Source organism: Lathamus discolor, chromosome 6 (genome assembly GCF_037157495.1).
Source record: "Lathamus discolor isolate bLatDis1 chromosome 6, bLatDis1.hap1, whole genome shotgun sequence".
Classification (NCBI taxonomy): domain Eukaryota; kingdom Metazoa; phylum Chordata; class Aves; order Psittaciformes; family Psittacidae; genus Lathamus; species Lathamus discolor.
In genome coordinates, this window is record NC_088889.1 from 68,363,990 (window position 1) to 68,424,937 (window position 60,948).

Consider the following 60,948-nt stretch of genomic DNA (forward strand, 5'->3'; position numbering starts at 1 on the left):
TGGCCTTCAACATGGCCAGGGATGGGGCAGCCACAGCTTCTCTGGGCAACCTGTGCCTGTGCCTGTGCCTCACAGCCCTCACAAGGAAGAATTTCTTCTTAATGTTATGATATTGCTGTGATCCAGGAAGATAAAAGCAAAAAAAAAAAAAAAAAAAAAAAACCCAACAAAACAGGCAAACAGCTGATTAAATTTTAACACATGAAAATTATGATTTCCCCCAAAAATCGTTTGGTTTTAAAGGCCTGACTGATGCTTTGTGAATGGTAACAACAAGATAATGAATTCTGGATCCTCAGATTCCATGTGCCCGAAAGTTATACTACAATATAGTGATCCATAACTTGACAGGAGTGCTCAAGTTTAGTAATCCCTTATTTAGTAGAGCTGCCCTGGTTCACTGTGAGGAGGTCTCTACACCTTTTGAGCCAGAGGCAGACATGGTCCATGTTAAAACCCTGCTGTGTTGCACAGTATAGACTAATACTGTATAGGTCATTACAGTTAAGTGCGTTCCAGCCTAAAATATTTTACAATAGCTTTATTTCTGTTTTGAACAATTAAAATAATGTTAAAATTAAATGGGGACACATAGAAGGGAAGATTTTGGCCTTGTCTTATGGAGTGCACACATTGAATTGTACAATTTTGTGATGTAAAATAATACTGTAAGCTATGAGGTCACTGTTTTCTTTTTATAATCCACATCAGATTTCTGTACTGAGGAAACATACTTAAAAGCTCCAGAACCCCCTAAAGAATTGATTATTTTTAGGTCTTTTGAGGGTTTGTGCCCTTTAAATCCAGCCATATTTCCTCAACCAGACCTGGTTGTGTGTAACTGTTAGTAATAATAAGCTATTTTTTATACCCAAGAAACATTTTTAACCTGCATTGCAGCTTAGCATGGGATGCACAGTGCAGAGCCTAGCAAAAGTAGTCTGGCCAGTAATGAAATCAATCCTGTATTTGCCAGGAATACTAAAACCCAAAATCACTAGACTTACCAATATTTTCTTTTTTTTTTTTTTTTTTTCTGAAGAATAAAAATGCAGCTAAATACAGAAATCAATAGTATATATTCTTGCTGGGGAAAGAATTTCTTTTTTAGCTTTTTAAGCATTGTCATAAATCTTAAGAGATGGTTTTCAAAGTTGCACAGGGTCTTGGACAATTTCCTTTTTATTTCAATGGGAAATTAACACATAAATCCCATAGGCCTGGATTTTCCAAAGCACCTTGAGGGACTGCTGATGTTATTTGGGTTTCTTCTTAATATTTAGGGAAGGCAACATTTTAAGTGAGTATGCCAGCAGTGGTGGTCTGTGACCATGATTTTAAAAGTAGTTTTCTCTCCATGAAAGACATCATAAAAGCAGATAGTTGTGACTAAAAAGGCTCCTATATAAATGCAACAAGTGGTTACTCTGTTTCCAAAGTTACTATAGCTCTTAACTGTGGTTGGGACCCCACTGCACTAGATACTGTACATACAGGGGAAAATAATCCATGTCCTCCCAGAACCATAAAATCCACATGAAAATGAAGCCTGAATGAAAGCATTTCCGTACTAACCTTACACATGGGGAATTGAATGAACGGGTATGGGGGCTTTTGAAGTGCTGCATATTAAGAATATCCTGTTATGACTTCATCCCTTGTATCAGTATCTGTCTACTTCATTTGGGAGTTTCAGTGTCATGTTAAACAATTAGTTACTCTGAGATCTTAAAAAAATAGTTAGCCCTTTTGTTTCTATTGGATAGGAGTCTAATAACTTTGAAGATCGGACTTCAGACCCTGATGAACCTAAGCCCATTTGATTTTCAGTTAGACATAGAGACTACGATGGTTAGGGGACCTTAGGTCTCATAATACCACACGTGGCATATCCTAACTAGTTTGCTCTCCACTGCATGGAAACCACAGCCAAAGTCACAATACAAGAAAAGTGAGGCTTAGTCATAACATGTTGTGCCCATTTAAACCCATTACCTATTCTCCTATCACTACAGTCCCCGATGAAGAGTCCCTCCCCAGCATCCCTATAGGCCCCCTTCAGGTACTGGAAGGCTGCTATGAGGTCCCCACGCAGCCTTCTCTTCTCCAGGCTGAATAGCCCCAACTTTCTCAGCCCATCTTTGTACGGGAGGTGCTCCAGCCCCCTGATCATCCTCGTTACTCTCTGGACTTGCTCCAACAGCTCCATGTCCCTCTTACTTGGAGGACAACAGAACTGCACACAGTACTCCAAGACAGAATTTTGCAGCAAGCAGTTCTCTCAAGCCATGTTTTCTTTCACTTTATGTGCAAGGACTGACCAAGGAACTGTGGAATGGAAGGAAGAAATCACGATGAGAAAGGCATAGCTTGAACTCATCTCCTTCCAGGAATTAAAAGGCTGTCAGGCATATGGATTAGTTACTTTCCTCAGTTTAGTCCTGGCTTTCCTTAGGAATCAAGCATTTCTGCTTTTTTCTGAGGTAAGGCTAATCTCCTTTCAAAAGATGCTAGAAAATTCATCTAATAACCCAGCAGGACAAGGACTAATGTGGGCTACAGATTTGAATTCAATTCCCTCTTTCGTCTAGCAAATGTTCTTTCTTTTCTTTTCCCTCTCTTTTTCCCTCGCTTCCCCTTCTTCCCTCCCACCCCCTTCCATTTTTCTCTCCCTCCCTCCCTTCCTTCTGGTTTTAGCCATCAGCCAGTAAAATACTGCCAAATGATACATTGTCAGTCGCTCCTGCCTGAAGCTGCCCCAAACTGCCTTCGATAATGAAATATTTATAGAGGTCTGCAAGGGAGAGAAGGCAGGTTTGAGACAAGGGAGAGAGTCTACAGCGCAGTGATAGCATTAAGTTAGGAAGGGTGAGATTTGCTTCTTGCTCCCAATCAATAAGTAATAAAAAAAAATTAATTATTTAGTGGAGTAGGTATTAGGAATCTGATCTCTCTTTTCCATGCGACATTGATTGTGTTACTATTTCTGCTTCTCATTTCTGTATAAATTATTTATATATAAATTGCATATTTGGGTATATTTATCTGTAATGTGTTACATAGGGGGAAGATTGTCCTACCTTCATCTATAATATGGTGGGCTCTGAGATGACAATTACCGTTTAGGAACAAGGCATTGGAATCATATTATAGAGGCACATGTTATGCCCAGTGCTCATCAAAGATCAAAAAAAAAATAATCAACCATTAGGAATGACTAGAACAGGATAAGGTAATGAAGAGAAAACTGCATTAAACCATGAAAAACCATCAATGGTTTGCTGACACCAGAAGTATCACGGACAGGTATGGTCTTCTGGCCTCCCAAAATACATACTACAACCGATGTTCCAGAGAGAAGGAATTCAAAAGAATAGAATGGCTTCCACACAGAAGATGACTGCACAGATTAGTGATCTTCAACATGAAACTTAGTCAAGACAGAAGTCTTAAAAATCATGAGTAGCATGATATGCTGTAATTTTTGTCTTTTCCAGCACAAGAAATCAGGACCATCAGATCAGGGCAGTAAAAAAAACCCACCAAACAACTCACAGACAAGCAAACAAGCAAAACCACGCCTAAAAGAAACCCCAAACCAAACAAATCAAGAAGTCCTGTTAGATCCATGAAGTTCTTTACTTTAGGACATTTTGGATTACAAAGTATATTGTGTCAAGAGGAGACTAATTAGTATTTGGAAGAGAGATTCGTCAAGCATTACTTAATAGACAGATACCAGCAGGCTTTGGTATTTTGGGTTTTTTTTTTCAAGCTGGAAATAGTTGGAGACTGGGAGAGTATTAACAGGGGGAAATACTGCACATGCCTGCCTTGTTTGTACCCTGCCATAGGTGCCCACTTCTACATATTGGTGGAGTCAAAGCACTAAGTTGTGGTCTGAGCAAGTATGACTATTATTGTGTTCTGTAACCCTTCCTTGCATGTGGAAGTGCTTCAGCAGTTGAGATGAGTTAAAAGATTGTGCCCAAACCTTATTCCCTGGAATTTCCACTGGAAACAAATCCCTTCACTCAGTGGAGAAAGCATAGATTCTCTGCATCATACTTGAATGACCTTCCTAACATGTACGAGATCCTAGAGGAAGCCTATATCCTAACATGGGGATCAATTTAAATCTTTGCAATCTCAGAATAATTCTTTAGTCATCAGCTGTCAGGTTTTGCTAGTGAAGATTCTGTAGAATCGATGGTGTAATTTTGCTATCCGATAATTCTGTAGTCTGAAAGTCAACAGCAGTCAGGGTAAAACATTCTGGTGTCCACCCACATGTTCATTGAAATATGTGTGTGTCAAATGATTCATCTTGATCCTCACAGACTTTCTGATATTCTTGAAAGTTAGAAGATGCATTTGGTTATTTAGAGAATAAAAACTTGCTTTTTCACAACCGGAAGACATATGGGGTAATAAGAGAACAGATAATGTTGTATCTGTCAGTCTGAAAGAGCAGTTATGGAAAACTGCCTGATGCTGCCGTACTTGGTCTAGACCTGAAAGCCAAATTGAGACGTATGTGTTAACTTTAAAGCAGTAGCAGACCCAGTTAAAAACATTGTAATAATCATTTAGTCACTAATGTTTGGAGCAAACTTCATGCAGATCAGTGATTAATCATGAGCAATTCTGTCTCAGGAATTTGACTTTAAGGTAAAAGAGGGGAGATTTAGATGAAATATTAGGAAGAAGCTCTTTCCTGTGAGGGTGGTGAGGTGCTGGCACAGGTTGCCCAGAGAAGCTGTGGCTGCCCCATCCCTGGCCGTGTTGAAGGCCAGGTTGGACAGGGCTTGGAGCAATCTTTCTAGTGGAAGGAGTCCCTGCCTGTGGCAGGGGGCTGGAACTAGATGATCTTTTAAGGTCCCTTCCAACCCAAACCGTTCTAGATATGATATGATATTATGGATATGATATGATTCACTGTAAAAGAAAACCAAAGACTAATATCCTGTCATGGCTTAAGCCCAGCTGGTAATCCAGAACCACGCAGCCGCTTGCTCACTCCCACTGTTCTTCCTCCTGCCACTCCTGGAGGGATGAGGAGGAGAATCGAAAGAATATAACTCCCACAGGTTGAGAAAAGAACAGTCCAGTAACTAAGGTATAACACAAATCACTACTGCTACCACCAATGATAATAATGATAAGGGAAATAACAAGCAAAGAGAATACAACCGCTCACCACCCACCAATCAATACCCAGCCCAACCCAAGCAGCGATCTAACCCTTCCAGTAACTGCCCCCAGTTTACATCCTGGGCATGATGTGCTGTGATATGAAATACCTCTTTGTTTAGTTTGGGTCAGGTGTCCTGTCTCTGCTTCCTCCTGGCTTCCCCTCCTCCCTGGAAGAGCATGAGACTTACAAAGTCCTTGGCCAGACTAAACATTACTGAGCAACAACTAGAAACATTGGTGTTATCAGCATTGTTCCCAGGCTGGAAGTCAAAAACACAGCATTGCACCAGCTACTAAGAAGGAGAAAAAATGACTGCTACTGCTGAACTCAGGACACTGGTCTATAACAGAATTCCATTACTTCAAAATAAAATCAAATTATATCATGTTGTGGATGTGAAGTGATGTTGAGAGGCCCACATTAAGGATATTTCCCATAGGGATATTTTTGGTCTTTAAAAATAATCTCACATCTTGCAAGGACTAGAGATAACTTGTGCATGTACTCTGCTGCTATTCAGACTACATTGCATGCACACTTACATAAAATGATAAAGCTTCATCCTAAAAGTACTAAGTTTTCTTCTCTCAGCATCCATGCAGAAAGGTATTCCAAGATTTCATTGGCCAGATGGTTAGACAATTGATACTCTAAATTTTATAAATTATGAGTTTGTACTTTAGTCCTTATCTTACATGGTCACAGGCTTCAGGCACTCCCAGATTCCTGTTGTCACTGAAGGATATAAAGATAAGTCAGATTTTCAAATTTCTACAACTATAGAATATATTAATAAACCTGAGTGAGTGATGGAGTGTGGGTCCCATTTACCATCATCTTTAAGATAAATATTTCACCACTTTCTCCCCATGGTCATTAGTACCTTAATGACGACTGTAGCTTATTTGAAAGTCTCAGTGTGAGTTATAATCCCCCGAGTCTTTGGAATCTCTGTGAAGATTCTCAGATGTACCTGTGTAGGGGTCTGGCTGATTGATAGGTGATTTTCTCTTTTCTGTTAAGAATTCATTTTGCTCAAGATGTAAACCAATTGCTGTCAACATACAGAATGAACAGGTGTCGTGGTTTGAACCCAACCACAAACCTCGTCCACTCACTCCCCCCCCTTCTTGCCCTCCCCCTGCTTCTGGAGGGACAGAGAGGAGAATCAAAAAGAATGCAACTCCCACGGGTTGAGATAAGAACAGTTTAGTAACTAAGGTATAACACAAATCACTACTGCTACCACCAATGATAATAGTGCTAAAGGAAATAACAAGAGGAAAGAATACAACACCTTAACACCAGCCGACCAATAACTCACCCCACTCCCCCCAGCTGAGCACCGACCGATACCTCGTCCAACCCTGTAGTCCCTCTACCCCTTCCGGGTCCCTCCAAGTTACATCCTGGGCATGACGTGCTGTGGTATGGAATACCTCTCTGGTTAGTTTGGGTCAGGTGTCCTGTCTCTGCTTCCTCCCAGCCTCCCCTCCTCCCTGGCAGAGCATGAGGCTCAGAAAGTCCTTGGCCAGACCAAACATTCGAGCAGCAACTGAAAACATCGGCGTTATCACCACTGTTCCAAGGCCAAAAGATCAAAACACAGCACTGTACTAGCTCCTAAGAAGGAGAAAAATGACTGCTGCTGCTCAACCCAGGACAACAGGCAATTTAACAAGAAATATTTTAAACTCTCTGACACACCTTCTGTTATTTTTTACTATTTGCCCACTAGCTCGTAGTTGAATCATAAGCAATTTTTACTCTAGTAAATCATGTCTCTCTGTCTTTCCAAGAGCTAGAACAAAGTCTAATGTACTGATTACATGTGACTGACAAATCAGTGGCATTTCCTCTTTCTCCAGAGTTTTCAGCGTTGAAGTTCCTATTAGAGGACCTCAAAACCTTTTCTAGACTCTACTTGGGGCTTGGATCCATCATGTATTCTAGTATTCTCAAAATTATCCTTGAATATCACATTATGATAACAAACAGCTTATTCTTTCTTCATCAACATCATTGCACTCCATTTCTTTCACAGTCTGATTCATGGTAAAAAAAGAAAAGGGGGAAACTCCCAGTGGTTCATGTTTGGTGTTTTTCAAGGGTCAGCCTGTTTTTCCACCTTGTCAACAAGCACTGACGTTCTGCAGTGCTTTAGGAGGTGTTCTTTTTATAGACAATACCCTGGTGACACAAACCAGAGCAGCAATGGCAGCAGCAGAAGCAGCCGAGGTGGTAGTATGTTTTTTAGTGGATGAAACAGAAGAACTTGCCAAACTTGTGAGAATGTGACCCATAGGAGAACTTGTTGCCAACTTTCTCTCTTTCACAACTTTTCTGCTTTCTTTTTCATTATATTTGACATTTGCCCGAGACTGTTTCGTTAGCTTATATAAGTAGCTTATGGCAATGAACAAGAGAAATAGGGTATGCTCTGATATGGAAAGTAGACAAAGAAAATGTGCAAAAAACCCCATGTTTCAAAAGATGGAAAAAGCATTTGTGAAGTGCTTATGATCTCCCTCTTTGTCTTCAGATGCTGGTAGAAGCTGAAGTTCTCCATTCCTTGCACAATTCCTTGTGAACAGAATCAAGTGTCATTAATTTTTATCCCTAATTAGAGCTGGTTTATTTTCCTCTACCTTCACTTGTCAAAAAGTATCAGTTAGAAATTACCCACACTCTCTCAGCCATACCCCATTGCTACTTCTAGAACCCATTTTGTACATTTGTGGGGTTTTTTCCTTAAAATCAGCTAAAAATTGAGGAAAAATGAAAAAAAAAAAGGTACTCAGCAGTGCTCTCATACTAAAACTATTACTACTGTAATAGATCAAGATGCTAACTTTTACTTATGTGGCCCTAGTCAAAAGCAGGGTGTTTAGCAGAATACTCATGTAATTTTGATTCCACCCAGAGAGAAACTCCAAGTTTTACTAGTCTTTTATGGTGGTGGGATCTCATCACAATTGTTCTTAACCAGGGAATGGGGGTAAGTACTTCCAAAAGCAGGATTCAGGTGGAATGCATAAATGCAGTGTGCAGTAATGTGATTGTAAGATTTTAGTAGCTTTAAATATAATTTTAGTAATTTTCCATATAAAACACATTCAAAATTGCTATAGAAATGCTGTTAGACCTTGAGAAGTCTAGGATGATTTCCCAGATAGATTCAAACATCAGATGTAGAGGCATGAGGTAAATTTAGTTAATACGGCTGAGAAGCCAATGTCTTTGGGGTTCAGAAGCAACTCTTGGCTCATCAGGAGAAGTACACCAGATTTCTTCCATTTTCAGTATTTCTGAATTTGTGATAAATCCTGATGGTAGACAGTAGTGGTAATATCACGGTAGCTTTTTGGTGTTGAGTTGTGCCTGTATGGTTGGCAACAGAAAAGGGGCCAGCCTTTTACACCAAGCTCATCTTTCTGTTCTTTATTGTACACCTGGCCCAACATGCAGAGAGATTCTGTGAGAAACCACCACAAGTTGTAATTGATGTGAAATAGAAAAAAGAAGAAGCCCTGTTTGCCGTGCAGTCAGTAGTTGCATTGCCAGAACAGGAAAAGTGATGAGACAGATAAACTACTTCCTCCATCTCCTCTTCTTGTTACCCCCACGTATGTAAGCAAGCATCTTTTAACAAAGCATTTTGTTTTTCGTCCATCCTTTCATGTCCTTCCCTAGTCACACACCAGGCATTGCTTTAGACCAAATTCAATGAGAACTTCGAACAAGAGAGTTCTCTGCCGAAAGATTGCTTCACAGTTAAAGACAAGCTGCTTCAAAAGCCAAGAGCTCTTTTTTCAGGTGTAGAAGGTGAGACAAGGGCATACTCTTTCTTCTGTTTGAATAACTGGGATATTTTCTTCAGGAATTGGTGTTTAAGTTGTGAACAAAGACTAAAACACATGAGTTTGAATGGCACTTGGAACAACTTGGTCTAGTGAAAGGCGTCCCTGCCTGTGGCAGGGGGTAGGAACTGGTGAGCTTTAAGGTCCCTTCCAACCCAAACCAGTCTGGGCTTCTATTTTCTATGAACTTATGGAAGTTGTTACTTCCATATTTGAAAAGAAAAAACACACCAGCAACAAACAAAACAGTATTTTAAAATCAGATTAATTTTGCTGTTTCTGTGTGACTGCATGAGTTTCATGAATATAGAACCCTTCTTATCATATCTATCAAGTGTTTTCAGGATTATATTACAAAGCAAAGAATCCCTTATTTTTGTTATGATTATGTACAAAGTATATGTAATACTGTTTGTACTGTACAAGAAAGTAATGCAACTTCTGCCCTAAGGTTTTAAATTCTTACTGATCATTTGTGCCCATTGAGCAAGTTTCAAGCAAATGTGTTTTTACTGTTGCAGTTGTCTGGCTTGTAAAGTCATGACATGATCTTCTCGATGCTAAGATTTTTACACCTGATCTAATTTAAGATGTACTGAACAAGGAAGATTCTCTACATTTATTATCTGTTATCTATGCATGCTTCTTTAAGAAGATGCTCTATATATCTGCAACAGCTTCTGGCTACCACGTGAAGCAGGAATTACCATGGTAACTACCTGTATGCACTTTTTACTGCACAGCAAGAGGAGAAGGCAAGAAAAGCTGCAGAAGTTGTTGGGGCAACACAAGTTACAGCTGCCCTTGGTTTGTGTAACTCAGTCACTCACTGTGATAAAAGCATTGTCATTGTCTTAGGATAGAATGCATATATTTTATCCATTAAATCTAAAGGAGTCATATTTTATTGGGAAATTGCTTGGGCTTCTTGTGTATTTGTGATTTATGGCACAGAGAAATATACTTGCTTACGCTTAAGAATGAGAAAGAAAAGAGCCTTTCACTCCTTTATCTCAATGATAAACTATTAGGCATTCTGTATGCTTCTGCTACATTGGTGCAGAAATGAACACATTTCTCAAAGAAAGAAATTCAGGCTGCTATTCCTTGAGGAAGACATATAAGCAGCGTTTAAAGCTTTCTCAGAAATATGATTGCAGAAAATTCGGTCAAATTCAATTTCCTCACATAGGATTGCTGTGCTTGCTCATGCATTTTCTTCCAAATGCTACATTAAGAGGTGTAGAGGAGATAATAGTTGTATTTAGAAATGGATATGCCCCTAATAACATAGTTCTAATATCTTCCTCTAGAGTTACTATGTGTGAGTGGATATGGCATGTAATGTTATTCACTGGCAATTGCTCTGATCCTTCCAGGAGCATTTGTTACTCCATTGTATGCCTGCAAAGCCAGGAAGCTCAAAATGGTTTGTTGAAGTGCCCAGTAAAATTTGGGGTTTTGCAATTCACTGCTTAAAGGAGAACAATGGAATTTTTGGAAGTGGAAAAACACGTCTGTGCCCACAGCCTGATATTGCAGAAGTCCCCTTTACAGAAATGAGAGTAAAGAATTGTTAAGTGTCATTCCCAGCACTTCAGCCACAATTTCAGGTTCTGATGAGTCACTGCTCTGCTGGAATCAAGAATTAATTTGTGCTGAAGTTAATCAAAGTCCAATCCAATTAATTCAAGTGTGTGTCTACTTTTCTTTTCTTCGCCAAAATGTATAGTTCAATAGTACATTACAGCTGGAAACTGGATTTCATTTCTAGCTTGACTACTAGCCTACTGGGTAAATGCTTCCTGGTTTTTTCAGTGTGTGGCATTTTGCTACATGTAAGAGAGCATAACACTTTCTTTTCTCTGTGAAGGTCTCTTTGAGATCCCTCTGGTAACACATAAATAATCAGTAGCTTTGCTGTCATTTTCATGAAACAAAATATTAGATCAGTTGTACTGTAGCCACATCTTTCTTCTTTGCTATCTGCTCTTCTTCCCACTGTGATGGACCCGGACAAGTGAGTCATCAATTCTGGATGGTCACAGAAGTGAGTCTGTGGGACCAGGACCTTTGCTCATCTCCCACTACCTAAACCAGTATAAAGAAATAAGGACTAATATTTTTCTTGAATATTCCTTTGAGGAAAAATATTGTGATAAATGCTGCTTCACAGTGATTTGTGCTTGTATTAGTGTTTTATATTAAGAAGAAGTTCTCCCCTGTGAGGGTGGTGAGGCGCTGGCACAGGGTGCCCAGAGAAGCTGTGGCTGCCCCATCCCTGGCAGTGTTCAAGGCCAGGTTGGATGGGGCTTGCAGCAACCTGCTCTAGTGGAAGGTGTCCCTGCCTGTGGCAGGGGTTTGGAACTGGATGAGCTTTAAGGTGCCTTTAAACCCAAACCAGTCTGGGATTCTATGATTATCACAATTTCACATCTGCAACTTTAAAAAAAATTATAATAATAAAATTTAAATTATCTTGGTTCCAGAGCTGCCACCCTGCACCCTGGAACAACTGACTCCATGTAAGTTCCAAACTGGCAGAGGGCAAAGGAAAGGAAAAAAAATATATATTGTATCTCTCCTGGCTTTGAACAGAGCATTCAGGCTTTAAATATAAAGTAGCTCTTGCTTCTAGTCTTTCTCCTTGCCAAGCTCAGTCTGCCACCTGACAGATTTAAAAGCCCCATAAGGCCGCATTATTTTCCAGTACTGAGACATGGACTGACGTCACTCCTTATATAAGACCACAATTAACTGATTTTTTACTTGAGCTGGTTCCAGTGATTAAATGAGTTACATTGACAGTGCTTGCTGTACACAGTAACTGGCTCTACTCAAGTGTGTCTAATACCAAAATATACTTCTTTGTCCAAACTTGCACTGAATTTTGTTTAGAGAAACAGATATTGCTATTAATCTGTTGATAGTAATCTTCTCCCCCTCAAGTAGCATTTCCTATAGCTTTTGAAAGTTGCCTGATATGATGCTGTATTGTGGGGGGATGTGATGTTATGCCATGTTTTTGAACATCAAGTTGCATATGCTACATGCTGTTGCTTTAAGGAGAAAAGGAAATTGGTAGTGTCTGATGTCTTTCTACTTTCTACTGTGTGTCTACTGTCTTTCGACAGTATCAATCATTCTCTGTGTGCTGCAGGGACCTCTTGGCATGTTCAGGGAGATAAAAGACTGTTTCTCTGGATGTAAAAGCTTTTACTGAATATCAGTGGAAAATACCACAAAAACTCATGCAAAAATGTATTAAAAGCATGCCATTCAAGTAGCAAATAAGTTAGGACTTAAACTGTTTGAAAAAAGCAACCTTTAAAATAGCTTTAGAGCTCTTAGCAGTGTCCTTGTGTACATTGTGTGTGTGCAAAATGAGTGCAAAATGTGTCAGATCCTTAAAAAATGTTACTGTGCATGCACAGAAAGACCAGAGATAGAAATTTCTATAGCATCTAGAGCTTATGCATTTCCTGGATGTCAAGTGCTTAATTAGAATGCTCTTTTGAGAATAATTTTGTATCTATTTGCTCAGTATCAGGTATCTTTCAAATGAAAAAATAAAACTAGATGATATTATGTGAGGTTTTAACAGACCTCTCATTGCACAGTGTCAATGGTGTGTAAATCCTTAGACAGTATGGAGCTGCCACTAAAACTTTTATGGTAGTGTCTAACAAGTGGCAAGAACAAGTGACAGGACAAGAGGAAATGGACAAGAGGAAACAGCCTCAAGGTGTGCCAGGAGAGGTGTAGACTGGATATTAGGAACAATTCCTTCCCCAAAGGGTGTTCGGGCATTGGAACAGGCTGCCCAGGGGAGTGGTGGGGTCACTGTACCTGGAAGTGTTCACAGACCTTGTAGATGTGGCCCTCAGTGCCACGCTTTAGTGGTGGACTTGGCAGTGCTGGGGAACTTGATGATCTTAAAGGTCTTTTCCAACCTGGTTGCTTCTATGATTCTATGTACTCTCTGTTATTATCTTAGGAGGGGCTCAGCCTGAACAAAGAGGTGCTCAGCTTGCTTTTTCTTCATAAAGGAACTATGTTCTGCTGGGCTAGGTAAGAAATGAGCTGCTTTGCCCATGGGCTACATCAGATGATGGAACAAGATAAATGCTTCTTCATGCTCTCATAGCATATCTTATTTCCCAGTCTCAGCAGCTGCTACCAGCAGTTTCCACAGGTTCTCTGTGCGATATCTGATGCTGCTGGGCAGATAGTGCCTACCTATTCCTAGACTGTCCATGTAGTAAAATAAGTTAACTAATTATTACTGGTAGTTGTCAGGTTTTGCTCCTGAATAGCAAAAATTAAAGCAGAAAAATGATGATTTGGTAGCAGGACATATTTTGTGGAAATAGGAAAATAATTCATGAATGAAAGAAAAATAATTGGTCTAAAGATTTCCTCTTCGTGTAACGAATACCTTGACTAATTATAAGGCATAATAATAATAAAGTTTTCTTTTTGGTTGTGATTCATAATATTTTCTAAAGATTGCTACATGCCGTTTCAGGTATATAGTGACTCTGTAATCTACATTTTTACATATACTCTATTTTAAAAGGCACTCAACCATAACTAAAATAGTGATGAAAATCTGACAGTATTGCTGCATGATGAAGATCTACATTTTGGAGACACATCCCAAGCCAATGACCTTTCACCTCTCCCCATTTCATCTGCACTTTGGCCTCTACTCTGCCTCCACTGGGACCCATGTTCGTAGTCCAAACCACAGGGCAGCTGTCAGAGGGGTCCCTTTATTATCATTTTATTTTAAAATGGCAACTTACCATAAAGTATGCCAAGTATTTCTGAATTCTCCTGTGATGGGAGTGATGAGTAGCAGGCACTTCTTTTGTAAGGAATCCTTGGTTCTCCCTTGCTGCTCCAGTGACTAATCCCTTCCCCTCCAAATGCTGGGTTTGTCAGTGGAGCAGATGACTGAGGGGGGGAAGGGGGAGGCAGCCACGTGTGTGTTCTTATTTTTGGTGGTGCAGATAAAAAAATAGGTTGCTATGGATTTGCAAGATCTTTTTATGCCAGAGTCCTGACAGTAAGGTTTTGAAATGGAGAAAAGGGAGAAATAATTGGTTTAATAAGCTTTTAGGATAAAAGGGGAACGTGCTTCTGAGACAATACAAGTGAAACTCCAGATATTGGCCATATTTGATGTTTTGTTGTGTTTAAAGTTTTAGGTCAGGGTATTATTTCTCTTCATACCAGCATAGTCTATCTGAAAATCCTGAAAGGAATTCAGCTTGCTGAAAGGAAAATCATAGTAGCTGTCATATCAAGCTCCCATCCTTAGTGCATATGATTCTGTATCTAATCAACTTGTCATAGAGTGGGTAGAGTGGCAGCTTCCAAGAATCAGAAATGAAGGATGAGACACATGTCAGAAGTAGGAGTAGCCAGAAGTATGCCACTCCACTTTGAGCATTTGACCTCCTGCACATCATGTTACCAGCTCTTTTTCTGCTGTTATCTAATATAGTAGCCACACTGCTAAGTTTTGTAAACTCAAAATATATGTAGATAATGGCAACATTTCCTCTTGAAAAAAGGCTGTTTAGAGAAATGGATATTAGGAGCTATAAGTGGGGAAGCAACTCAGAAATACCAGAGACAGGTGACATAGTTAATGCCTCAAGCATTTCATTCTTTATGTAATTAAGGACAACATCTTCAAACTATATACTTCACCACAAGGTTGACAGCTTTGAGGTAGAAAATGTTTTTATATTGTCAGTCATTATTTATTTTATATTCAGTATTTTTCACAGCATTTGGATGCCAGAATGTTCTTTGTCTGTTGTACAGTATGTACAATTTCCCCCCTTTGCTTAGAACCATTCATAATTCATGGTCTGATTTGACTAGCTATATTTACTGTGAATTTGCAAAAAAGTGAAATTTCTTATACTCTAGTGGCTCCTGGTGGAGTTGCCTTTTTTAGACGAAACTCCTGCACACAATTCACTGTTTGTTGAAGGGTTTTTTCCTCCATTTGCTTTAATGTACATACAGATTTTGATTCTTAAGTAAATAGCTGTGAAATAACCACAGATATTTGAAAGCAGAAGTCCTTTATAAAGTAGTACAGCAGTTTCATTATATTCACTTTCAATCTGATTTGTTTCTTGGAATTCTGCCTGACTCTTTTTTTCACTGTGTTAACTGACAAAAAATGCACATAATGAAGTCTTCCAAAATATAAATGGCAGATGTATGGAGGACACTCTTAATCTTACTGAACTGGCCTGAGTCATCTGAAGAGACAGTACAGCTACTCTACCAAAGTGGAATGACCGTCTCTTTGTAACCCTGTTGCTTCATTACTATCAACATATCCCATCCACTTCTGTCCATTTCTGCAATATACACAACAAAACAAAAACAGTCTTTCACAGAGCAAGATGCAGACCTTCCTGAAATTGAGATTTCCTTCCTTAGACAATGAAATCACTATGCAAAACCTGAAACTTTGAGATGTTTGAAAGCATGCTTTCAAATATTTGGACTTCAGAGTAGCATGGACAATTGTTATATTTGTCCACTGGAACGTAGCAAAAGATGCACCACTCCATTCTACCCAAATGCTCAAATATTTGCCTGCATGCACTGAGTTCCTGAATCCCTGTGAAGAAGATTCCATGGGAGATGTAGACCATGATGGCTGCTCTTATCAACCTCATAAGAGGGATAGCCTGAGGGTAGATGAGGTACAAGGATTCTGTGTAGATCCAAACAGTCCTCTGGAATAAGAAATCCAGCGAAACTGAGATTATAGTTTGGGACTAGTGGCTGAGGCAGAGGGTGCCTAGCAAATTACTACCAAAAGGAGATGATGTTTTATTTGAGACTGTCAAATGCAATCCCAATGAACTGATTTCCTTTTTTTCTTACTCCAGACCTTCTAGACCAAAATTAAACAAGTTAGTAAACAAAACAAGCAAAACTTGTAGATATTAAATAACTCTGTCTCTTATTTCTGGGAGGATAATGTAGGATGATATAATATGATTATGGTCAGATGATATATCTGATTTGATGGCATTAGAGTATTTGTAACTGCGGCTGGTATGGGAGGCTCTATTATGAACTTAGGTAGGTATAGTTATCACTAATTGTTCCGAAAAATCAGGATTAAAACCTCTCAAATTAGTGCCCTATAAATTAGTTATAATTTTCTTTTTTTTTTTTTTTAAATCTAATTCTCCACCTGAGCCTGCAATAAAAACCCTCTTATATTGCATAGGTGCAGCGGAAATTTAGATCGATGTCTGAAGTACTAGGACACTGTAGTGATGAGTGTTACTGAAGAGTAAGCAAGGAAATTAATCATTCTGTCTTCAAATCAAGATTTAAATAGGATGATAACATTGAACAGGGAGGAGAAAACAAAATACTCAATAGCTTCTCATTAGTTGATGGTATTAATTTGTGTACTGAGTGACAGAGAGGTCTCATGTCTCAACATATCAGTTCATGATGTGTTACTTCAGAAAGTACATGGCAAAGGAGATGATTAGGGTTGTACTTGCAAATTTTAACTCTAATGTCTCCTAACTGCTAATACTTGTCTTTGCAATCTTTAATCTTTACACACGCACACACATTTATATCCATATAAACATGCAGTGTAGCACACAAAACTTTATGTGAGTACATGTTACACATTCTGTTTTATGTCTGAGCATCATCTGGAGGAGTAGGAATGCAGGAGGAATTGAAATAAGGTTTTATTCTGAAGCCTGTGGACTTCAGCTGCTTTAAAGTCTCCAGAGAAAAAGCAACATGATTTCCTGATATTCTGGTTTTAAAGTGTAATAGATAGAGTAGCACCAAGGAGTGAGGTTATTGTGAATGTTGTCCTGGGCGCAGCAGTAGCAGTCATTTTTCTTCTTCTTAGTAGCTGGTGCAATGCTGTGTTTTTGACTTCCAGCCTGGGAACAATGCTGATAACACCGATGGTTTTAGTTATTGCTCAGTAATGTTTACTCTGACCAAGGACTTTGTGAGTCTTATGCTCTGCCAGGGAGGAGGGGAAGCTGGGAGGAAGCAGGGAGAGGACACTTGACCCAAACTAACCAAAGAGGTATTCCATACCACAGCACGTCATGCACAGGATGTAAACTGGGGGCAGTTACTGGAAGGGCGATATTGCTGCTAGGGCCGGGCTGGGTATCGGTCGGTGGGTGGTGAGCAGTTGTATTCTCTTCCCTTGTTATTTCCCTTATCATTATTGGTGGTAGCAGCAGTGGTTTGTGTTATACCTTAGTTACTGGACTGTTCTTATCTCAACCCATGGGAGTTATTCTTTCGATTCTCCTCCTCACCCCTCCAGGAGTGGCAGGAGGAAGAACAGGGGGAGTGAGAGAGTGGCTGTGTGGTTCTGGGTTGCTGGCTAGGCTTAAACCAAAACAAATGTTAAATGCAAAAACCACAATGGGAATTTAATCAGCATTAATAAAGTTTTACCTGTAACAAAGATAGATAAACAAATCAGAACTTCATTCATGCAGACATCTTAAATTCTTCTATTTCACATAAAGATTCTGTCACATTTTCACGTCGTATCAGAGTGGAGGATCATCTAAACCATGTTGCCTTTAAAAACAATATAAAAATGAATTAGTATGAGAGGATCCTGCTGCAAGATGACACACTGTAAAGTCTGATTTTCCTTTCCTGGAAGTGTGGTACCATTATGGGTTACTCAAAACCTGACATCAAATCCTTGTAGTAAAGAGTGACAGGAAATTAGTATTGGCAGCACAGGCAATCAGGCTCCTTATTTTAAACTGTCTGTGGCCAAAGCTCTGCTCTGAAGCTGTTTCTGATGCCAGAGGGGAGAAAGGAGCAGGACTGTGGCAGTGCTGCCCACACCACTGACAGTGCCACATTAGAGGAGGCCTTCAGTGGAGCTTCAGCTTTTCTGGCCTCTGATAGTAAATGGCATATCCCAGGCACAGAGAAGTGAGGAAGAGGAAAGGAAAATGAGAAAGACAGTGTTAGTCTATAATCATATGCTGAATTATGATTTTACTACTATAAAGTGCCTTTTTTAAAATTGGTTTTACTGCATTTTCTTAGTAAAGTGTTTTATCTGCTGCAAATCAAATATAGCATAGAGCTAAATCTATCCCAAGCCCTGCCTTCTGGCAAAGCTGTTACTGACAGTCTCTGCTCTTTCTACAGATACAGAATAAGAACAATGTATGTGAACCAAAAATGTTCATTCACAAATGCCTTATTAGCAATATATTAGGAATATATGTTAGAAATAAGGAAAAGATTCTTCCCTGTGAGTGTGCTGAGGTGCTGGCACAGGTTGCCCAGAGAAGCTGTGGCTGCCCCATCCCTGGCAGTGTTCAAGGCCAGGTAGGACAGGGCTTGGAGCAACCTGGTCTAGTGGAAGGTGTCCCCGTCTGTGGCAGGGGGTTGGAACTGGATGAGCTTTAAGGTCCCTTCCAACCCAAACCAGTTTGCGATTCTATGAATATAAAGCTGTTTTGTTTTTATACCTTCAATTAATCACAAGTACAACAGAGGACAAATTAAATTTGGGTGGGGTTTTTTTGCATGCAAGATGAAGAGTGCTTTAGAGATTAACTGTAAACCTGTTCTAATTAGTGCCCAAAACCAGATCAATATTTCATCTCTATACATCTTCCTGTACTTTGCTAATCATCCCAAATGACATTAATGGCCACACACCACAAATGAAAAGACAGACTTCAGCATTTCTCCCCGGGTGATCAGCAGCACTTCACTACAGAATGACACACAGTCTCCATGGGTCCTACACTGTTTATTCAGGCAGCAGAAGCAAAGTCACACTTAACTGGATGTCAGGCTTCAAGCTACTCCATAAACTCTTTTTGTCCATATAAACTCTGACATATGCACATCAAAAATATTTTTAAAAGAAAGCCTGGCTCTAAATAAAAATTAGACAGACCTTTTATTTTGGAAGTGATTGATATTTCCCAAAAGTGTTTGCATATAACATGTCTATACTCAAACATCAACACCACAATTTTTGGTCATTGATTTTATTGTCATTTCTGATGTGTCATTTTGCAGCCTTTTAGGATGGCGAGCTTTAAACCTCTCCCTTTGGTCAGCTGGAAGATTCTTTTCTGTCTCGTTCATTCTCATGCTTTCCTTTTTCTGTATGCCTTTTTGATTACTTTTATGAGATTATTCCAGCGTGAATCACATGATTTGTGATTTCATTGCAGAAAAAGAAAGCCAGAGCTGCTTGAAATGAGCGAAAGGGAGTAGTAATGCCACTGGGAATGATTAAGTCATGCTACCAATGTGTTGCTGTTAATCAACTTGCGTGTGACCCAGTATTTCATTTTTATAACATAATTAGAAGTGATAGATTCACAAGATTAAATCAATCAATCAGCAGCAAAAGAGAAAATAAGCATTGACAAGCAGTGCTTCCACATTCACTTATTAGTTGGAGCGTTTTTCTGATCATATAATGCTTCTAGGTTGTTTCATTTGTTATTGTGGGAGAGTGTCTTTATTGTGTGACTTACTATGGGTACTATTGACAGAAACTTAGGTGTGCCTTTAGATGTATTACCTAAGTGATGCTGGCACCAGAACATCTGGAACACCCACCACTTTGGCATCAGGGCAGCAGACACATGCATTGTTGGGTGACCAGGAGCTGTACCTTCACTATTCTACTCTATGTCACAAAGACATCATTTCTCTTTACTTGAAATACCCTTTCCAACTCCTGCTAAGTAAACAGGAGAGATCATGAGCTTACAGAAGATCAATTCAGTGACAGAAGGATTTGAACATTTGCCTGGAGTATGAGAGGCTTACGCCTGAGGCTCAGATTCACTGCAGCAGCAGCAGCCATGACCTAGGACTACTTTGGGGCTGGTCTGCCCTCATTGTGAAGTTCTGAGAAGATAAAGCTTTCATACTGACAAGGAACTAACAAACACCAGAAGCTTTGAATCTGAAATATAGTGAGGAGCAGCACTCCAGGTCATCTCCTACCTAGTGGTTGTAGAACAGCATTTCAGTGCTTTCCATGTGGCTGTGACATAACACAAGGTGCGGTCATGGGCACAACAGTGGCAATTTTGAGAAACTAGGGTTATCTTCCTTGAATCTTCAGTGTCTTCAAAACATGTTGCCTCCAGAGGGAGCAGAACAGGGTATTTTGATAGAGGATAGGGCCCAGTTCTCCAGAGTTTCATGGTCTGTGCATTAAGGTATCACTTAGGGAATAGATCATAAATGATTTCCAATAGTTAAATGTTAAATAGTGCTGGTATTCCAACTCCACAAGAATTATTTCAGCTTGTATGTTTTCTGCTAAGCAGTTTTTATGTCCTCTCACATCAGATTAATGCACAAGACCAAATAAACCACTGATGGCCCAAAGGACTTTATTCTAAATAAAACATGGAGTATTTACAGTTAGCAATGTGAACAGTAAAGGAAAGTTGCAATAAGGCTTGCATTGCATAAACAAGCTTCTCGGCTAATAGAAATATTCTAAGACAAGAAAAGAAATGAACTAGAAAATTCTTTTTAAACATACACCCTTTCTTTTTACTCATAAGAAACACACACACACACACACACAGAGAGTATCCTTTGAAATACTTGGCCTAAAGAGGTAATCGTGTTTTTTTAGGTTTTCATTTCTGACCTATTGACTACTGAATGTGTTCAGTATATAAAAATTATTACTTAATTTGAAAAAGAAAGTCATATTGATATATGAAAAAGTCACATTTTAAGCTTCTCGGCATAAACTAGACCATATCTGAAAAAGGAAGAGAGAACTGGGTTTAGTTGGGTAGGTACAATTGAGATACAGGAGACATAGGAGGAAAAAATCAAAATTATGTTTCCTGAAACATAACATTCATATATATTTAATATACTTAGTTCCATTTTCAATCTATTTCATTTTCAGGTTGCTTAAAATGAGCTAAAAAGTTTTTGGAGGATCTATGCACATGTTATATGAGTTAGCTCTTCTTTTAGACTTTAGGCTGGGATTATTATCATATTTTTATTATTAAAGGGCATATGTTAACAGTAATTGGGGTTTGCATGTTCATGCAATGGAGAATACTACCTCACAAAGCACAGCCAGTCAACTTCTTCATAGTCCCACCCTATTCTATACCATCACACTCCACCAGTGAAGAAATAACTGTGGATCGTTGTCTTCAGGACTCCTAAAGTAGAGCAAGATGGTCACTCTTCACTTTACAGTACTGCCTTGTGATGCACAAGTCTAAGACTTGTGCAGTTGACAAGCATCTTTTCATACATCACATTTAATTTGATGCATCATCTATACAGGATAAAGTTTGTGCTTTATTGATCCTATTATTAGACATAGCTGCACAGAAAAACACAGCTGAGAAAAATGTTGAGCTGTGGTTGGCCTTGTCTTAATGTGATTTGATTGTAATGACACAAAGCAACATTTACCAAAAAGAAAATAACATTGTAACTTTCCAAATTAAAACTGAAAGCGGTTCTGCTGATTGTTCTGATGTTTACCTTGAAGAAAATTGTCATATCCTCCTCAAAAACTAATTTAGTTCATGGCCATCTATGGCAGTTATTCAGTGTTGGCACATTTAATTGATTATAGAAAGCAAACTCTAATTAAATGGCAATCTTCCAATTTTAAGAATGTTATTCTGTATCTTTGAAATGCTTTCTTATCTAGTTAATCTTCTGCTTCCAACCATCATTTCTGCTTTAGTTTTACATTTGTTCTTGGCGTGAGGCAGTCTTTCTCTTTGATTTGCTGACCTTCCCAGATGCTACAAAATGGTGGAGAGAAGTAAGTGAGTAGGGCTATCAGATGTTTATCTGGATTCTTCTAGATATGACTCCCTCTGTCACACAGGAATATTTTTCAAAATATGAGGAATTTCTTGGATCCTTGGACATCCAACCATCCACTTGCATCTTCTAAACATTGATTTAAACCAGCCACTCTTTGCATGGACTCTGGCATGTTTTTACAGTGCATTCACTCTTCATCTGCATGTCCTGGAAATAGTAAGTCCAGCATTTCCTGGTAGCATTTTTACTGTGCATGTCCTACTTAATCAGTTGATTTTTTTCAGTGTGCTGCATGGGAAGCTTGGGAACACCGTCAGGAGGAATGCAACCATTTGAATGAGTGAAAGAAACTCCATTCTTCAAGGAAATCCCTTTTTCATATTTCCTTTTTTTTTGAGAGAACAAATGTGCTCTGAAAAGGTACTTTCTGAATTCAAGGAGATCCCTTAAACTGGGGAATATTATTATGCTATTCATACCTCTAGAAATATTATAAGCCTTCATTATCTTAATTTAATTAAGTACTAAGTACTAAATTCCTGCTATGGGGAAAATAAATGCTAGATTATTCTACATTTCAGACATAGAAAATCTAATTGTGGAAGTATCAAGATGAGCAATACAACACCAAGTGTTTCCTGCCAATATCCCTATCCAGTTTTACAGACCTTTTTTAGGTTGCTGGTCTGAAGTTTCCTCAAGCTATCAAACTTCAAGGTCTTCCCAGAGAAAACAAAACCAGCATTTCATACTCTGCTGTGCTTTGGATTACAACAGAGTGAAGAATTGTTAAGCAAAGCTAGAATAGCAACAACAGACATATTAGCTGGATCAGAGAGGATATACATAGATATTTAATTAAAATATCTCACTGTGGTTCTAGGTCCTTTGATTATTTACTCTTAAATCTCCCAGTGCAATGAAAATTATCCAAGCAAAAACCAAAGATAAACATAAAATAAGTACAAAAGCAGCTGCTGCTAAGCAGTTAATCTAGACTCAGACTAGCCTTCAAACTCCTTCACAGCTTATCCTGAAAGGAACAAAACATTTCATCTTTCAGAGGAAGAAACTAGGCCTGTGATGTTATCTTCCTAGCGGTACAGCTTTGAACTGTGACATTTGTTCTGGCTTCCACATTCATTCCTATTCCGAGCTTCATTCATATTTGCAGATACTCTTTTGTCGCTGTTATTCAGCTTTTTCCTTGAGGCTTTCATTTCCCCCATAGAAAACTGTTTTTATGAAATTTGTCCATTGAATTTCATGATCACTTCTGAAAGCAAAGAGCACTTTCTGATAACTTTATCTCAGCCACAAAAAGGATGTGTTAACAGAAGGGATCTGACCAATGCAGATTCAAACATTAAAGACATTCTCACTGGTTGAGTGATACTATGTATATGAAATCATTTGAGGAAATAAAGGTGAGTGATATTTCAGCCCATGTAAACTCAAAGCTTTCCTAAGGATTTTAATGGAGCCTGGGTTCTGCCCCTTTCTTTTACTTATTGTTCATAACTGAAAAGATAACTAACTGATAAATAAAGATACAAGTAACAATTCCTTTGCTTTTTTTTCAACATAGTAAGTGAGCAGAGAGCACCAGATAGGGGAACACCACAGAAACAGGCAGGATAAAATTGTCAAGTGACTGTGAACATAGTCTGATTGATACACTTGGATCATTTGAGCTGCTAAGAGTCCCAGAGGAGGAACACTGGGCCATATGAGTGCAACGCATCTGCAGCCCTGCTCTTTGAGTGCAGAAGAGAGATCTCTGGGCAGAATGGGCGCAGTTCAGAGGAGGCTGAAGAAGTGTATTTTAGCAATGCCACTTCATAAAAATGATAACTTATTTACTGAGAAAAATCGTATGAGTTTAGATGAAGGGTCGCGTCCCCTTAACTCTCTTTTTCACTAAAATGGATCCAGCTGCTGCTGCTTGTCTTCACTGAATCATCCTGAGCAAGAACCCAGTTATTTTATCCATTTCCCCTTCTCTTTTCCTAGTCGTATTCCCGATGATTGGTTCCTGTGTTTTTTCCATGAATATGAGTCTGTGAAGAAATAAAAGTCTTAAAACCTGCCATGCCCTTCATCCTTCCCAGAAGAATTGATTTCTCTTCACTGCCATAAGAGAGGAAGTAGGGGACTCAAAAGAGGAGCAGAGAGCTAGAAAAAGAGTGTGGAAGATCTTAGAGTGGTGTAGCATTTAAAGGCAATTGCTGAATTCCCACTGAGTTGTGCACGGCTAAACAATGCAGTGTCTAATTGTTGGATTAAAGTCTCTCATTTGTTCTAAGTAATTAAAAGGTATCAAGCTAGTAAGACAAAAAAACCCAAAACTGTACTTAATGAAGGGAAATTATTGAAACAATTCCAAAAGCCAGAGAGCCTGTAAGATTAGACTGAAAACTTAGAATTGATTTTCATTTTGTTAATTAGTTTTCATTTTCTGAGCTGTCCACTTCCCACCGCTTCCCACAGTAAACACAACAGGACTTTATACAGCCCCTATTTATCCCACTTTTGCACCTTTCAGGACTTTCCCATGGCAACATCACACCAGTCCATCAAAACAATTAGCAGTAACTTGGTGTGTTACCTGATTCAGCATCTCATGACAATTGGCCTGTTGAAGAGAACAAGGGGCACATTACTGCTCTGGGTAGTGTTCCGCAGCCTTTTGTTCAGCTTGGTGTTTCTGCATTCTTGGTATAAGAAAATTACTGAGGAGTAAAAATTTTGTTAGATAAAGACTTTTTTTTATTATAGGATTTCTTCCATTTACTGATTTCTGGAGGAATTACTTTTCCTGGATGAAAAGTCACATTATATTTCAGTTAAAGAGCCTGTTGCAGGAACAAGAAAGGAAACGAATTCCAAGCACAGCAGCCTGTGATACTTCTTTTTTTTGTTTTTTAGGATGCTGACCTACACCAGCTTTTTAGCCAACACAGATTAGTCTCTTTCCCAGTTTTGCTGCACACTGATCCTCCTGCTTCTCTCTCTTCCACACCTACTCCAGCCATCCTTATGAGAGGAGGACCAACAGTCTGGAGTTAGTTAGGTGCCTGTCCCACCACACACCAGTGCATGATCAGAGGAGAGACTAGACAAAGCAGAGCATAGGGTATCCAGCATAGCTCCCAGCCAGGACATGAAATCCTACCTCTGTGTTCTGCAGTGACTGTAATTTTAGTTATCTATATTAAAGCACCTCTGAAAAAAATGACAAGAATCTACAATGGTCCTTTTTTATATAAAAGGATAAATAGAGCATTTTATTAATACTTTTTTTTGCAGCAACAAAAGTGACACAGTCCACATCTTTTTCATTAAACACAGCAAAAGCTATGGTCACATTTTACATCACTTTGAGGCACAAAGCAAAATACTTTTTTCTTAAGGTCAAGGTATGATTTGCATTAAAAAAAAGGAGAAGAAACAATCCTCAAGTTGTATATTGCAGTAGCAGGGTTTCCAATCACTAGCACAATACAATGAACAGACCAAGAATCCAGAATGGATTATTACATACAATAATAATCATTTGATTGAATTAAGAAATGGATCATTGTTGTCATTTTAGAGTATTAAGAAGTGGTCTGGTGTTACTAACTTCAGTTGGTTCTGTTTGGTTTATTTCCAACAACCCCAAATATATACAACAAGCTAAATGAAGGTTACTATATAGTCTAGAAGGTTATGCACTTCATAATGCATTGCACTTATTGCTTGGTACACTAATGTTGCAGTCACTGTTCAGTTATGCTAAAAAGACAAGCATGATGCTTGTTGGCTTCTTTCAACTCAACACTAGTTATTTACCACTTTGGTTTCATGTGAGTTTATATGTTACTCGTATTCAGTGTCCATTATTATTAGGCTTAATGGAAAGACAAGTACATTTTTTTTATTTCAGGGATTTCTAAAATAGCAACATTTTCTATAATTACAGTATTTTCAATAAACTTATATCTATGTATACAATTGTGGCATGATGTGTAAAAATATGAAAGCTATTAAAGGAAGCATAAGGGTTAAATTATTCTCTTTTTCCTCTATTGGCTTCAAAATATTCTGCAAAACAAATACATCCTTTTTATAGGGCTACTTGCTCATAGTAAATTTCTCTTTGGAATTTTGTAAAATATTATATCTTTTTCTATGTTATACTGTTTTTTTTTTCTCTCTCTCTCTAAAGACACCAGTACAAAGTTGGAATATACTGCAAAGAATGGAATAATAAAGCTTGGTTTTTGATAAAGTGATGTGACAGACTTAACATTACATATTGTTTTACTGTTAGTTGGTAAATGCAGGGAAGAACATGGCAATGCCTATCACTTCATAAAGTTCTGTAAAGAATAGAAATAAGAATTTGTGCCCAAACATTCAGTATAAAACTCCTAAATAATTCATTTCCTCATCACAGAGTAGCCTGCAGCATGTAATCACAATAAACATACAATATGCCCTATTTGTTCTTTAGGCTTGATACAATCACCATTAAGGGAACTGGACCAATCCAATGTAAATGCCTAGGACTCAAACTTTCTTCTTCAAGAAAGCTCTTAGACTAAATACACAATTCCTACGTTGCACTGAGTAAATGTGTGTATTTAGCACAATCTCTTTCAATGCAGTGTAACAAATATATAAGTGCATTTTTAATGATCAAGTAATTTTGGCTTTCTAGAAAGAGCATTAGATGTGCCAACTTGGTTGCTTAGTTGTGCTTTAATCCTTAGTTATGAGTTTTAGCTCTTGTATACTGTATGTATCTAATTGCCTCTATAGTTTTGACCAGTAAACCCTTAAAACTCTAATGTTTATAGAACAAATATAACCTAATGAAAGTGATGACATGTCACAACTCATACAAATTGCACTTTGATGTATTTTTTTACAGTAAGACCTTCTTGTCTGATATGTGTTTACATGTTAATACCACATTTTATTTCTGTGTGCAAACAATCACAATGAATTTAATCACAAACACTACAAAATATATCCAATATTTAGGTTTGTTATGAATAATCTCCTGCCTTGTAGGTGTATGAGTCTTGTACTTCCTCTTGTACAAATTCCTCTTTTTTCTCCCAACCATTAGGCCAGCCACCGTTGACCTGGGTTGTAGCACCATAAGACTTGGTGGTACCATAATTTACATAATTCTGAGTAATGTCCCCTGTCTCTTCAGCAAGTTCATCTTCATGAATAAAACCACATTTCTCTTCACTTGTCTGCTCAGGGTCCGCCCATGGTTGTTTTTCTCCTGAAGCAAATATGCCATAGAAGATAACACCCCCATAATGAACTAAAGCAGCAATGAGGAAGACGTACTGCCACTCTTCACGTGTCTGTAAAGATGAGATTTGTTAGATCAGACTAGTGTATAGACCTATCTAACTCCTCTGAACTGAAAGATTTAAATCAGGGATTGAGGCTGCAAGAGTCAGCACAGCTAAAACATTTAAGTGTCCAGTTTCCAATTATTTATATCCACCTTTCTTTGAAAAAATCACTATTCATTAGCCTACAAAAGCACTGACCTCGTGAGCATATAAAGGAGCATGCTTCAAATTTGCAAGTTCCTCGATACTATTCCCTGGAGGTTCCAGGCTCTAACACAGATATCCTGGCAACCTGTACTATGGAAAGGTATTTTTCTTGAAGCCAATAGTATTAAACTAGAAGATATGAAAATGGTACCGCCGTTTACCTTGTTCTTTGTCATTGCTCCGACAATTATAGGGCAAACCATTCCAGACAAGGTCCCGACTCCATTAGAAATTCCCATTAAGATGCTGGCATACCTCGGGGCAATGTCTAAATGGTTGACATTGAATCCTGCAACACAAAGGTCAGCAAACATCCATACCCAAAGCAGAGCATTACTTCAGTTCTGAAAAGTAGTACTGTCACTTGGCAATTTTACTATAATGTATTTGGGCTGTTTAATTACTTCTTTTTTTTTTTTTTCTGGAAGGCTTATAATGGTTAAATATTCCTAGAGAAACTCTGGGTTGCTAATTTCTTTTAAAATATATTTTAAGAGGATACCAAATATATGTTCTTCCAAGAACTGCAGTAGTGACTGTGTGGTGTAGAGAACCCAGAATGTATTTAGACAGCGAGAAAGTTCATATTTCACAGTGTCATTCATGGCCATTTCATGCTGTAAATAACACTTCATGTCGTCCTCCAGCCTGTACCACTTCCCTTTCCTGTTGCCCACATTTTTCTTTTTGTTAGGCAAAACAGCAGAAGGGAGCTCCCTTCTGTGCTTGAGTAGTAAAAGGAAGTGGGGGGAAAGACAATATCTATAAATGCTTTATTAATTATTTTTATCACTGTTTTGTTTGTTGTCTTGAATTTCCAGCAGCTTAATTCTGTTGAAATCTATGCAGTAATCAGAAAGTCTGAGGGGCAAAAGAAATGAACCATGCTTCTCTGAAGTGACAAGAACTCATTGTGCCCAGAATAAGCACTGAAGTAAGTGAAACCAGAAGGCGAATCTTTGGAACCAGAAAGATAATAAAAAGGAAAAGGAAGGCAGCATGATATAGATAACTGTTAAAGAAAGTGCAATACACTTCTCAAGCTGTACAGAACAGGCATAACACCATGCAGAATAAGTGGGATTTAGCACAGATTTGATTAAGCAGAGTTTAGGTGTTTGGCACAGAAGGAAAGAGAGCCTGCTTTAGACATAAGGAACCAGCATGGGAGAGGATGCTAAGATCACAGTAGGAAAACAAGGGACAGCCAAGTGACTTGTGTTTGGGACAGGCAAAGGCAAAGGGGTGATATATCAGAAGCAAAGGGCAAGAGATTAATTTTAAATCAGAAAAAAAAAAAAAGCAAAAAAGCTAGTAATTAAGCCCCAAAGTAATCAAAGTAATAAAATAATGCAACACTAACAAAACATTAACTAATATACCTTGCAAAGAAAGTAAAAGGCTTATATTTAAACAAAAATGCTTACATTTAGGTAGCATTCTATAATATCAGTCCATTTATGTTATATGTTTGATTTCATAAAAATCTAGGGTGTATATTTGCACCTCAATGAAAAGGCAATCTCATTAGCTGCAGTGAATATGGAAAAGATTGATGATTTTGAACAACAATAATCTAATGTAAAAGATGTGGTACTGATTATACTTTCCTTTGTAACAATCATAAATAGTGCCATTTGGAATTCTGTGGTTTGTTTAAATTATTATCAGTGAGTAAATACCAAATTAGATTTTCTATCTTCTGAGGTAAAATAATTTACTAATAACAGCAATATAATCTTACCAGATATGGCGAATCCACTAAAGCCTACAGCAAGCACTAAGAATGAAATAGCCACTCCTTTACTGTGAGAGTACCCCACCACGAGAAGAAGAGTTGCTTCCATACCAAAACCTGGGGAAATCATAAAGAAAACCAAGCACCGTATATAATTCCCTTTCAAATATTGCAAGCCTTAGGATATGGTAATATTTCATAGGAAGACAGAGGCAAAATATTAGTTCAGAGTGGAATATAATCAGGTTTTTCTTTAATCCCTAAAAATGTTCTTGCTAGCTCAAATAATCCTTATTTTATTCTTTGCATACTAATTTATTGGTACTTCCTGTCATTTTGGAGATGAACAGAAATACTTGTGATTTGCTTGTGTCCTTCCAGCCAGCCCTGATAGGCATATACACCTAACCTGCCCTTATCACAGCCAGGATTCACCTCACAGAATCACAGAATCCCAAGGGTTGGAAGGGACCTAAAAAGATCATCTAGTCCAACCCCCCCGCAAGAGCAGGGTAACCTACAATACATCATACAGGAACTTGTCCAGGCGGGCCTTGAATATCTCCAGTGTAGGAGACTCCACAACCCCCCTGGGCAACCTGTTCCAGTGCTCTGTCACTCTTACAGTAAAGAAGTTCTTCCTGATGTTAACGTGGAACTTCCTATGCTCCAGTTTACACCCATTGCCCCTTGTCCTATCACTGGATATCACTGAAAAAAGCCTAGCTCCATCATCCTGACACCCACCCTTTACATATTTGTAAACATTGATGAGGTCACCCCTCAGTCTCCTCTTCTCCAAGCTAAAGAGACCCAGCTCCCTCAGCCTCTCCTCATAAGGGAGATGTTCCACTCCCTTAATCATCTTTGTGGCTCTGCGCTGGACTCCTTCAAGCAATTCCCTGTCCTTCTTGAACAGAGGGGCCCAGAACTGGACGCAATATTCCAGATGCGGCCTCACCAAGGCTGAGTAGAGGGGGAGGAGAACCTCTCTTGACCTACTAACCACTCCCTTTCTAATGCACCCTAAGATGCCATTTGCCTTCTTGGCCACAAGAGCACATTGCTGGCTCATGGTCATCCTCCTATCCACCAGGACCCCCAGGTCCCTTTCCCCTTCGCTACTTTCCAGCAGGTCACCCCCCAACCTGTACTGGTACATGGGGTTGTTCTTCCCCAGATGCAAGACTCTACACTTGCCCTTGTTAAATTTCATCAAGTTTCTCCCCGCCCAACTCTCCAGCCTGTCCAGGTCTCGCTGAATGGCAGCACAGTCCTCTGGTGTGTCAGCCACTCCTCCCAGTTTTGTGTCATCAGCAAACTTGCTGAGGGTGCACTCAGTTCCCTCATCCAGGTCATTGATGAAAATATTAAACAGCACCGGTCCCAGCACCGACCCCTGAGGGACTCCACTAGTCACAGACCTCCAGCTAGATTCTGCGCCATTGACCACAACTCTCTGCCTTCTTCCTTTCAACCAGTTCTCGATCCACCTCACTACTTGATCGTCAAGCCCACACTTCTTTAGCTTATGTGTGAGGATGCTGTGGGAGACAGTATCAAATGCCTTACTGAAATCAAGAAAAACTACATCTACCACTCTACCATCATCCCTCCACCTAGTCACTTCCTCATAGAAGGCTATAAGGTTGGTCATACATGACTTCCCCCTCATAAAGCCATGTTGGCTGTTCTTAATGACCCCCTCATCCTTGATATGCCTAGTGATGGAGTCAAGAATAAGTTGTTCCATCACCTTTCCAGGGATGGAGGTAAGGCTGACTGGTCTATAATTACCCGGGTCCTCCTTCTTGCCCTTCTTATAGACTGGTGTGACCTTTGCCATCCGCCAATCCTCAGGCACCTCTCCCGTTTCCCACGACTTACCAAAGATGATGGAGAGTGGCCTAGCAATGACCTCCGCCAGCTCCCTCAGCACCCGTGGGTGCATTCCATCCGGACCCATCGATTTACAGATGTCCAGATTGCATAGCTGATCCCTAACCCAATCCTCATCTACCAAAGCAAACTCCTCCTTTGTCCTGACTCCTTCTGGGGCTATAGAAATCCGGGGCCCTCGGGGAGAGTCTGCAGGAGTAAAGACAGAGGCAAAGAAGGCATTCAGCACCTCTGCCTTCTTTATATCCTCTGTCTCCAGGGCACCCACTTCGTTCAGCAGTGGGCCTATATTGCCTCTTGTGTTAGTTTTATTTGCTATGTATTTGAAGAAGCCCTTTCTATTGTCTTTAACCCGACTAGCAAGATTGAGTTCCAAGGAGGCCTTAGCTGTCCTAATTGCCTCCCTACATCCTCTAACAACTGTCCTATATTCCTCCCAAGCGGCCAGCCCCTCCTTACATAATCCATAGATTCTCCTTTTCCACTTGAGTTTGCCCAGCAGCTCCTTGTTTAACCACGCCGGTCTCCTAGATCCCTTACTTGATTTCCTACTCATTGGGACGCTCCGATCCTGAGCTTGGAAGAAGCGGTCCTTGAATGCTAACCAACTATCTTGAGCCCCTTTACCGCCTAGTACACTTTCCCATGAGACTTCCCTTAGCAGTTGACTGAAGAGGCCAAAGTTGGCCCTTCGGAAATCCAGAACTGTGGCTTTGCTAGCTATTCTATTCCTCCCACACAGGATCCTAAACTCCACCATCTCATGGTCACTGCAGCCAAGGATGCCATTGACCGTCACCACTTCGACCAAACCCTCCTTGTTGGCGAGTACTAAATCTAGCAGCGCTGCTCTCCTAGTTGGTACGTCCACCATTTGCATTAAGAAATTATCATCAATGCACTCGAGGAACCTCCTAGACTGTGAATGACTGGCTGTGTGAGTCTTCCAGCAAATATCGGGGTAGTTAAAGTCCCCCACGACGACTAAGGCATGTAGTCGCGAGGCTACTTCCAGTTGCCTGTAGAAAGCCTCATCAACTCCTTCGTCCTGATCAGGAGGTCTGTAATAGACCCCCACAACTGTATCACCCGTGCCAGTCTGCCCCTTGATTCGTACCCACAGACATTCCGCTTGCTCCTCATCCGACCCCGGACAGAACTCAATACATTCTAGTTGCTCTCTCACGTAAAGAGCAACTCCACCACCTCGCTTCGCTGACCTATCTTTCCTAAAAAGGACATAGCCATCCATGACCACATTCCAGTCATGTGAACTGTCCCACCATGTCTCTGTAATTGCCACTAGATCATAACCTTTAGCCTGCACGTAGACTTCTGACTCCTCCTGTTTATTCCCCATGCTGCGTGCGTTGGTGTACAGGCATTTCAGGGAGCCAGTCCTAGTACCCTTTTTCCCCTGCGGGACAGGGTCTAAAAAGCTATCCTTTCCCACAAGTGAAACAAGAGATTGATAGTCCTCCTTAGCCCGCCATCCTTCAATCCCTAGCATGTTCCTCTTGGGCTTGTCCCCAACAGGCCCAGTTAAATCCCCTCCCCCCTTCATAACTAGTTTAAAGCCCTGTCAATAAGCCCTGCTAAGATTTTAACCTCCCAGAAGTCAGGGGTGGAATCTCAGCAGTCTAGGCTCTCTTAGTGCAAAGGGTGTTTAGATGAGGAGCTAAGGGTAAGGAAATGACCTGCCAAAATCTCATCTGTTTCTTTAAGAATCTAAATGCTTTTTTAAATACCAGACAACTATACTGGAACTGGGAATAGGAACAACTGTGTTTACTTTTATTTAGTAACCACATGTATAATACACAACAAATGCACAAAGTACGTAAACCCATGCAGTTTGTTTCTGCATACTGTATGGACATTGAATCTGTATGAGAAGCTTTGTAAGCAAATAGGAAGTCTTACCTCCACAGTTCATTATCTTCCTCACAGTAGTGGTTGAAAGAATCTGTTTGCTTCTCAAAAAGTCTGCAATTTGTCCCCCAATAGGAACAATAATTGTCATCACTAAATGCGGCACAGCAGATAGGATACCCACCTAAAATAATCATTAGAATTAGCAGAGTATAAACTGTAAGAAAATATTGATCATTTTCCAAAGCAGTCAGCAGCTAATGATTTTTTCTCTTCATGTACAGGCTAAAACAAAATTCTTAACTTGATTTATTAAATGAACAAAACTGGTGACCTTAAGTTGTAGTTGCATTTTGTGAAGGACAGACAGAGTCTTTAAGAATCCCGGATGCCATGAGACTGTTTTAGATTGTTTTCACAGTTTATGTTTAAGCTAATGGCTTTTCCCCTGACCCTCTGACCTTTCTTTTTAGAAAATTGATGATCAATTGTGTTGAACTGAATGGCCACTTTTCTGTTGGTGATGCCTTTGGTGCAGCATTGCCCACAAAACTAACATGTCTTGGCAGGTTCCTTGTGGATCATCCTCACGTGCAGCATGGCCTTTTGCTTTTGATTTCTGACCATCCCTCAACCTTCAAATTTCATGTGGGCAAAAGATATCTCTGAGAAACTCTGAACGCAGTGAAAGAGAACATGCTAGATATCCATTGACAATATTCAACACATACTAGCTAAGTAAGACATAGTCATTTTGTGATGACTGTTCCAAGTTATAATAATACATTGGAAGACCCTTCCTTCAGAGCAGGATAGGTCATCCATAAGAATGGCATGAACTGCCACCTTCTATCTCCTGTCAACAGAACTGCCTTTGTTTAGTACACGTGGCATTTTGTTCTAATAGGGAATTCTGATTATTGTGTATATCTGAAAGAGTGCTTAAGCACAGGGCGGGGGTTGTATAATTCCTGTCTGAACAGTCTATCAGCTGGCCTGGTGGTAACTTTGAGTTACAAGCAGACAGAATCTGTGAGAACAAAACGAATGGGAAGTTTTCTCTACTCTTCAGTTAAACTTGTGAAACTGTGTATTTCACTGCAGTTTATGCAAGCAGCAACTATGTTGTGACCCCTAGCTTCATAGTAGTAGATATTTCTCCCAATAACACAGGTATTAACTAGGAGGTAACTACAGTATTGCAGTTACTCCTTTGAGGTGTTCCTTATTAAATGCTAACTATTCATTTCTGAGCATCCATATCCAAAACTGACATGCTATTGTTGTTTACAAAGATCCACATTTCTTTGAATACACTCTGAGAAAAATCTTCTAGAACAAAATGATCAGATTAATTCAACAGAACGTGACCATTCTTACTGCATGAGTAACAGATGATGTTTCAAGCATGGCAAAGTTTCTGAATAGAAGTCCAGCTATAAAAGCCCATCTTTAAAGGCAGGATGACATTACTCCGTAATGCAGCAACACTTTGGAAACTACTCATCCAGTTGTCACACCTCAATTTAGGGTGACCATACCTGAGTGAACAATAACAAAACAATACAGGTCTCTCAAAAGCACAAGCCCCCAGCACTTTCGCAAGCAGGAAATCTGTATGAGTAGAAAGCTCGCTATAACTCTGAAGGCCTGTTTGCATGTATCCCTATTGACATTCTGATACAAAATTCATATGAATTATGTGGAACCTTAGATCCTCCCTGTGCTTCGCATTTTGTCACCATCTCTTTCATTTCCTAAGTGAAAAAGGGGGAGCAGTTCTCACCACATTAAAGGGACATATAGTAAGATGAAAAATCACTCTTCTTCCTAAAACTGGGTGGTCCTGCTTTGTAAAAGGCACCTGGAAAAATTAAATCACTTGTCAGTGCTTTCTTTACAGCTTCGATGGGATCCTGCATGCCCAGGGGTGTCAGGGACAGAAGCGTAATGGCTCTTTCCATACCTTTCTAATACCATGCACAATCAGGTTTCAAGCACCTAACTGAAAATCTGGTTGCATCATGGCCCCAGGCAGATCATCACTAAATCTCACCCTGCTTTCACCTTCTCCATCCAATCCCTTGCCACTGTTGTTTTTGCACTTCCACGCGCTGCTCAAGGGAACAATATCTGGGAGGGATAAGATTTGAGGCTTGTAAACCCATGATAAAGACAGAACACTTTTCTTTCCTACTCCTATTAAATACCACAAAAGCAGCTCTGATACTGACTTAGCTTTACATTATTTTTTACATACCTTGCTTATTTCAAATCCAAACACTTCCTCAAAGTAAGCAGGCTGGCTAATAAGCAGCAAGTAAAAAGTCCAGCTTCTACAGAAGTTTGCAACAATTATTGCATAGACTGGCATAGATGTAAAAAATTTTCTCCATGGAGTTTTGTATTTCTGAAACATAGAAGACGGGATCCAGTCACCATTTTGATTATTATCAACCATTTGTCTTCCTTTTTTCCATATGGTATTTTTATCTATCCTGCAAGAAGCTTATATATTCAGAGCTCTATATATTTGAATCCTTATGACTTCAATTATCAGGAAGGACATATGTCCACATTTGGATGATCATGATTCAATTTAAAAACACAAGCAAGTAAAAATTACTACAAAATGCACAAATGGAGAAACTCAGTGATACTTTGCTGTATCACAGCCCTCATGTAAATGCTATTATCTGCATTATGTAAACATGGACATACAAAGTCCAAAATGATAATATGTCTTTAAAAAAACAATATTGCTGTATCTAAAGCACTAGCCAGATTTTACTCTGCAAGCCCACAATTTCATCCAGACTTATTTTAAGCATGGCTTTGCATTTACATGTTAATAAAATATTCTGGATAATAATTTTTTCTATCAAGTCTCAGCTGAAACTGCTTGGTCAAGGTATTTTTTGTTTGTTTTATTGTATTTTTAACATTGATTGTATAATGGATAAAAATAGACAGATGGACAGAACTACAGTCCTGCTGAGTCCCAGCAGCTCTCCACGAGCCAAGGGTTGTGCCCATCTGTGTTAATACGGGATCCAGACCCAGATGAGTGTTTGAAAATCACTTCAGCAAGGTTCCAGGTTGAATTTAGTCTACTATTGATTTGAATACTGTCTTTTCTTCCCAGAAAACCAGTCCATAAATGGATATATGCAATAACTTTTATGCCTATTAAATTACGCTTAAGTGAGAGCTAAAGTTTAACCATGTCTTTATTAATGAGAAGCCAGCCAGAAAAGCTAACCTGATCCTATGGAGGAATTCAGCCCAAATATTTTAGAAATACCTGAACTACTGATACAAACACTTCCAGAAAACGTTTAAAAAAAAAAAAAACCCACAGTAAAAAATAGACAGATATTATCCAGCTCAAGTTAGAGTTATGTGGACATCCTTTGAAGTATCTCAGTATTGTCACATTTTGAAAAGCACTTTTAGGTATAAGAAACCATGAACACTGCTGAATGCTGTTAGCAATCCAGACGCTTCCTCAAGAACTAAAAAATGTCAGCTGTTAAGAAATGTAATATTTCTAGTTCCCTATTTAGTGTGTATCAAAGCTTTTTAAGAAAAGAAAAAATAGTTTATTCCTGAATTCAATCAAGAACCAATGTTCTGACCAATTAGAAAGCATAACAAAGAGTGCAACTTGCAGTTTTTCCTGCAAATGAAACAGAGAATAGACAGGATTTGCTTTGTTAGAAGTTCTGAAGACTTCAAGAAACACTGAGTAGTGCTTTTCCTCCAGTTTACTTTTAGGAAGAAGAAATCCTTCCAGAAAGGATTATATAGGAAGGAAATTTGCAGTTTAGAAAAGAAATTATTAAAGTTGCAATAAAACTGCAATTTTAAATGCAATCATAGCTCCTTTTATACTTTGGAGTAGAAAAACAGGCAGAAATTCCATGAGTGATCTTCTGGAAGAACTGGAACCTGTATTCTGTTTGTTCAGAAGCAATATTCACCCAGAAATCCATCAGTAGATTTCAGATCTCCCTACCCCCCAGAAAATCAATTGTTTGAGACATTATTTTCTTCCTCAAAGAAGAAGGCTGTTTGATGTTTTTGTCTGTTTCTTTCTATTTGGTTTTAGGGGGGGTTATTACTATCTGATAGGAATCAAGTGTGTGAGTAATATTCTTACTTCCATTGCACCTAGAAGATTGGCACTCTCTCCAATGCTTTCTTCTATGTATCTCCTTTCTTCATCTGTGATTGTAGGATGCATTGCAGGACTCTCATATGAAACCAGAAGCCAAAACATGTACCAGACTATACCAAAGCTCCCTTTGGAATGAAAAGAAAGACTTTAAAAAGAAATGAACGGTAAAGCAGGAAAAAAAGGTGGTTGGGGGGGGGGGGGTGTTCTATGATATGTGAATAAATATAACAAATTTAAATGGCAGTTGTTGCTACTGCTCCTCTACTGAGTCATTCTAACAGAGCTGAGTACTGCAAACACAATTTGTGCAAAGTGCTTACAGAGCTGAATCACAGTGAACATTTCTTTCTTTTATCTAAGAATCATCTCACTGTAAGAGAATATTCACTGATATTTTAGCACCAATTTGTACAATGCAATGCAATGACCCAACTCCCATTTCATTTCACCAGCCTGGAAATGAAGTCCCATTCTGCTTTAAGCCACGGTTGTTTGATGACTGCACTAAATTTTTTCCAGCAAATACAAGATTTTGGCATTGTTTTCAACATAGCAATGCACTTCTTGAGTAGTTTATTAAATTTCTATAAGGTGTCCACCTAATTCACATCAATTTTACGCTGTAGAATGAGCTCCTTTGGGACATTCTTTTCTGTTGGCGTAAGTTAAGATAGTGTGAATAAAATTATATAGGTCTTCAGATAGAAATCAGGACATTAGAAAGGCAAGTACTCTAAACTTACAGTTACATAAATGAAAGGGCAACTTCACATGACAGGAGATTATATAGTGCTGCATAGCAGTTTGCAGTACTTGCACTGGAAGTGACCAAGGTTTCACCATGAACTGCCTTGTCTTCTTATTTGATAATGCTGCTTTCCTACTGTTTCCTTTAAATTTTGTACTTTCCCCGTTCTTTTCTCTCAACTGCATTTTTAGCTTTATGGACCCACTTCTCTTTTTTTGGCCTCTTACCAGTAGCTTTTACATTTTTAGAAAGCGTAGAATAAGGTCATACAATATCGGACTGAGGTGAGCAAAACTGCATACCATACACATAGAACACAGAAGACCACCCAGTATATTGCACCAGAATTCCAGCTAAAGGCATTGCAATAACAGCTCCTGCATAGGAACCTGCAAAACAAGATGTGTTGATGAAAAAGGAGAAATCAGTCTCAAAATAGTTTTACATTATGAGTGAGAGAAAGTCAAGGGTAGAAAGGTACTTACCACAAAAGGAGGTGGTTGCTAACCTACTTCTTTCTAATGGGGGGGCCCACTTGCTCCAAATCCCATGGCAGGCAGGGTAGGTGACCCCCTGAGAAATGCATGTCAGAGGTTAGCTAATGATCATCAAGCACTTACTTCAGTGTCTTTGCACGATTATGATTTTTAATTGCTAGAAACAGGAAGTTAAGAACACTTTGCATTCCTACAGCAAGTTCTGAGCACAGCCATAGAAGAACTGTGATTTCTATTCAAGCTGAAATGGGGTTTGTGTATCACACCAAAGCAGGCTTTATGAATCACAATTATTTTCATTTCCTTTTCCTCCCTCTCCCTCTTCCAAGAAAGACTTAGGAAGAATTAAAAAGAATCTTAACGCATAAGAAGGAAAGATGAAAGCACGGACCCTCCAGTGTCTTTCTTATGATGGGCTGATTTCTCCAACCCTCTGTTTTGGTAGCCTTCCAACTTCTTTTCATCTGACATTTTAAGTAGAATTTAGGAACAGATTACTGTTCCACTGCTTTAAAACTAGAAAACAAGATCCATAAGAGCTTAAAAATAGAATGTTTAGAGAGAAGTTTTTCACTCTGTCTTTAATGAGCCTTCTTGAGCACTTAAAGCAAATGATTGAATGATGTTAGTTGGTTTGATTTTAAACCAGTAACTTTTTAGGTCTCTCTTGAAAACCAGCCTTTAACTTACTACTAATAAAGAAAAATAAAATTAAATAAATAACCTCATTACATCCTGCAGTATTGAAAATTTAGAAAATGTAATATGGAATATACAGCAATTTTCCTCAAAACTCCTGCTTAAGAATAGCTCTGATGCATGTATAGTTACAGTCACTTTTCTCTTAGTCTGATGATTTGTTGTTTCCCGTGCAAAAAGTAGAATGATAAGTTTTTTGCGAATGTTGAAGTTATTATAAATGTTAAGCTTATCAGTCTCAATGTACAATCATTGTAAAATACGTTCTTCTGGTTTGAAAGAAGATCCTATGCCAAATTTCATGTTTATTTCAGTATTTTTGCCTTTTTTTTTTAAGAAAAAGTACATGATCTGAAGATTGTAATGTTTTATTATAAACCTTCTCAAATGCTCCTGTTTGAGATGTTTTGTATTCACAATACTTTTGAACAGTATTATAGAAATGTCTCTATTCTGTTTTGTAATTACCCACTTGCTTCTGTTCCTCTTTTTGCAGACAGGCTCACCTCTTTTCCTCAAAGATCGCATTTCAGGATTGTGTCCACATTTATACACATATACTTTAAGAACTTGATTGACAGTTACGTAACTTTCAAGCACATTCTGTGCCCTCTTTTGGAGTCTTTTTATACAATAAAGGGCATGAGTTAAGATCAGCTTATTCAGTGGAAGTGTGCACCTGAGGGGCAAAGAACCAGCAATCACAGGCCTAAAAATCTGCCTTTCAGTAAAGAAAAAAGAAAAAAATAATTCAGAAGGCAGGCTCAATTTTTTTCTCTTTTAAATTATGATAAATCTCTCATTCATTGCAATAAGAGTGTGGTCAAGGCCTATGATAGAAGCTTAGTACCTTATTACAGATTTAATCTGGGAGGCTGGGTAGGAAATAGTTGCTGAGAACAACACCAATTCAATCCCTATGCATACAAGATTTCAGTGAAACTTCACTGCTAAATACATCCCTCACCAGCTTCTTAGCAAGAGACAACTTTGCTATAAATTTTATAGATGAAGGAAAACGAAATAGCTGTAATCCACACGCTGAAACCCATTACACTGAAATCAGTAATAAACTAAAAGCCTTTTTTTTCCCCTGACAAAATCACAATTGCTAGTTAAAGGCTAACAGCCATCTGTCCCTTTTCCTGGTTATTTTGTGATTTCTCCTTACCTCTACAAGGCCCTGCAAGATCCTCACAAAGATGACGCATCCGTAGTGCACCCTGGCTGCAGATGGTATGAGCATGTTGAGTGAGGATGTCAGCAGTATAGCAGCACCAAATACTCTGTGGATATGGGGAAACAAAAGACAAGGAAGTAACTTCAGTGTTGTTCCAATTGACTTGCTCCACATATGTTCATGTATCAATATAGACGTATTTAAACATATGCTATGTAGGGAATATACTAAATGCTGGACTGAATTAGTGTCTACTTTCATCTAGTGTAACAACCTCTCTGATAAGACCAAGACCAAACATGGACATAAACATCTATTTAGCCTAATTTCCTAAAGAAATACATCTTATGCAATCACAGGTATGCATCTTATTTTCCCCATAAATCCCCACTCTTTCATTTTCACACCTATTTCAACCAAATCTGGTTGAATTCACAACCCTCTAGAGAAATTAGGAACTAGGTCTCCAAATGATTTGCTAAAACAGGTGGCCAAGAAAAAGAGAGATTCTCATTAATGTTTTAATTGGAAGAAAGTGGCACCATGCATTCATTGCTTATAAAGCATAGAAAATCTGCTTTTATAAATGCCAAAGAAGCAGGAAGAATTTCAAACAGAGCTGGTATTTTCTTAAGACGCAAGAGTAAATCAATTTGGAATCACATATGCATAGAAAACAGAGAATTCTTTCTGCTGGTTTTTCAGAGGCTACTCATTGAATACTGCTGATTTTGATTCCAAGAGCATCCTAGGAATTGCTTCCAATAAAGTGTATTACAAGGTAGAAAATAAGTGTGTGAAGTGACGATCCATTTGCAAAATTCTACTGCTTTGACTGAATTTTAACTTCATTCAATTAATATCTGCCCCTTATAGGAGAAAGCCTTTTCTCCACCATTATTATATTTATGTTCATTCATTGTGGAAATAATAATTTTTTCCACCATTTTCCTTTCAATGGAACTATGCAAAGGGATGAAACCAGTAACAATGACTGGCCACTTTCTTTATACAAGACTATGTAATGCTAAGATAAATCTTGGAGATGTCTTAACATATGACATCACAGTATCTGATGTGGAAATTATTTGACAGAAACCTTTAACCTTAGCATGTGTTCTTCAGAAATTGGTACAGTGCCATAAGTTAGTAAGGAACAGACCTCAGGCTAAAGGAGCAGGAAGCATCAGTAAGTTTCAAGGCAAAAATTCTCCTCAAAGACATCCATGTTTCACATCCTGTCTTTTGAATTACAGAATTTTTTAGAATAATTTAGAATTATTTAAAGATCTGAGTGTACTCCACTTCTATTTGACAAATATTAAAGGGCAGCAGAAAAAAAAGTCTTGGCACAGTAAGGAAGCTTAGTTCAATAGCTCTAAATCTGGTCTCGTCACTGTTTCCTGTGATCCCCACCTCATGTTAAACACTATCTAGCTGTGCAGAGCAGTTCTGGCTCTGTTTGGTAGCATGTCCAGTACCTTTGCTGGGGCTGACTGGTACAGTTTGTGAACTATTCTGGCCTGAACTCCGCCTTTACTCTTAACTTCCTTATGCGTAAATTTCTAATCCAGAAGTATATGCAGTTCATTTCTTTGCAATTTAATACCTCCATGTGCTCACATAAACCACAACGGTGTCTTGGGTTTCATTTGCTTTCATCTTTATTTATTAATAATAACAGTTTGGGACTCACAGGATTTTTGCTTGTGCTTTGAACAATTTCTTTTAAAAAGTGAGATGTTCCTGTTAGCCATTTTTGAAGAGCAATAGGTTCTAACTCTTCTAAAGGTCCATCAAGAAAATCATTCTTCGCTCATAAACAGGAAGGACTGCTTTGTACCCTTTACTCTTTCTTTCCTGAACAGCTACGCAGCCAAATGCCTACTGCAGCAATATAGTTTTAAATTTGTGTTTGTGCATAGACTTGCTGGAGCAGATTCTTAGCTAGTGTGAAGCAGTGCAACTCTTTCTAAATCACTACTCATGTTAAAATCACGCCAAGATGGAATATTAAAAAAATGCCATTTCTTTAGGAGGATGAGATTTGTAAAACTGTTGTGCTAGGTAGCTGTCTCTTCAAGGAAATTTGCTCCAGTTTTTCAATACTGTATCTGCAATCAGCTCCTGTTTGCCACAACTGAAAGCTGTGTTCCCCAGAATTGCTTTTGTCCTCATGTTCATTAAAGAGAAGCTGTTTCCTTGCGTCTGCTCCTTCTAGAAGAGAAAGGAAAACGTAATTTAAGGTATCATCAGAGGCATTCATCTCCCAAGTGAAATTCTTGCCTGCATTTAGACACACAAGTATCAGTGAATGTTTAATTACATTGAGAAGCAGATGAGGAAATAATTCCACAATGTCGCTTGTAAGTCAATTTGTCTCTCAGACCTATACTTTGTAGGAACAGCTTTCTCAAAAATAGAGCAATTTCTCCCAAAAGAAAATATATGTATTTAAGTGTAGAATAAATTAGAGTTCAATTATGATTCTTGTAAGAAATACCTTTTTATACTTTTTTTTTGGGATGCACAATAAAAGCAGCACCATGAATTTAGTACACAGCTATTAATGAATCAGTTTCCTCTATAACTCTTAGTCAAGAGCAAATACATCTTCCTGCATTTACTTTGCATCGCAGTGCACATCCACAAATAGAATCAGTATTTCTCCTTCATGCTCTTTTGTTTTGTTACACCTATTTCACCTCCATACATACTAAACTCTTCTTCCTAACAATGTATTGTGATATGTGATATGGCTTTTGTCCAAACTTACTGTTATATTTAATATCTCAGCTAACTGCTTTTATTATGATTTAGATCAAAGCAGAATGGTTTTGAGCTACAATAAACCAAAATATATTTGAATGCTGCACATTCAAATATATTTAATTGTGAAATGGGACATTCTGATTGCTCTTAAGGCATTTCTAAGCATTTTACTGACCCACACATCAACCTCACAAATGAAATTGCTCTCTTCTTTTTTTGTGCTTACATTTTTCTTATGTTTATGAAACTAGTGATTTTATGATCTGTTGTGTTTCTGTTCTGCTTCCAAACAGTTTGCATTTGCTCAATTTTGCTACAATATGAATTCCAACAGTGGGTTAGAAACCATGTTTTTCTTTAAGATCCTTATGTTTCCATGGCAAATTGACAGCATGCGGGGTTCCGTAGTTGTATTTCTTGCAGCTGACAATGCCTTTCTTCAGTCCTGCTTTCTACAGTGACATGGGCTTGTGGAGAAGGCTTCACACCTCAAGCACTAACACCACTAACGTTCACACCTCTTACAAAGTCAGCCAAGCCTTGCTGCATGGTGTCACTTGGGTTGAGCTCAGACTAAGAAATCACATAGCCATGCTGTTGAATTTTCAGTCAGAGGTATTCCTGAACATTCATTTCATGTGTGCGCACCTAAACCCCACAAAACAGAATCACAGATTAGTTTGGGTTGGAAAGGACCTTCAAAGGTCATCTAGTCCAACCCCCAACTTTTTAACATGTTTGAATGCCATGGCACAAATGAAGAGCCTTAACAGATTGCGGGTAAGCTGGGAAAACTGCAGCATGCCACAGTGACAGGGCAGGACAGGCCAATTACACGGCCACCATTCTTGGCCCTGACACTGAAATGCCCTGACATACCTCCACCAGCCCTAGACTTGGGGGAAAATCCCTTTTTGACTCAAAATCAGAAACTATATACATATATACATATACACACAGTTGGGTTTTTTGTTATATATATATTTATGTACATATATATACACACATATATATACAGAAGAAGACAAATAAATAAATACAATAGTAATATGCCTAGGAGAGACAAAAAAGATAAATCCTGGTCCTCATAAATGACCAGAAGCAGCCCTGAAACAAAGAATTATGCTTTGCTTATCTATTTCTATTTCTAGACTCAGTAGACTTGGACCTGAAAGACAGAATCTAACACTGATCCTCAGTGTTTTACTGACGTTGGCATTATACGAAGGTCATGAGCTGTGACTTAGTCCTCCTGTAATGCAAGCAATAATAATAGCAAAATCATATTTGACTAAGAGATGTTTGGGATGGGAGCAGAAGAAGGAAATGACTCTGGCAGTTCAGGAAAAATGCTTAGAATGGAATGAGGTTGCAGGGGGAATTAATCTTTTTGGATTTCAAGCCAGCTGGCTCATTTTTCTCTTCGGGGACAAACTAAAGAGAAAAAAATATGTATTTATTTTCATCTCTGGATTTCTAATCTGCATCTGTGCAGCCCCACTGTTCCCATCTACCTTTTCCAGGGAATTCATATTGCATGAGTATTCTGCATAGAAGTACCTTACAGATACTGTTACTCAGCTGGAAGAAGTGGCAGCTCAAAAAGTGAGCTGAGACCAGTGGGAGCACAGATGCACACCACACGCTAAGTGCCAGATGGGTGATGTATTGGCTTACACATATGAGATCTAAATGTAAGGGGTCCTGCTTTGGAAGCATCCTCTCACCCCAGTGACTGGGAGTGAAAATCCCTTGCTTGTATATGGGAAGGAGTCAGTTCCTTAGCTGTCTGAATCACATGTATTTCTGTTTATGTAATTTTTTTATATAATTGGCAAATTCCACAATTACCTATGTCTCTGTTCTGTAAATAATTGGTCCAACTCTGTGAGAATGAAACTACTATGGAAACCAAATGCTATGTCTGCTCTAAAGCATATTGAAGTACCTTGTTGAATGACCTAAAAAAACAACTGCATCTTGACTATCCTTTGGCATTTGTTCTTGAGCAGTGCTTGTTTGGTGAGTCCCAGGGCAGGAGCAGCAGCTCACTGCTGAACACAGATCACACAAAGTGACTTTTAGACTATTCTGTCAGCTCAAGATTTCTAAAATGTATTCCTTTTAACTCTCGTTACTATCACTCATCTTTGACACACCTCTTCCTACAAAAGGCCAACACCACAAAATAGAACTCATTATGTTAATTTTTATACAGCACATAGAATTTCTTGTCTGAGAGGAAGTGCAAGGCTGAATTCTGGATTAAATGCTTCTTTTTTTTTGAGTAAGACATAATGTCTAGGGAGAAACTCCTGTAGACATGCAGCAGTGTTTCAGAATCCTTCTTTCTGCAAATGTTGCTAGCAATGACAATTTGTGATCATCCTTTATAACTTATTTTTCCTTTGAATTGTGCAGTGGCTGAATATATAGATATATCAGGGGTTGAGGAGCCCTATAACCCTTCCCTTCTTACAAAGTGTTTCTCTGCCAGTATCAGGTGGGATGAGGCCTTCTAAGACTTTGATACAGAACATGAACGTTTTGATGACCTGAATTTGCTGTGGTTTGATCTGCCAGCTTTCATGATAAAGAAATCCCAAAATATTCACAAGTCTTTTAGCAAAATGGACCATATAAGGGCTGGATCTAGCACCAGAGTGAAATGCCATGTAGAGGCAAAGTCAATGTCTACCAGTAACACCAAGTCCCTTTAGCCTTCTTCCTTCTCCAAGTCCCACTGATGCCACTGACTCACACAGGTCAAACCAAGACCCTAAGAAATTTTCAGGCTGCACCTTCCACTGCCTATTCACAAACCTGGTTTTGATATGTCACTGTGTATTTGGTGAAGAACTTGGGCACTGTTGGATGACATCATCACTGCAATTGATGCTAAGTGTAAAATACTCTTGGGTCATTAAATTCTGATCGTTGCTCTTACCAGCAAGCACATTACATCATCCTTTCATAAACAGATCAGGTTTCATCTCAGAAGTAAGTAGCATTTGCCCTACTTATTCTGGAGGCCTTTCCAGCTTGTTACTTCTAACATCTAGTAGGTGTCTCGTACCCATGCTGTTTTACTTCAATGGATTTGATCTCTGAAGTTTACCCCAATAGCAATCTTATTGTTCTATCCTTTGCATCACTAAGCAAGCCAGACCCTCTTCGCCTTGTCTCCTTTATTCTTCATTCATTTGGTCACCTCACCAACCCCTCCCTATCTCCTGTTTGAATTCAGCAGGAGAATCTCTCAAACCTGGGGTTTTGTTTTATAACTCATTATATCCATGATAATGTCTATATATGTCTAGATAAAACTCTGACGTGTTTCTTACAGATCATTAGCTTCAGAATGGCTTGATCTTTAAATATGTTATCTGCTAGAGCATGTTTCAAACCAAGACCTTCTTGTTCAAATTACCTTACCAAGTTCCAGGGCTTAGGCTGTGATTCAACTGTCTCTGTTGATTTAGAGATATATAATACACTGATCAAAGAAATCATCAGTGGTTTTAACTTTAAAATGCTTTGAGGTGCTGGTTGGGAGGACACCTGTGCTGTGTTGGACTCACAAGCTACATCTGTACTGCTTTGTGGAGTGTTTTCTGATGTATGGGCCACTTGTTACAGCTGATTGTGTCTGGATTGCTCAGAGCAAATGCAGATTCTTCAGAGCAAAGTGACTGTGACATTAGTGTCTTTATGCAGCCAGCCTAAACAGCATCTCATTGCATGAAATCCAGCCTACATATTGTATTGGGGTGAAATATCAAATCAGGTAGAAACGACTGGATACCTGTTGGATAGAGTGCCTGGAATTAACAATGTCAGAATCATATGTGGGTTTTGTTTCAGAGAGGATTAGTCTTTTCCCCTCAGAAAGGGGCTCTGGTTATGAGGTACACATGCAGTAGGGATTACATGGAAGCCTGGGACCTGGGAGAGTACTGGAAACAAAGTTGACAGTATTGACATATCATGGATAATATAATCTCAAGAAATTAGAAGTTTCTTTATCAGCTTGGTCTGAAAGCATCTGGTGTAATTTTATGTAAACTGCATAGCAAATTTTCTACAGATACTCATTTCAAAGGATTTGGATCAGTGGAGGATGGAATGCAAAAATAAATCCAAATTTCAGACATAATCTTACTCTAGTTAGTTATATATGAACAAACAGGCACAAGTTCTAAAATTTTTCTATTTAGTCCTTGAGCAATACCAGAGGAGGCCACAGAAATGCTGCAAGGGCTGGAGCAGCTCTGCTGTGGAGACAGGCTGAGAGAGCTGGGATTGTTCTGCCTGGGGAAGAGAAGGCTCCAGGGAGACCTTAGAGCAGCTTCCAGTGCCTGAAGGGCCTGACAAGAAACCTGGAGAGGGGCTTTTGACAAGGGCCTGTAGGGACAGGACAAGGGGGAATGGCTTTAACCTGACAGAGGGGGAACTGAGATGAGCTCTTAGGCAGAAGATCCTCCCCTGTGAGGGTGCTGAGGCGCTGCCACAGGGTGCCCAGAGAAGCTGTGTCTGCCCCATCCCTGGCAGCGTTCAAGGCCAGGTTGGACGGGGCTTGGAGCAACCTGGTCTAGTGGAGGGTGTCCCTGCCTGTGGCAGGGGGTTTGAACTGGATGAGCTTTAAGGTCCCTTCCAACCCAAACCATTCTGTGATTCTATGAAATAGCTCATTGAGAGTAGATGCAGTTGTCTCCATTTAGTATCTTGAGGATTGCCACCATCCTATACCCAAATAATTCCAAGCATCCATATTTGTCAATTGAGGGTTGTACAGGTGCTTCACAGTAATAGAGAAAAGAATATTTTAGCCTATAATGTTCTTGTTTGAGATAAAAATTTAACACCATTAAAGATGTCTTACTTGCTTACAATGTCTGTAGCTGTAAGCAGTGTTCTTCCTGACTTGTGGAAAGATTCCTTTTCTTCAGCAATATAACATGACAGTCTTTTACACTTTTTCAGCTGTTCCCCCATGCAGCAATGGTTACATCCCTGGCAGCAAACGTAGCCCCTCACGTGGGATATTTACATTACCTATACTGATGTTTGCTAAATATGTAACTACATGTCACTTGTTCAGCTCCTCTGTACCTCCTGATAATGTTGCTCTTACTCTAATTTTAGTCTGCAATCATACTGATTACAACTGATTATTTATGTTTATGATTATTTATGCTTACTGCTGATTATTTATGCTTAAGTATTTGATATGGACTAAGTAAAAATAAACCCAGTGTCAGGAGACACTCTTCAGCTGTTCTGTGACATTTATCATCATTCTGACTTGTCTCTAGTATAGGCTAATTTCCTGATGACTCTGATGACCCTTCCACTGTAGACATATTCCCGTGGAATGCTCATCCTGACAGTTTATGGCTTCAGAAATGATAGACAGAATCTAGTGTTTTTTTCTGAATCAGGCCTTTAATTTGCATAAAATGACATAGGGCTAACAAAGCTGGGATTATGCCATGAATATTAGAGTGGTTGATGAACTCAGCTGCCCAGCAAAGCAGATAGAATAAGCTACCTTTGACATTAGAAAGGAGCCCTTATTCCCAAGTGCCAGTCTTAGCTTGAACATGCTTCATGAGAGATCCTTTTTAATAACAGTCTGTGGCCAGAAGCCGTAATATAGCAGATTTATTTGGTTGGGGTTTTTGTGGGTTTTTTTCTAAATGTGATAAAACAGGTCATTTTCATTCATATGTGTACAGGGGAGGAGGGGGATGTGTGTCTGTGTGCCCTTCATACAAAATCCTATTATAAGCCCTTCATGAAGCATTAATATGTAAAAGCCGACCTCCCGCCATCTAATCCAGTATAATAACAGCTAGGATACATTATTAATTTTTGTCACACATCTGAGGCCCCCTTTTATCAACCAAAACCCTTATCCAAATCCCTTGTTGAATCATTAAATTGTGAAAACAGCTTCATCATTCATGACAGAAAAATGGAAGGACCCTGAGCCATATGGCAGAGAGAGCAGCGGCACCAGCCACGCTGGACCCTTCCCCAGTACCCTTCTTGCAGTGACTGGTGCTTACAAGGCCCTGCAATGCAGTAGGGTGACAGAATCATCTAGGGGAGAGGAGTGTGCAATATTGATTTCCTTGCCTGGAAACAAAGGAACCCCACAGTAGCACCCAGTTTCATCTGCACAATTTTGAACTGACTGTGAAAAGTGGGCTTGGCAAATACAGCTTCAGGGGTTCTGTCTCACAGTGCAAGGTCAATTTATGTCTTCAGGAGTTCATAAGTTGGCCCTTGTATACCCATCCCCAAATTCCTTGGTTCTGCTGAGAATTATACATTGTTTGCAAATCAGAAAACTACACAATACGTACACCTGCTAAAGGGGGGGGGGGAAGGGAAGGGAGAATTATTTCTCTTTTTCAAGCTGAACAGTGTGAAGATGCCAGGTTCTAGGAAATGTTTGTCCTTGTGTTTCTAAACCAATACTTCACCTTGCATGTTTTTATGCTTGTTGTTGTTAAGGCTGGATTTGGGATTAAAACTGATTTCACTGACACACTAATAACACAGTTTCAGTGAAAATCTTTGAGACTCGGAGATGAGATGCACTGGCACACAGTTGTCCGAAATATCATCCATCTTACTCATGCAAATAATCCTATCGGATTACTTGCTGGAAAGAAGGATTTAGTTCTTAATAACAAGATGAATGGCACTTTAAAAACAAAGATGAATTTGAAGTGAAAGGTTGATTTATATATTTTCATTCAGCTGAGAATGTGACAATGATGAAGAGTTCAACATAGATGAGAGATAATTGCATTGTAGAGACATTTAGGGTAGCTGTGTAGTAATTATTTTAATGGAATAGTGCCACTGCAGTTTAACAGATAATTAGAAATATGTGTCATTATCATAGAATTATAGGGAGACTTTAATTACTTAAACACTACCATTCTAGTCTGACCTTTGTATTTCTTTGTGTAAGAAAGTTTGGTTTTGCATATGCACAAATAAGCTAAACTGGTTACTCAGTTTTGTTTTTCCAAAAAAACCCCATTTGTGATTAGTACAGATCTATTTGTAAAACATTATTTGGCACGTGCAGTCCAAACCTGCATTTCTATTTTAAATATATAACTGCAAACTTGGGAATTAATTCCCTATCCTGTGTAATCTAGTGATGTCCCATTCATTTCAGAGAACCTTTCCTGATTTACAGTAAGTGTTTAAACTGTTCACTTAGGAAATCAGGGAGGAAACACTGCCACGGCATTTTGGGAGTGCTTTTGATAGAAGGAGGGGTTTATTACGGATTTTCAGTGTGGTTTTAAAAGAATTTTTAAAGAGGGTATCAGCAGTTAAAACATAACAATATTTAAATTCTCCTGAGATAAGGTGGTAAAAACCAGTGCAGTTTCACACCTTCCCATGTATGGGTGACAGCACAGCAGGGACTTCATTCACAGGCAGATGCAGCTTTGCAGTTGCATGAATGTGAAATAGAAAATACTAATTTAATAAAATTATTTTGTTTCTAGATTAAAGCAGAACAAGTGCTTGGCTTTAAGGCCATCTAGCCTGAGATTCACTATAGCATTAACCATTCTGTTTCACTTGATTATCCTTTATATTTTGCTTAATTATCCTTGTACTGAAAACATTTTATAAAAGCTAAAATAGAAATTCCAATAGAGGAATTTAACACCCAAAGAAGAAGAATCGAACATATAATTTCTCTGGTTGGACCAACAGTGCCTAGTCATTATTGTTAATATTTATGCTTTTTTTATTTATACAGCTACAATTTACTGGTTCTTGTTATTACCTTCCCATGGGACTAAAGCAGACATTATTCTCAGTGATTTTTCCAGTGGCATACATTGTAATCAGATTGCCTCCTAGCATTCTTCTTTATATACTGATATCCTGAATATATATTTCTTGCTATTTCTTTCACTATGTGCCGTTATATACTATTATCATTTAAGCAATTGAAGATCTCTAAATAAATCTCTAATTATTCAACACTGATATTAATATGTGCGTACCCAAAATACCCACCGCAATCCAAAGTCAGTGTCCTTGACCTAAATATACTCACTGCACTAAATACAGAAAAATAGAAAAGGATTATAGTGACTTCCTTAGTACAGCATTATGTTGGAAGCTCATGATGGGTTTCTTGCCTAGCACTTAAGATCCCACTCAGCTTTTCTGGGATGGTTTCCCCCTCTTTGGTGTTGCTTTGCACTTAAGAGTCATATTTATCAAACAATTTAGTTTACTGAATGGTATTTCGTATATCACTTAATTGTCTCGTCCTTTTGGTACCCACAAGTTTATCAGCATTTATATATACTCCATGCATACATACTCCAGAAAGGGAAGCTCACAGTAGGGTTTGTTTAGGGACTACTCAGCAGTATCATAATAGTATCAAAAAAGAATGGGTTTCATCACACCATGGAATGACCTGGCCAATACCCCGAGTAACCTGGGGTCCTCATACAGTACACAGGCAGAGGTATGCGTATTCTGGGGGCAACACAATACACTTGAGATTTGAAGTGCTTTTTAACTTAGATAAACACTATAAATCTTCCTAGAGGAGCTCAAGGTGAAGAAAAACTGAACCAGTTTGCTATTTTCAAAGCCTCAGTACAGCAAAATCCATTTATAATATAGTTGTTAAATGCTACAAAAGAATATAATTATTAGATGACATTTCTGAATTTCTTATCAGAATACTGCCTTCATAGCATTGTTGCAGAATATTTCAACATCTTGGCCACTGATGTTTGAATGCATTCCATTTAAATCAAAATTTGAATTATAAAGGTGAAGAACCACCAAACCCCAAATTTCTTCTTTATTAAGATTTCAGTCACTAAAAATGATGATTGTTTTAAAAAACTTGTAAAGATTGTATGAATTCTGATTAGCCCTATCAAAATTTCTTTTCATGGACTAAGTGGAAATTCACATGAGGTGGGGTTGAAGGACTGTTAGCACTTCATACCCTTTCTGTTCACAGTGTATTGTAATTATATGATGACAACTCCTCTGGTGGGAGCCTCTGTAATGGTGATATTGAAACCTGTTTTTAAAAAGCATTCAAATGAGATCTATGTGCTTTTAATGGCACTAACTGCCATTATGAGTAATAGCTTTGCTGACTGAATAGTGTGGATACATGGTGTAGGGCATCACACTTGAATGTTCATGTGTTCTGTATTCTTTGAAGAAAAATACTGTTAAACAATGTGAAAGCAGCTTAGTTCCTTCCTCCTGAAAACCCTGCTGACACTAGTCAAAATCCATTGTGATATAGTGAAAAGCATGACACCGAATCTCCAATAATCTCAAAAAAAACCCAACCCCACAAACAAAACAAACAAACAAAAATCTCATTTCATTCACTTTTTGGAAATAAAGCTTTGCTATTACTAACTGGAAAGGATTGTGACCAATCAACCTTTATATAATTTTGGTTTTGTCTCTGGAATCTGCTTGTCTATCCTTGCCCCTGCAGTCTCCATACCTCTGAATCTTGGGTGATTTTCTTGCAATAAAGATAGTTATGTAAAGATCTCTGCAGGGACCATGAATTCTACTCCCAGTGTCCAGTAGCTTTGTTTAGTGTAAGGCTGTATGTATGTTCAGATAGGAAAAGTAACCTAGATGAGTTGCCAGCCTGGATGTCCAAGTGACAAGGTACCTCCTCTCTAAACTGCTAGTGCCTGCTCAATACTCTCTGCTATCATCATGTCATGATTAATGGATGACAGGGCTTATTGTTCATTGCTCTTTGAGATCTTAACCCCAAGTAAAGGGATAGCTGTAGCAAACTCTACCCATGGGACTCTACATCATACTCCCTTCATTCCCCCAGCCTGCTGTGGTTGGTTGCATAGAGCATCTTCCAGAGGCAGATTCTCCTCTGGGAGAAGAGGTCTCCAGCCTCTTGTGGCAAAAGGGAATCCTCTTCTATTTTCACACACTACTCAAAGGATGCAAGTTTAAAGCTTCACTGATTGCAAATGAAGGGGCACCTGAGGCCCAATCCATGTCTTTTGGAAGATGATGTTGTCTTGCAATATACTGAAGGTTCTCTGTTCCTACAGAAGTCAATAAAGGTTGAAAGTGTTCAGGAGCACTGACCTTTGTAACATATTAACCCAACTTCTATTGACTACCTGAGAGGTAAGTGCTCAGGAGAAGTGTTGTTTCTGACTGTTCTCTGGAATTTTTGAACAGTTTTGTTTGACCTTCTTGGTGCTACAGCCATGTAAACACGTCTTCTATATAAAGTGCTTTACATTGTGTTGGGCTGAAAATACTCTATAACAGAAAATTCTCAGTGACGCAGCATGAGATAAATTGATATCAAAACTATCAAGTACAAATTCCTGAGAAACCTGATTTACTACTTGTAGATCTGTAAGTCACTGAATCAGATCTGTCAGAAGTGGAGCTATGCATGATAAGAGCAGTGGGTCAAGGCTGAGCAGAATAATCATGCAGCAGCAGCCTTGAGCTCCACAATTAGCAAAGGATCTCAGTAAAACGCTTCCCACCAACAGACTCACTTGCACAAAAATATATTAGAGAGTTCAGAGCTCAGGGTTCCTAATTCTTGATTGGCACTAAGCATTTTAAAACAGGGGAAGAATCAAAATAAAGGGTTTCAGCCCAACTTGAAATTAATGCCTTGTGTGTAGAAAGGCTTACTTGATACCACAGGAGGGTCATTTCTTCTGTATCGTATACCTCAGTAAAACTATCAAATTATGTCAACCCAATCTCTATAATTGGTTGCTAGACTGACTTAATGTCAAGCAAACTTGGTGCCCTACACTCAGCAATTCCCTGTCACTAACAAATTAAGCTCACAAAGTGCACCTGAACGTTCCTCCCAGTTTTCTTCCTTTAAGCATCTTGGAGTCAGTTTCTCATTCCTGCTACATTTTCCATGTACACCATTATCTCCTTCCCTTCCTCGAATGAATATCTTAAAAATCTCCCTTTTTCTTGAGCTCAAGGCTGAGTTTCTCACAGATCATCTTGAGGCTGGTGATGCGATTGTATGATCTACTCTTTTTTTATGTACAGCACATCTGAAACTTGTTTTTTCTGTACAAATTCAGACTTGCTCTGAATGCAAAGGAAACCACTGACATCACCAAGATATTAAATGAGGTTTATAAAAATATGAAGAAGTCCTTGTCTGCCATCCACCACAGCATGAAAGGACCTGTTGTGGCTGGAGCACTAAACGTGTCTCAGTAGAGACTTTTAGAGTAGGTCATGTTGCTTTGGTGCTGTCAGCCTTGAGGCCTGTATATGCACTTGTCTAACTTTCTTGCATAGTTTCTTGGAAAGGGTATGGACCTGATGACATGCACCCTATTTTGGGTGCTGTTTTACCCTACAGTCATTCTGTTCAAGTTGAACATATAGATGTCAAAATCTACTTGTAGCATTCAGGAACTAACTTGGAGGTTTGGCCTCCTCAGTGTGCTATTATTTCAACCACTACCTCAGATGACCCAGAACTCTCTTCTCTGGCATTTTTGTCTGCAAGCTAAATATAAATCACAGTAACTATCCGCATTTTACTATTTGCCATTACTGGTATGTATGCCATAGCTCGTTCCTTTAATTAAATCTGTGATTTACAAATTCATTTGCCTTGTGTTGGAGTTGTCTCAGAGGCTTCCACCATAATAATAACCAACCACTAATCTGTGAAAATTGCTGAGTTAAAATACACCAGGTTACTAACTGGGACTAGTACTCATTTAGTGTTGTGAGTGTAAATGTTTGTGGAGAGGAAAATCTGTCTCACTTTTATGCCAGGCTATGTTTCTACTACTGAATTTTCCTGGGAATTGTCCTGCAAATCCTTGAGGTTACACCACATTACACTTGGGTTGACTCAAATGACCTCAGTGAAGGCAGATTTGGGATTCTCTAATTCTGCATTCTTTACACGAGCAAAGCACTAATTAATCCTGAGGAGTTACAGACTCCTTTACTCTTTTACTGTGTAAAGATGCAAAAATGCTCAAGAGGAAGAAAAGGGAAAGAACCCTTTAGGTGGCTGATAACTGTCATTTAAGATAAGCTTTTACATTTCTGAGCCAGGGTCAGAAAGGTGGCACTTGTAAACAAACAGGTAAGCAACGGGTACCCCAGATTAATCAATGTTGCATTTGCGATTATTTGCCATAAAAGGAGGGATATTAGGGTTATCTCAGTTACAGAGCATCTCTCCATTAGTAAACACTCATCATTTTTAGTGAGGCTTTCTGTCTAAAGGGTATTTACCTTGGGGAGAGCATTTTTTGCTGTAGCTCACCTCTCCCCCCACCCCTTTCTCAAACACAAGTGAGCCTAGACAACACAAGACCTACCCCTGATTTTGCACACTCCTAAGCAGAGTTAAACTTGGATAGTGCTGATTTTAGTACCCATTTGCACTCAGTAACTGCTTTGAAGGGTAGCATTAGGACCTTGGCTACTTCTGCAAACGATGAGCCCGTGGCATTAAGCATGGATGTGAAAGCCTCATGTGTCTTGAATACTCAGAGGATCTAATTAACAGGTAGAATCGCACCCTGGGTGCTTGAGAAATTGCCAGACACCATAGAAACGAGTCCTTAAGTCCCTGCACCATCTGCACTTCCTTTTCATTGTGGAAGCCTCATTGAAACATGCTTTTTTCGACCATTCTAAATTCATTTGTGCGTGAATGGAAAATTTCCTGCTGATGGTTTTCTTTTTCATTAAAATAAATCAAAAACCTGAAAATTCTGTCCTTCAATCGTGAGGAAAAACAAAACAAAACAAAAAAAAAACCAAAACCAAAAACCTAAAAAAAACAAAACCTTTGACGAAATAATGAATCGTTGAATTTGCCTCTGAATATTTGACTATCATTGCCACAACCTCCTTAAACGACTGCTTAAAAGAAAAAGAAACCAACAGGAGGGTCTGAAGGTCGGTGATCAAGGCACCGGCACATCCTCAAGTTCAGGATTCACGCGTATTCCTGCCTTGGGGGACCGGCCCCTGCCCCACTCTGATCCCCCTCCCCGTCCCCGGGGGATGCTGAGGCCGCCGTTACCTGTTAGCTGCCAACCGGGACGAAATATACCCGCCGGGGATTTGGGTGATGATGTATCCCCAGAAAAAAGAGCCGTGGATCATGCCAACTGTTTCCGGATCCCAATTAAACTTTGCTTTCTTCCAACGCAACGGACCGGCAGAGAAGGAGAGAAAGGAAAAAGGAAGGCTGTAATCGTGCCGGATTAAAGCATCCACCCGTAGTACTTTTATACCGGGCAGTCGGGGTGGGGGGGTGGGGGGGTGGTGTGTCTGTCTATCCCCGGCGGTGGCACACCGCGCTGCTGGCTCTGCTTTAGCCCGGCAAATACACCACCTACATCGGCTACAAACCTAATTAACAGTAGGAACAACAAGAGCACCTGGCCTCCCTGCGACGCACGGCTCAGGAGTGACCAGATCCCCGTGTGCCCCGAGCCGGGAAGCCCCGGGGAAACACAGGACCGGCGGGACCCTCGGCTGCTGCTGCAGGCACCCACCCCCCCTGCTCTAGGGCTGGGCTCCTGTCTTGTGTATTGAATCCTCACCTGTACTTAGCAACTCTGCTTTCTCCCTAAGCTGTAACTTGCTTTAGCACGGGAGAACGGGTCTTTATTAAAGCAAACGCTCCCACCCCGGTGTTTTCAGACATTCCTGTACAACATTCCCCTCCCCGTCCCTGTTACAGTGCATCCCCTGGTACCAGCTCACCCGGCGCCCTGCTCTCCCCCGGCCCCTCCGCTTGTTGTACGAAGTGTCTGTGGGATGAGGGCAAAAGAAAAATAAATGTGTCTGCAAATTAGTTCCGCAAAACGGGGCTAGAAAGTGGAAAGGGAAACTAGGAATAACGGGAAGAAATTGCTTCTCCTTTACGAATTCCGCCCTGGAAGGGGCCGGGCAGTGCGCGCGGGGCCGCCCTTGGGGTGCGGGGGGCACCTCAGGGTGCCCGACCGAGGCCGTGCTGCGAGGAGGTGGGATCTGCGAGGGAAGGGTTCCCACCTCTTTGATAATTTTTCCTCCTCGGTGTATGGTGCTGTTATTGACCATATCCACGATGGCCACTCCCAAGTTACATCGGATCCCGAAGGAAATGCAGAATCCCAGTCCACTCATGATGGCAATGATGTACCTCCGGGGCAACCCGAAGCAGGTACAGTCGCACAATGGGGCTTTCTTCTCGGGCATTTCCACGGGCTTCCCATCTTCCGTCAGCTCGATGGTGTCCCCTGGCTTCTGCCTCTTCTCTAGGACCCTGCCCGACACCAGAAGAAAGTCAAGCCCCAGCCGCCCGACCACCTGGGGCTTAACCCTCTGCTCCCCGCCCCTCGGATCCCTTGGGGTTGAGTTGAGGATTTATTCCTCGTTTTCAGTTCACCTTCAACTGTTCTTTAGACCTGTGGGAGTCAGGATTAGTCATGGTCAGCTCCCCCCGCCACCCCACCGCAGGAGCCCGGGGAGGAGCCCGGGCTGGGGACCGCTCATCTATCATTAAAGACTTTTCCTTAAACATGTAGGAGGCGTTAAGAAGACATCATCTGTAACCACTGCGGAGGCGCCATGTTGGGTAGCCCAAAAGCCACAGCATGGAAAGAGAGACAGTCCTTTGGAGGAGGTTTTATTCCCTCCGTGCTGTATTAGGAGCACCAAAGGGGAATGCTCTTGGTGTGCATCTCGCTTCAGGTCTGGGGGCAAAAGAGATGTTAACAGAAAAAGGAGGGCGGGAGGGATTGCTACTTATTTTGGATTTGCAAAATGGCTGTCACATGCAGGGGAAGAAAACATGAGTGGCCTCAGAGAAGGCTTTCCAAAAGATCGCAATCGCTCATAGCTTCACGTTGTGAGCAGGGATCCCTCAGCAGGTTTAGCCTCCCCAGATAAGCTTTAAACCAGATCTCATTGTGTCGTCGTGTCGTCCCCAGTCCGTGTGTCGTCCCCCCCACCCCTTTCCCTCCCGCGTTTCCTCGTTTTTACATGAGAATCCTATCTTCTAATCTTCTACTGGAGAACAATGTGCAGGAATCTGAACTGGAAGGGTTATTTGCAGCAATCTTCAATCATCAGAAAAACACCTAAAAAGAGCCCCTAAACCGCAGCCCTGGCACTCAGGAAAGGGGATTTAGAACATTTCAATTTATTTCTTCCTTGGTGGGAAAGCTTTTCAAATGCCGTGTCGGCAGTAAACAAGATTGGGTCCTTCGAGCAAGTGTCCCACGCTGAACCTCTTCATCTTCTTTTGCAGTCACCGAGAGATTTAAAAGACAGGCAAACAGTCCGCTTTCACCCAAGCCCCATTGCCTTGATGTGAGCATTCCCAAGCCTTTGGGCTGTCCTACCGCTGCCCTCAGGAGTGTTTCCTCGCGTCGGAAATACTCCTTCAAGGAGCATCCCTTTGAGGTTAACTCATCCGGCTAATGGGCACTAACAATTAGCAGAATGAGGCTCAAAAGCTTTTCTGTTTTGGAGAAAATCCCCGTATTTTCTCCAAGTTACTCGGTTGAAATTATCCTGATTTTTTTTGCTGGGAGATTTCTTCCCATGTTTAAAGACGGCAGCATGAAGAAGGGTCTTAAAGGTGTGGACAAAATAAACCACCTTGGATTTATGTTCAGAATTCGTTTGTGCGAATTAAGGTCGATGCAGAAGTGTTTTCCCCCTGAACCGGCTTCTTGTCTTCGGGCAGATATCAGAAATCAGTGTACAAGGGACACGAAAACGACTGTAATTCTAAGATTCTGAAGAAAAGTAATTCAGTCCCGCGAGATGAAAAAGATTTATAAATCGTGCATTTGTTCATCAAGGGGGGAGTTCAAACGGAGTTCTGCTGGAAAATACAAACGCCGTTTCTCCATTATTTGCTCTGTTTCTTAAAAAGCACTAGATATGATCGTTTTATATGTTGTTGAATCTTTTCGGGTGATAAGAGGTTTATTTCCTTCGTTATATTTATATTTTATATTTTATATGTATATATTTCTATTATTATGGATTTTTCTTTCTTTTTTTTTATTTGTTTTTTTTTTTTTTTCATTTTCTGACCATTGAAAATGACTCAAGTATGACCAAACTCTGCAGAATATTCACTGCGGCGTTGATGGCTTGCTTTTGCCTTTGGCTTTTCGAAATCGCCCCCTTCCTACTAAGATGACAATCTTCATTTTGCCTTTATCACCTCACTGATGTGTCCCCCATGCCTGTAAATGGCAGCAGCAGTTGTGACTCATGCTGTGGCACAGCCCTGTGCCTGTGCCCGCCACTGCCGCATAGGTAGGGAGAAAAGACTTTTACGTGACCTGCCCTAGGCAGATAAATCCGCAGTTCCCTCTCTGTAATTCGGGGAGAAAAATATCCTCAAATTTCGGCGTACTTTGTAGCAGAGGCAACAATCGAAAATACTCTGGAATTTCACAGACTATTCTCAAACGTCCTGGAGGTCACTCAGGTGGCCAGATTGGATCGAGCACAATGTGTCAGCTTCATGCACTTCATACATAGGTGTGCGATAATTTGGGGTCGATTATCTGTGCACAGGGCTTGGAGGTAGCAGAAATGTTCTGTACACACACAAGCGTACTGTTGAGGGATACTTTTGGGTTTAGCAATTGCAGTTGTGTATTACTTATAATAGAAGTGGATGCTTCTCAAGGCAGACTGATAAATAATTAAACACATCCCCTCTATATGTTTCAGCTTCAGGAGAAAGAAAAAAAATCGTTCGGATATTAATTATTTATACATCTCCATGTTTATCTTCCTCTGACGAAGAATTACACAAAGGAGAAGACTAATCGAAACGAGGAAAGATTATTATTATTATTAGTTAATGATTGGTAAGGGCAGCGGAAAAGATCCTGTGACTGCGCTGCAAAATTAACACAGAACCAGAATACCGGGAGCTGCTCTCCCCCGCTTACGATTTCAAGATGGGATCTTGGTTTTGTGGGAGAGAGATGGGGTAATCTTTCCCTTCGTATTTACTGACACTATCTACGAATCAGATAGAGAAGTTACGAGGGTGCCATATTGAGAAGCTTCAGCAGTAGTTTGCAGGATCCAGATTAGATCAGCAGTATCTCAACGGCTCCCAGCCCTGCCACCATGAACCTCCCCAAAGCATCCGGCCTCCTTCATCAGCTGGCGGTGAGGAAAAACTTCCCATTATTTCTAGGAGTTAGACCCCTGTAAGAGATTTCAGTCTTACCTGTAGAGTTGACCAAGCGATTTGCCAGCAAAATTCTTCAATCCCTCCTTGCCAGGGGTCAAAATCCTTTGTTTTACCGACTCCATTCCTGCGGGGGTGCTCGCTGGATTCTGCTCTGCTCTGGATAGGGCACTGCTACGAGCAACGGTGGTTCATATTGCTTTAATCTCTTAACTTTTCCCCCTCATTAAACCGCTCTCAGCGCACCTCCGGGGAAAGGGAGAGTGAGAGGAAGCGTGCGCGCCCGTGTGTGTGTGAGAGAGGGAACGGAGAGGCGGCGTGCAGAGCCGAGGGGCGGGGGGGCGAGGGCGAGTGAGCGCGCCTGTGTGCGGCTGCGAGCGGCAGCCCGAGCACGCAGCAGGCAGCCCCCGGCTTTCCTGGCAGCGCGGAGTTGCCACGCACGGTCAGAAAGTCTTCTCGGCCTCGCAGGGCTCGCTGCTGGCGGGTGGAGGCAGTGGAGGGAGCCTGGCTGGGGGGGAACGGAGATCCCTTTGCGAGAGCGCTTCAATGCGATCTCGGGCTGGCGCTGGCGGCTGGAGGGGGATGGGTTTG

The 60,948-nt window shown here is 39.8% G+C and overlaps 1 protein-coding gene across 1 annotated transcript; it reads right to left on the bottom strand.

Annotated features, from left to right (window-relative positions):
* Nucleotides 1-26,969: 26,969 nt before the first annotated feature.
* SLC17A6 (solute carrier family 17 member 6) lies at nt 26,970-60,482 on the bottom strand. The gene is made up of 12 exons (XM_065686057.1): nt 60,397-60,482; nt 57,198-57,450; nt 56,221-56,339; nt 40,308-40,422; nt 38,426-38,513; nt 38,243-38,329; nt 37,175-37,317; nt 35,273-35,422; nt 33,064-33,196; nt 29,248-29,358; nt 27,665-27,792; nt 26,970-27,302 (listed from the first exon to the last, which is right to left on the bottom strand). The coding sequence occupies exons 1-12, from the start codon at nt 60,480-60,482 to the stop codon at nt 26,970-26,972; spliced, it is 1,746 nt and encodes a 581-aa protein (XP_065542129.1).
* Nucleotides 60,483-60,948: the final 466 nt, after the last annotated feature.

Excerpts from the sequence above, each read along its gene's own strand:
- SLC17A6 (XM_065686057.1), bottom strand. The coding sequence starts at position 60,482 with ATGGAGTCGGTAAAACAAAGGATTTTGACCCCTGGCAAGGAGGGATTG. Across the intron at positions 33,197-35,272 it reads TTGGATTTGAAATAAGCAAG|GTGGGTATCCTATCTGCTGT; the intron begins GTATGTAAAAAA and ends TGATTATTTTAG. Across the intron at positions 27,793-29,247 it reads TAGTGGATTCGCCATATCTG|GATTCAATGTCAACCATTTA; the intron begins GTAAGATTATAT and ends TTTGTGTTGCAG.